Below are 72,089 nucleotides of genomic sequence, written 5' to 3' on the forward strand. Positions count from 1 at the left end.
GTTGTTCCCAACTGTTTTCTGAATCTGGGTGGCAGAATACGCACATCATTTCAGTCCTCATAAGCCATACTGTCATCGTGTAACGTAAGAAATGTGACAGTGGCAATAACACGTTACATCTTAGTCACTCTAATGTGTAAACTAATACCACAGTTGGGCGCACTCCATGTCTCTGATATTAAATGATGACTGAATTATTGATAACCGGTCCCACATTCTCTTGAATCAAATATTAATACAGCAATATCTTGCATGTGGTAGCTGGATTCCTTCTGAATGATTTCATCACTCCGAAATCTGACCACGTCTTTCACCTCACACAAGATGAATTGGGTGCATTTTGGAAAGACAACTTGAGGAGATGGAATGTTTAAACATTGGCTGTTGTGTTCTATCAGAGTTGACATGTGGCAGGCTTTCCCTGGGACAAGTGTCAAACACCAAAGAAGGATTTCTATTGTCTGAGACTTTCATTAGGGTCTGTTATAGAATCTGTTCTTGCTGACCTATTTCATGGTAGCCTTGAAATGGTAAACACAAAACACAGCCGTGTCAGAACTGAAATGAGCTGTTCATCTGCACAGTACATATTTGGTATTTGGTTTCAGGTATTTTGGCTTATGTAACCTCACCCTCCTCTGGGTTCCTGTAGTGCTTTCAATCTGTACTGCTCTTAGGGCGCCTAGATATTCCTTGTATGGATACATTTATTGTTGTAGGTCTTGCCTCTTCTACTGTTCTCCTTGAAGTCATGGTATTCAATGTTGTTGACCTTGAGAAGTTCTCTCCCCAAAGGCCTTATATCTTACCCATCCTTGCATCCCAGAGCTTAGTGAAGAACACAGGACATTGTAGGTGCTCCACAGATGTTCTTTGAAAGACAACTTTCACCACTGAATGCTTGTAAAAGATCTACCATCTCAGTAAGGTTAGGGGGCTGAGGAATGCTTAGTTCATACTTTTATCATCTCTCTTCTCAATCAGAAATAATCTTTTTAACTAAAGATTTAAAAAGGAAGGAAAAAATGCTAAGAGGTCTGAGAAAATCCTTTGGGAGGTATTAAAAGCGTATGTTAGCTTTTATTGATTTTATTAATATTACTGGTACTCAGTGTCATACCCTTTCATTCAACAAACATCTATGGAATATTTGCTATGATCTGGGCACTGTGCTGCATTCTTGGGATTTTTAGTTTATTAAAACACTTTGCGGGCTTCCCTGGTGTCGCAGTGGTTGAGAGTCCGCCTGCCGATGCAGGGGACATGGGTTCGTGCCCCGGTCCAGGAAGATCCCACATGCCGCGGAGCGGCTGGGCCCATGAGCCATGGCTGCTGAGCCTGCGCGTCCAGAGCCTGTGCTCCACGACGGGAGAGGCCACAACAGTGAGAGGCCCGCGTACCGCAAACAAACAAACAAACAAATAAACACTTTGCCACTCATTGCTATGTGCTTCTAGGTAAGTACAAGTCATTAATAAGCATGAACAAGGGTCTTAAACAGTCATAAAATTTTCTTAGTGTGTTTATAAAATAGAAATCAGCTGGAGTTGCTATTCTTAAACAAATGTTATATTTTATGTAAAGAGTAAACTTAAAAGATCTGGCACTGACGAACTTCTAGATGCCAAGGACTGTGCTGTACGTGAATTAACTCTGCAAAGCAAGTATTGATTTATGATATATCAACCTGATCTGTTTGTCTTATTAAACATGTATGTTACTAATGTGTGTGTTATTTTATCTAATTAGCCATCAGATGTTTCTTTTCCTTGGAGATGAGGGAATGAGTTTGCATAGTTAACTCTCCTCTTTAAGAACACGAGTCTTATTTAGAATTTTGGAACACATTTTAAGCTACCTTTGTACTTAGCTACTGTATATAATCCCTAGGAGTGTTTGTCTCCCATTCTTTGTATTCGCTTTCTCCACTTACAAAGAAAGAAATAGCACATATTGAAACTTTATAAATAGATGTTCACTGAAAAGAAGAAACAAAATCCTCATATATATCTCTCTTCCAAATTTCCTAAAAAGTTAAATACTCCTTACTGTAGTCACCACTCTTTTGTTTTACACCAGCAATTCTTTATACTTAGTGTTTCATTTCCTCTCTGGACTATTATTATGAACGAATAGGATTTCACAGGTACAACTTGTTTCAATTAACCGTAAGATCATAATAATTATTTCTGAAGGTGAAATTTTCACAGCTTGGTGGTGCTAGATCCTTTAGTTAGCATCTTTTGCCTTTTAAGTAGTGTTCCACAATGACTCTTAAACTCCACCCGTAATTTCTTCCGCAATATGTAAAAGTCTGTGATATGACGTGAATGAAATTATTTTCAGTGTTTTCCTCTGTGAATCTTCAAATATAATTTTAAGTGTTTTAAAGAGTTGATGATACTCCTATCTCTGTGGCTGTGACTCATGGTAATTACTCTCTACCCCCTCCCACTTTTTATAATTGTGCTGTTTTTTTTTTCCATTGATGCTTATCTCCCCACTTGGCTAATTCATTTTTTTCCCGTTTCCACCCAGCTCTGTGTGTTTCTGGGGACTGATTTCTTTGGACTCTATTAAGGGTTCCATTGTCCTCTGGCTTATGGTTTGACCTGGACAATGAAATACACCACTTGGAGACTGGAGAGTCTGAGGGGTTTGAGGAGAGAAAGTTTGGGTTATTGATATCCTCACCTCTCCCTTATTTCAGTGTTGCAGTTTGGAGAATGACTGCATCCTTCTACACTAGAGTTTCTGCAGGTATTTTCTTCCCCATGGTTTCAGGTCTCACCGGTAACACTATTTCCTCCCATTGTCCCTTCAACCGAAGGGGTGGTGATGACTCATTGCTAGTCTCTGAGTCCCTTCACATCATTAACTGGTTCTCTTAATTCCATCAAAGGTCATACATTCTCTTTAGTTAAATCCTTTTGAGTGGAATGCTGTTTCCTGTTGGGACCCTAACTGACACAACAAGTTTTACAAAATCCCCATGTTTGTTCCTGTTGTCAAAGCTTGAGTGCTCAACTTAGAGCAGATAGGGCTCCTGTGTTGTCTGCTAAACCTCTGATAAATGTGGCTGTGAGGATGCACGCTCCTCCCTCTCTTCCTGGAAACATTAGAGTTACAATGTACATTGCTGTGAAGTTGGATGAACTTTAATACATCTAATAACCAGTTTCTGACCATCCACCTAATCTCCCTGATTCTGAAATGAAAGATTAAAAACACAGCAGGATTCTTTCAATTTCAGACTCTCCTGGAAACCTATGTTACTCTATTACTTTTCAGCTCTTGACAGTAGTTTTTAATCTTAACTCTTCAGATAGGAAAGCAGAGCGCCACTAAGATCTCATGGGTTGAAGATAAGGGATAACTAGTTTCTAAAATGAGACTATCAGGACAATCCACTAAAATATGTAATTGGGTTTATTTTAAAACAACATCATCAAATAAACTTAACTTCTACCATCTCTGTTTCTACCCCCCTGCTTTGTCATGTCCAAGTTCAAATCCCTTCTATAAAGGTGGTGGTGGCTTTTCCCTTCTTTTTTCTTTATATATATGTAAGCTTATGTATTTATTTACTGGCTGCATTGGGTCTTCGTTGCTGCGTGTGGGCTTTCTCTAGTTGCGGTGAGCGGGGGCTACTCTTCATTGCAGTACTCGGGCTTCTCACTGTGGCGGCTTCTCTTGTTGCAGAGCACAGGCTCTAGGCACGCGGGCATCAATAGTTATGGAGTGCAGGCTTAGTAGTTGTGGCTCGTGGGCTCTAGAGTGCAGGCTCAGTAGTTGTGGCACACGGGCTCAGTTGCTCTGCGGCATGTGGGATCTTCCTGGATCAGGGCTTGAACCTGTGTCCCCTGCATTGGCAGGCGGATTCTTAACCACTGCGCTGCTAGGGAAGTCCCACTTCTCCCTTCTTTATCCTGGTTTTGTTATTCTCCTTGGGATGTGGCTGGTGGGAATTATTTGGCCCCTCTGGAAGCAGGAAAGTTGTGTTCCCTTCCACTCCAGAATTCTCACTACTGTTTTTCTCATTATCCTTCACTTTGGATTAGAGCTGATCCATCCTTAAGTGCATGAAACCAGGATTACACATTTTGATAGTTTGTTTCTGAGAATGTTTACCAAACTGAGTGACCAGGCATTATCCTTCTCATTTCTCCTGTGGATTGGCTGTCGGCTCTTTTCCAAGGATATGCCTGGGAAGAGCTAGCTTAGTCTTCTGAGAGGGCCCATGAGTTAATTTCTCTCACTTTTGTAGAATGTTTATGGTACAGGATGAGAGATATGGGAAAAGTTCTCTTAGAAGGTAGTCATGGGGGTCTCTTCTTAAGACTTATCTCTATATTTTCTAAGCATTGTAAATTCTAAGAGGTGGAATGGCTGTAAATGTAAGATTACTACCTTCAGCATAGTGTGATGGTCTGTTACATTGACAGCCACTGTTGCTCCATGCTTTCTTGTATCCATGTCTTTGACTAGTCTCTTTCCCTTGAATGTGTGCTAGCCTGGTGACTACCTTTAGCAAACAGAATGCAGTGAAGTGATGTCATGCAAGTTCTAATCCTAAGTCTTACAAAGTTCTAGAAGCTCCTTCTTTTGCTTTCTTGGGAGCTATGAGCTACCATGTAAGAAATCTGTTTACCTTGCTGGAGAGATCATGTGGGGAAGCCACATGGAGGGACCACATCAAAAAGAAGAGGTCGAGCTTCCCTGGTGGCACAGTGGTTAAGGATCCGCCTGCCAATGCAGAGGACACGGGTTCGAGACCTGGTCTAGGAGGATCCCACATGCCGCGGAGCAACTAGGCCGGCAAGCCACAACTACTGAGCCTGTGCGTCTGGAGCCTGTGCTCTTCAACAAGAGAGGCCACGATAGTGAGAGGCCCACGCACCGCGATGAAGAGTGGCCCCCGCTTGCCACAACTAGAGAAAGCCCTCGCACAGAACCGAAGACCCAACACAGCAAAAACAAATAAATAAATTAATAAACTCCTACCCCCAACATCTTCTTTAAAAAAAAAAGAAGAGGCCATGAGCGTGATGGAGAGGGTGAGGGAGAGGAACCCAGCCATTCCAGGGTCTCTAGCTGAGCCCAGCCCTGAGCTGATCCACTAACTAAATGCAATCACATGAATACCCGCCAGCCAAACAAGGAACACAGCCACTCAGCTGAGCCCAACTGACACACGGAAACATTCAACACGCTGCTGAATGCACAGGGTCAGCAGGATGGAAACACACACACTGTAACCTGCGTCCACATGACATGGACTCCCCTACAGACTGCATCTTGGATGAGCTATTTTTTTTTAGTAGATTTTATTGGAGTATAATTTCTACACAATACTGTGCTAGTTGATGTTGCACAACAAAGTGAATCAGCCATATGTATACACATGTCCCCAGATCCCCTCCCTCTTGCGTCTCCCTCCCTCCCTCCCTATCCCACTCCTCTAGGTCATCGCAAAGCACCGAGCTGATCTCCCTGTGCTATGCGGCTGCTTCCCACCAGCCAACTATTTTATATTCGGTAGTGTATATATGTCGATGCTACGCTCACTTCGCCCAGCTTCGCCCTCCCACCCCATGTCCTCAAGTCCATTTTCTATGTCTACCTCTTTTTTTTTTTTTTTTGCGGTACGCGGGCCTCTCACTGTTGTGGCCTCTCCCGTTGGGGAGCACAGGCTCCAGACGCGCAGGCTCAGCGGCCATGGCTCACGGGCCCAGCCGCTCCGCGGCATGTGGGATCTTCCTGGACTGGGGCACGAACCCGTGTCCCCTGCATTGGCAGGCAGACTCCCAACCACTGTGCCACCAGGGAAGCCCTATGCCTACCTCTTTATTCTTGCCCTGCAACTAGGTTCATCAGTACCTTTTTTTTTTTTTTTTTTAGATTCCATATATATGCGTCAGCATACGGTATTTGTTGTTCTCTTTCTGACTTTTGACCCACCTCCTAGAGTAAAGGAAATAAAAACAAAAATAAACAAATGGGACTTAATTGGATGAGCTTTCTACCTTCCTTCTCCTGGCTGAGTTCTTCCCAGTGAGGGGCATCTTTATGATGCCCCGATGTCCAGACACAAGACCATAGCCCCACAGAAAGACTAGGGTTCCCCCTTCTACTTAAGGTTTCCCTTCTGAGTTCTCGTTTCCTAGTTGGACATTTTAAAGTGTTGTTTCACTATTTTCCATACTGAAAACTATACAGTAATCTCAATGTTCATTCAAATCTAACGGGTGGTGTGAGGTTACATTTGGTCGCACCCCCTCAGTTATTCATTTCTAGAGAAGACAGCATAGGAGATCTTCAAAAAACCCTGGGCAGTTTCAGACTTCAGGTTTGCTGGCATAGCCATGAGTGCCGTTTGTTCAGGATTCTGGTTTTTCTATTTCTGCACGTAACTTAGGGTCACATCCCCTTGTGGTCAGGTGGTCCATGAATTGGAATGCAAGTGATGCCTGTTACTTCTGGCTGGAGCTTTTAAATACAGTTGCGAGACCATCCAGAGCTCTCTTGCCCTCCGCCAGAATTGGCATTGATGGCCAAGGACCTAGAGTAAGGTGATGTACGGAAGAGCTCTCTTGTGGACCCTCAGTAGACATGCAAGAATATTGTTTTAAACCACTGATACTTGGGGGTTATTTGTAATTGGAGCATCACCTAGCCTATCTTTTTTTTTTTTTTTTTTGGCTGCACCGTGTGGCATGTGAGATCTAAGTTCCCTGAGCAGGTGTCGAAAACATGCCCTCTGCACTGGGAGCATGGAGTCTTAACAACTGGACCACCAGCCTCTCTTGATTGATCCATTTATTGTTATGAGAGAGTTCCTGCCAGAGAGACCCCTTACTTGTTCTTTCTTTCTTATTTTTGTCTTTGTGATTAAAGCCTTCCTTAATGGAAAACATATCTATCTTTCTGGTGTATACTTTCCTGAATTAGTTCTGAAATACAAAACAAAGGCCAAAACTCTTAAGCTAACATATGGGGTTTTCTCAAGTTTTTCCCCATTCCTTTTTCCTATGTGCTTCTTCTTGTGTATGTTTAAATACTTTGAACTCCAGCCAAGTTGGGCTACTCACTGCTTGCCTTGCATATCCTGCCTTTCCTTCCCTCTGTGTGCAGTAGAGTGATTCAGAGCAGGTTCTTCAGAGTCAGACAAGTTGGGCTCCAGCTCACAGCTCTCTGCAGTTCCGTGGGACCATGAACAGGTCATTCAATCTTTCAGAGGTGGTTTCTTCTTATGTGAATAGGAGCTATGGTATCTTCCCTACAGTATCAGGGAGAGAATTAATGAGAAGATGCTTGAAAAGTGTTTATTTAGCACAACGCTCCATTCATGGTAGGTCCTCAACACCTGCAAGTTTAGCTATGATATTATGCATTTCTTTTAGATGGAATTTCCTATCAGTGACCCTAACTCAGTCCTTCAAGGATAGTTTAAATGCTTTGTCAGACACCTGTGTGTTTTTATTTCCAGCCCACAGTTCTTTCTTTATCTGTAGCAACTATATACCAACTCTTATCTTCTGAAGTCCCAAAGTAATTACTGGTATCTCTTCTAGGTCTAATCTGACGTACCTTACAGATTATGATCTGACCTATACCTTAATGTTTTGCATATACATCTTTTATCACGTATTAGATTTTAAGCTTCTTGAGGGTAGAATCCATGTCTATTTCTCAATTTTGTATGTCCTACAACATCCCATACTGGGCCTGAAAACCACTCCAAGTAGGAACTCAGTAAAGAATTTTTGAATGAATAATGAGTGGAAATTTACCACACTTGCCTGGGTCACATCACAGCCATTCTTCCTTTTTCTAGGTCCTTTGTTTCTGCTGAATATTTCATTTATCACAAGAAGTCTAAGAAGGAAGAGGAAAACTTGGGAGCCCCACTGAGCTAGGTAATTACAAGCACTGTGTAACTGAATTTTCGTTTTAGTCCTTTGGGACAGGTATTTGTTAAGCCACACATCTAGGGCCACACAGGTGGTAATTGGCAGAGCTGGGCGTGTTGATTTCTAGAAACCATGCTGTTTTCATTATATGATATTTGTTTTTGAATCAGGCCTTGTAACAATCCTTACAACTTTTTCTCCAGCCCTCAGGCCAGCTAGCTCATTTTCGGTTCTGACTCTATTAAATGGGATAGAGACATTTTAAAATATGTAGCTCTTAAACACACTGGGATTTCTTCTTTCAGACCCTGACAGAGCTTCAGAGATCGAGACAGAGATGCTCAGAGTGAATGCTCATGGCAGATCAATTCTAAATGAGGATGTGGCAGTCCTGAAATGACCTTGAGAATCAACTGGAAATAGGTTTTTAGTTACACAAACCCCTCCCCTGAACTCCACAAAGAAACCCTACAGGGTGAGAATAGTCTAAGGAAGATAATTTCTCCTGGAGTCCATGGACACAAGCAGAAAGTATTCAGTTAAATGGGAGGAGACATGGGACAATGTCCTCATATTGTATGCAGGAAAGAAGACAGGGCTCCTCTACAGTATGACCTCCCAGATCAATATGTCTCTTGACAGCTAATAGCTGCACTTGGAATTTGAACAGATCAGGGTGAGGAAAGACTGTGGGAGGTTGTAAGAGATGGATCATTGGGTAGGGGCAATGCCAAATTACTATCCTTGGCCAGGAAGTGCAATTCATTGGTTTTAGGACCTGGCCACATTTTGGGCTAGTCTCAGCCAAAATTAACTCTGCTCAGGATGCTAATTGGAGAGGAATGCGTTATTTTCTTTGGATCAAATTCAACTCCTAGACAAGGCCCTATGATTCTCAGGTCAGGATTTGGTTCCAAATCATCCCGCAAGCCTTACGCAGGCCTTTACTGCTCCTATTTTGCCTCGCATCCCTGCTTCTTTGTGAGTGGGCTCTTGTCAGTTCAGGTTTGACTCAGTTCTTGTACAAACTGGCAAACTTCCCCTAACCACTGGAATTTCTGAGCAATACATGAGATAATTTCCAGGCAGAGTTTATCTCCTATTCTTATTTCTCATAATCTTATGGGTACTTTTATGGAGCATTTTTCTTTTCAATTCAACCTCTTGGGTTATTCTTATACTGTTACCTCCCTCACCGGATTCCCTGATTAATCCTTATATTCCATAAGGTCATACTATATAGACAGGTAGATATACACACATGTATACATAAGTGTGTGTATATATATATATATATATATATATATATGTCTGTAACTTATGTGTATACATATGTACATATATATTGTTCACATATCTGTGATGTACATATACCAATAAATATTTGTTGAATGACGTTAAATTTATGGAAACAACTCACTTGTCTTATTGTAATAATAAATTATTATATTTTTGTAATAAATTCTTATTCAGCACCTACTATGCCAGAAACTCTTCCAAGAACTTTTTGTATATTAACTCTTTTAATCCTTACCCTAGCCCTCTGAGGTTAATACTACTATTTTTATTCCTGTCCTCAAGATGAAGAATCAGAGGCACAAAGAAGTTAATTGTCCAAGGTCACACTAATCCAACCCAGGAAGTCTATCTTCAGCGCCCATGCTCCTTATCTCTACACTAGGTTGCTTCTCCATATTACCCTAATGGAAGGGAAGAGAAGTTAATCACATGTGGGCAAAACATTTCTGCAGAAATTTGTAATACTACCCGTTACAGGAACTTACAGCTACACAAACATACACATTTTATTTGTTCATTCACTCATTCATTCTTTTATTTGTCATTCAGTGAATACCTGTTAAATATTTATCAATGTGTTTGTGTATGCTAAGTACATGGGATAGATGTGTTTTGTGTGTGTGTGTGTGTGTGTGTGTGTGTTAAAGGAAGCATATGTACTTCTTCTGTTCCAGAGTCATGAACTTACTGTTTACTTAGTGGAATCCTAAATGTTACTTTTGGCTTATCCCCTGATTCTTTTATTCTCTGGTATTTTAAGAAAAGGAGAAGTAGAGGCAAGAGGTGAAGAGGAAACCATGAATAATTGATCTCATAAAATCCACTTACATAGTTGAATGTTACACTGAAGGTGACAATCAGTTTGCCATGCCAACTTCCCCTTCTAGTTTGATCTGCTCACACACAACCCTTGAAATTGTTTTCCTTGGGTGCCTCATAACCCATTCCCAGCCATTGCTGATGGAACCAGAGAAAGACACAGAACCCACAGTGAATCATTATACAAGCGAATGTAGAGACACAGAGGCATCAGAATATTAAAGGTGCTCACCTGGAAGTGATGTGGAGTTGAGTCTCAGGTATTGGGCTGTGTCCCAATCAGACAAGACAGCTGAGAAAGAAAGGAGTTGATGCCAGAGAAAAGCAGTTCAGGAACACTACCTGGTCTCTGTGAGACAGAAAAAGTAGCTGAAATTTCCAACTTCCCAGCTCCAATCCTGTGAGATCTATCTGTGTTTGTTTAAGTCTTGGGTTTTCTGTGAGATTCCTTGTTATGTCTTCCCAAGGAAAACCCTAGGTACTTTCAAAATAGCCTCAGTGGATTTCTTTTCCTCCCAGATACAAAATGACCTTTGGTTTAGCCAGGAAGTGACTCTGCTGTCCTTCAATGAGAAAACTTTTGGAAAATAAAACTCTCTAACCCAAGAATTAGGAGGTTGGTTCCATACTATTGTTGGCTCTAGGTGTCATCAGGTCTCCACTTCTCTCTGTAGAAACATGGATTACCCTTCCCCGCCCCGTCTTTGCTTTCTTTTTACTCCTGAGCACTGTGTAGTGATATCTGTCAATGGCCCTGAAGAATGAGAATGATGGCAATAATGTTGGGAAGGCCTGCCCCTAGAGGCTAAGCTCAAATGGCTGTGGTTTCAGCTATGGGGCAGGACATGCCAATTTTGCCCATGGGTTATGATTTGGATGTATCTCGATTCTGCTCAGGGCTAAGGTATCGGCTGTTCCCCAGAATCGATGTAAACAAGTGGGTAAATCAATATAAACAATTAAAATAGGTTTTAATAGAAGGTTAAACAGAAATCCTAGAAATATCAGACTGAATCACTCCTTGGTGGGTGGGTTTTGGGAATTTCTCTACCCTTTTAAGTACCTGCTGATGCGCAGAGAAATAAAAAGATTATGGGGGCTGCCTATTTGCTAGGTTGCCTTCAATTATCTCATCTCTAAAGTGGGGGAACGGGTAATGGATTAGATGACCTGTGAGAGTCCTTTCAACATTATGTTTGACTATGAGTGGAGTCAGAGTCATCATAGTAAAGTCAGCAGTTTAAGTATCCACAAAAGTGTTATGCAACAGGTCTTCCTGCATATATTACGTGATATTTGCCCAAGGGGACCAATAAATGATAGTGCATAAGTGGTTGTTATGGGGAAGTTCAGTTTGCGTTAAAAATTTCATCCTGCCATTCTTTGGATGGATTTTCCAACAAAATAAAATTTCTACTGTAAGTGCAGCCAAAGATGGGGACCTGCTAGGAGAGATTAACAATAAAGCTTATGGTGGGGAGTTGGGGGGGAAGCAGGGTTTTAATTAAGCAAGGCAAGGAATCTAGTGCTTTCTGTGTAGCAGGTGCTCAGTACAAGCAAGTTCTTTTCTTTTCTCTTCCCATTTTCATCCATTTTTCTGTTTTCTAAGACTCTTTGCTTCTGAAGATCCATACAAGCACATGCTGGATGGCTTAGCCTGTCTCCCTAAGAAAGTAGCAAAACTCATTCCTAGCTGAATTAAACTCATTCCTTTCCAGTGCCAAGAGAACACAGTGAAGGAGGATAAAGGGAATTTTGGGGTAGAATAATTCAACCACTTTCAGAAGCAGGATTCCTCATGGGGAAATTCTTGCTGACTGACCACAGAAATGGAATGCATCTACAGGTACTTTGAGGACAAGATGAAACACTGGGTAGGGGAAAAGGAAGTGAAAGCCAATCTAAGCTAAGATGAAGTAATGATATTTTTCATTTAATTCGGGGTGTTCTTATAGTAGAATCAACCTCATTGTATTGTACGTTTAGGTGTCCAGTAAATATTTCAACAATAAAATGTTCCAGGGTAACATAATTAAAAAACACTTCATGAGAGCTATGTCTTAGCATATCATTCATTCAGAAAATACATAAAGATAACTTTTGCTTTTCAGAGAATAATCTGTGGGTTTTTTGGGGGGGAGGGGATGGTGATGGTGCCAGCTTTGGAACCCACAGGAGAAAATATAATGGGGAAACTAAAGAGTGTAGGGATGGCTACAAGTTTGCGTGGCTCTTACCTGTTTCCTCTCCTTGGCAGCAGTCAGCTTGATATCCTACAGCCATCCATCTCTTGCAACAAGATTAAATAGGAAACTGGCCTCTCAGGGCAGGTCAACTTGTCAAGACCTCACAGTCATGGACTTGATTTTGACGTTTACAAATAGTTGAGGTCCTACTAGTGGTGATGCATGGGTGAGAACTCATGAAAACATACATCAAACAAAAGGCACGTGGTTTTCTACGCATACAGTTTTACCTTCTTCAAAGTCCCACCCTCTGAATGCTATTTAATGCTTAAAATAGCCTTGTAAGGCAGAGATTAATTTCGCCATTTTTAGGTGAGGAAACTGAGGCTCAGAATATAAGTTATTTTTTCTGTATGATCTGGCAAGGTAGGAACTTAAAATTTCCACAGCCAAATTCAGTTTTCTTTCCCACAACACCTGCCTCTATTGATTAGAACTTGTCCAAGGGCTCTAAGGCTTACACTTACTGTGAAAATCATTATATTAAGAAAATTTAGTTTGTCCTGTACCCAGCTGCTGTTCTCATTTTCTGCTATAGGGCCAGTAAATAGTCTTGAATGATCTATTTCAGTAGTTTTCTAACTTGAGGGCACAAAAGAATCACTGAACATCTTTTAAAAATGCAAATTACTGGGTCTCATCTCCAGAAATTCTGAGACAGTTGGTCTGGAGAAAGGCCAAGGAACCTGCATTTTAATAAGCACTGAAGATGATTCTGTTTCCTATGTTGGACCACATACACAGTTCCAATTATTTTTCTACTTAATGCTGCAATAACAAATGGAGATCTAGACAATTTGCTTTCCACTTGTTTTTGTCTCTGAATTCATAATGCTTTATCATGTCTCAATACTCCTAAATTAATTTCTTCTTCCTGAAATGAAGACTCTGCCAATGAATTTTGCAGCTTTTTTATAACTAGATGTGATCAAAAGTTTTCTTAGTCTCACATGCCCTGGACAATCCCATCATGTATGGTTCAGATTTCACATGTTGTGATGACATAGACCTATGAAATCTTTTAACAATTATGATTCTTCTAGCCTGAGCAGCCTTGAGCCTGGTGTCACAAGTATCCAAAATTTAGAGTTATAAAATACGGTTTTCAATTACTGTTCCACCACCTTAGCTGTATGAATCTAGTCATTTAACTTCTCTGAGCCTTGGTTTCCTCATCTGTGTCATGAGGATAATGACATCTGCCTCATAGGATTGCTATGGAAATTAAAAAGATCAAGTATGTTGATTTTATAAACTGCAAACACTATAGAAATGCCTATTGATTTCCTGGGTATTGGCTCCAAACCAGAGTATTATCTATCACTGACTTTTTTCAGAAGGGTTATGTGGCTGAAACAAAACTGGGTTGCAGAGACTGGTTTCATCCAAGGACCTGATCAACGTGCCCTCAGCGCCCCATCCGGCCGCCCCGCCAGGTGTCTATGCGCGCAAGCCCAGCGAGCGGATGGTTTTAGGACCTATGAGAGAAGAGCTACTGAAGAGACTAGCATGGCATCTGCCCTGTGCCTGCCGTGTGGACTGTGCCTGGTTCTTAGGTAGAGAGCAGGCAGTGTGTTCCAGACGGAAAGAATGCACACTGCAGAATTTCAGAGAGGGACATTCTCATTTGTGCATTGAGGTTAGTGTGAATGGATGAACACACTGAAGACTGAGGAGAGCACAGCACTGCTGGTTACCTCGGGGGTCTGCAGCTTTGAGAACCAGAAAAGGCCCTAGGAAGAAAAGCAGGATTTAGTTCTTATTAGGTGGTACCAGCAGAGTCGCCTCCCTTGAAAGACCTGTGGGCAGAGGAATATCATTAAAAAGAGTGAAGGGGAAGAAATGTCAACACATATGAGTCACCATTAAGGATCCTGAGAAACAACTGGGGAGACGTGGGGAGGGATGCCAAGTGCCTAGTTGCTGGAGTTGTGTAGATGGAGTTTCCCCAGGCTCAGTTCTAGCTTGTATTTTCTTCCTAATCTAAAATCTCTTTCAAGTAAATCTCTTCCTATATGCTGATGAGAATCCAAAATACATAGCTCTGGCTGAGATCTGTCGTCCAAACGCCAAAAGGGTAGGTATATACTCTGCCTGCTCAACAGCTCCCCGTGATGTCTTTGGGCACCTCAAACTCCCATCTCCAAAAGCATCATCAGTCAACAATGCAACCTGATGCTACCCTTGTGTTCCTTAGGTCAGTTTATGGTCCCACCACCACTCAGCTGTAGCAGTCAGCTCCCTTCTCTTTCTGTCGCCATTTTTATTTCATCCATCATCAAGCACTGTCAGTTTTACTTCTAAATATTCAGGGTTCAATCTACATTTCTCCGTTCCGTCAGTTACTGTAGTTGAAGCTGCCGCGTATCTTTCAGCTGAACAGCTCCTTAAAATACCCCTTGGCTTCCCCAAATCTCCTCTTGCCTTCCCTCATTCTATCTTGAATAGCTGCCAGAAAGCTCTTTTAAAAAGGCAGATCTTACGGTGCCATTGCCTACCTTAGATCTCTTCAATGCTCTAGCGTTGTTCTTAAGGTGAAGACATACTTGTTAAGGTCGCTGGTATAGCCATGCATATGGGGACCGTGCCAGCGCTTACTCTTTCCCCTGTTCTTCTGCTTCAGCCGTCAGGGTCCTTCTTTAGTTCTGTGGAGGTGCCCAGCTCACTCCCATCTCAGGGGCGTTTCAACTGTGTTTTTGCTAGTGCCAGAGACTCTTCTCCTCTTCATCTAGTTCACATCATGGTTTACATGCCAATCAGAGAATTCTAGTGAGGTATTAAAAACAGGTTAAAAAACCCTTTTCTAATCTAAATTCCCTTAGCATCCGATACTTCCCTATCATGCTATATACCACATTTACCTTGACCTCTTGTGTGTGTGGGAGGAAGCTGTGTCTATCCCATTCACTTTTATGTCACCAGTGCTTAGCGCAGATGACATAACACCTAGCAGATAGTAAATATGCATTCAATGATTGAATAAATATGAAATCCTCACATCATTTTTTTCCAAGTTTGTCACAGAACTCTCATTTTCAGCAGGATTCTACCCAGTGACTTGTCAAACCTTCATGTTAATGTGCCAGACTGACACATGTGCCAGGCATCTAGGGTTGTTAACTAAACAGTCACATTTCTTTCTTTCCTCTAAAAGTAATTACTGGTTGCTAAATATTCAAACACGCATTGAAAAAGCAGCTCTTTACATTATGTTAAGAAATAAATTACTATTTCTAATTGTGTCTAGTAGTTAATTACTTCTAATTATTAGTCTGAGTAATAAATTACTGCTTCTGATTATGTTGTGGGCACAGTTGGAGCATTCAAAAATGCAATTTTCACAGTTGTTTACATCAGAACATATTTACTGAATTATTGAGCCATAATTACCCCCAAATAATGGTAGCAAAAAATAATAAACATTTGATAAATTCAACTGAAATATGTCACTTCTTTGTCAGCTTGTTTTAAGAGATCAAGTATTAAAATGAAACAACCATGCTTGACTTTTCCAGTCTCTTTAGGGGGTAGTACTATGTTAAAATTAGGATATTTGCTTTATTTTGGTTGAATAAGAACTAAATTAGAATGTCTTTTGTTATTTAAAACAACAAGGAAAATAATCAGGACTCTAATAGTGATAAAAATTAGGTTACACAGCCAGCATACAACTCATAAGAAGAAATAAATTATACCTACTTAAAGGGAAATTGTAACAAAGAGTAAAACTCCATAACTATTTTATTGAGTTACAGCATATCCAAAGTACACAAATAATAAGTGTAGAACTTTAAGACTTCCAAACCCTTGGCTTGAATCTGTCACCTCACTTACCAGTTTGTCAGGTCAATGACAGAAGTAGATAATCTATGGTAAACTGTGGGCTGATTTTTTAAAAATTATTTTATTTTATTTATTTATTTTTGGCTGCATTGGGTCTTCGTTGCTGTGCATGGGCTTTCTCTAGTTGTGGTGAGCAGGGCTATTCTTCGTTGCGGTGCATGGGCTTCTCATTGCGGTGGCTTCTCTTGTTGCAGAGCACGGGCTCCAGGTGCGTGTGCTTCAGTAGTTGTGGCACGCAGGCTCATTAGTTGTGGCTCACGGGACCTAGAGTGCAGGCTCAGTAGTTGTGCACGGGCTTAGTTGCTCCGCGGCATGTGGGAGCCTTCCGGACCAGGGCTCGAACCTGTGTCCCCTGCATTGGCAGGCGGATTCTTAACCACTGTGCCACGAGGGAAGTCCCGGGCTGATTATTTTTTAATACCTCCTACTATTTGCTACAACCACATCACTAATTTTCCCCCATAGGGTTCTATTTCCATCCCTTGTGTGCTGGACAGACTCTTAAGATGCCCAAGATCTTAGGCCCTTGTGTGATTTCTTCCCCTTGAGTGTGGGTAGAACCTGTGACTTGCTTCTAACCAACCACTTATGGCTGAGATATTGGGACATACATGACTTCATGGATGCGATTATGTGATTAATTACATAAGATTGTAGGGCCCGTTTTGCTGGAGTCTCTGCCTCCCTTACCGGCTTTGAAGAGGCAAGCCACCATGTTGAGAAACCCTATTTGGCAAAAAGCTATGAGCAGCCTCTAGGAGCTGAGGGTGATCTCCACCAACAATCATCAAGAAACTGAAGTTCTCAGTCCTACAACCACAAGGAACTGATTTGTGCCAACAGCCTACACAGACTAGGAAACAGATCTTTCCCAGTCCAGCCTCAGATGAGATGGCAACTCTGCTGATACCTTAACTGCACCCTTGAGAGACCCTAAAATGATCTCCCAGCAAAGTTGTGCCTGAACTCCTGGCCTGCAGAGATTGTGAGATAACAACTGTGTATTGTTTTAAGGTGATAAATTTAGCAGTGATATTGAAAATTAGAAGTGCCTGAATTCAGTCTTATTGACCCTGACAATTAGAGAATCCTAAAAGACAGATTTTCATACTAAGACTACTGAAAGCTGCCAACACTATACCTCTCAAATGTTCATCTATGGCCCAGTCTATACCAGTAGATAGAGCACAGAACTTGGGCCAGAAGATCAATTAAGTCACATGGTTTGCCATGTGAAATTGCCATTTCAGTAAATGGCATATGGAATATCATAAATTTCACAAATTTAAGCTCTTCTTGATTCTTCCACTAATAGCAATTTAGCTTCTAATAAGACACTTCATTTCATTTTTCCTTCTTTCCTTGCCTATTAGATCAGAAATAATAATAACTAAGATGTGCTAACATTTTACCTACTTTCTCTCACTATGCTATCACAAATGCCTGTGGTAGGTATCAATTGCCTCATTTTTCAGGTGAGGAAATTGAGGCTTGGAGAAGTAACATCACCTTTATAAAGTCTAGTAGTACAGCTAGAATTCAATTCTGGTTAAGCCGATTCTAGAGATCATTCTTGGCTTCATTATGCTGCAATTCTTCCCTTATAGCAACATTATAAAGAGGTCAAACCGAGTAAGGCTTTATGCCACACAGGTGTGAGTCTGAATTCCAGTTTCAGTCCTGTGTGTCTTTAGGAAAGTTACTTTACCTCACGGAGTTTCAATTTGCTTGTCTAAAATATGTGGATAATAGTAGTTACCTCAAGTTTCTTTTGATAATCAATTGAGATTACATTGCAAGTGAAGATCATAGTAAACATTCAAAAAATGCTAACTTTAAAAAAAAACAATATTATGAGGCCAAAAATGAGTTTAAATAAATGAAAGCATTTTGAACTCAGAAATCTTGGTATATTTGTTAACACTTATTAAAAGCGTGTGGTCCTTAAGTATTTAGAAAATAAAGAGCTACTTCTTATAAAATTACATTGAATCATTATAATGACCAACTATTCACATATTGGGTTCAAGAGAATTGGTCAAAAAAAGAAAAAGAGAAAAGCGTTGTATTGTCATCAAAGTAGATGAACGTTTTGTAAGCAAAAATAAACAAGTTTTTGATAAGGTTAAGTACCAAACCAGAATGAACATGAACACACTGGGGCTTTCTAATGACCATGAGCACCAGAGTCCACCTTTCCTTTCCTCTCCAGTTTATAGTTAGTTATGTTGGCAAAAGTTATAAGACAACTAATCTGGAGGGAGAAGAGTTATGAGTAGAGGAGTGACATCATCTTAATTGAGTTTATTTATTTATTTATTTATTTATTTATTTATTTATGGCTGTGTTGGGTCTTCGTTTTTTTGTGCGAGGGCTTTCTCTAGTTGTGGCAAGCGGGGGCCACTCTTCATCGCAGTGCGCGGGCCTCTCACTATCGCTGCCTCTCTTGTTCTCTGTGGAGCAGAGGCTCCAGATGCGCAGGCTCAGTAATTGTGGCTCATGGGCCCAGTCGCTCCGTGGCATGTGGGATCCTCCCAGACCAGGGTTCGAACCCGTGTCCCCTGCATTAGCAGGCAGACTCTCAACCACTGTGCCACCAGGGAAGCCCTGACTTGAGTTTTAAAACAAGGCTTTGTGATCATGAGAGACTACTACAAGTAACTCTATGCCAATAAAATGGACAACCTGGAAGAAATGGACAAATTCTTAGAAATGCACAACCTTCCAAGACTGAACCAGGAAGAAATAGAAAATATAAACAGACAAGTCACAAGCACTGAAATTGAAACTGTGATTAAAAATCTTCCAACAAACAAAAGCCCAGGACCAGATGGCTTCACAGGAGAATTCTATCAAACATTTAGACAAGAGCTAACACCTATCCTTCTCAAACTCCTCCAAAATAGAGCAGAGGGAGGAACACTCCCAAACTCATTCTATGAGGCCACCATCACCCTGATACCAAAACCAGAAAAAGATGTCACAAAAAAAGAAAACTACAGGCCAGTATCACTGATGAACATAGATACAAAATTCCTCAACAAAATACTAGCAGATAGAACCCAACAGCACATTAAAAGGATCATACACCATGACCAAGTGGGGTTTATCCCAGGAATGCAAGGATTCTTCAATATATGAAAATCAGTCAATGTGATACACCATATTAACAAACTGAAGGAGAAAAACCATGTGATCATCTCAATAGATGCAGAAAAAGCTTTTGACAAAATTCATCACCCATTTATGATAAAAACCCTGCAGAAAGTAGGCATAGAGGGAACTTTCCTGAATATAATAAAGGCCATATATGACAAACCCACAGCCAACATCGTCCTCAATGGTGAAAAACTGAAAGCATTTCCACTAAGATCATGAAAAAGACAAGGTTGCCCACTCTCACCACTCTTATTCAACATAGTTCTGGAAGTTTTAGCCACATCAATCAGAGAAGAAAAAGAAATAAAAGGAATCCAAATTGGAAAATAAGAAGTAAAACTGTCACTGTTTGGATATGACATGATACTATACACAGAGAATCCTAAAAATGCTATCAGAAAACTACTAGAGCTAATCAATGAATTTGGTAAAGTACCAGGATACAAAATTAATGCACAGAAATCTCTTGCATTCCTATACACTAATGATGAAAAATATGAAAGCGAAATTAAGGAAACACCCCCATTTACCACTGCAACAAAAAGAATAAAATACCTAGGAATAAACCTATTTAAGGAGACAAAAGACCTGTATGCAGAAAACTATAAGACACTGATGAAAGAAATTAAAGATGATATAAACAGATGGAGAGATATACCATGTTCTTGGATTGGAAGAACCAACATTGTGAAAGTGACTATGCTACCCAAAACAATCTACAGATTCAATGCAATCCCTATCAAACCACTAATGGCATTTTTCACAGAACTAGAACAAAAGCTTTCACAATCTGTATGGAAACACAAAAAACCCTGAATAGCTAAAGCAATCGTGAGAAAGAAGGGCAGAGCTGGAGGAATCAGGCTTCCTGACTTCCGACTATACTACAAAGCTACAGTAATCAAGACAGTATGGTACTGGCACAACAACAGATATAGATCAACGGAACAGGATAGAAAGCCAGAGATAAACTCATGCACATATAGTCACCTTATCTTTGATAAAGGAGGGAAGAAAATCAATGGAGAAAAGACAGTCTGTTCAATAAGTGGTGCTGGGAAAACTGGACAGCTACATGTAAAAGAATGAAATTAGAACACTCCCTAACACCACACACAAAAATAAACTCAAAATGGATTAAAGACCTAAATGTAAGGCCAGACACCATCAAACTCTTAGAGGAAAACATAGGCAGAACACTCTGTGACATAAATCACAGCAAGATCCTTTTTGACCCACCTCCTAGAGAAAGGGAAATAAAAACAAAAATAAACAAATGGGACCTAATGAAACTTAACAGGTTTTGCACAGCAAATGAAACCATATACACGATGAAAAGACAACCCTCAGAATGGGAGAAGATATTTGCAAATGAAGCAACTGACAAAGGATTAATCTCCAAGATATACAAGCAGCTCATGCAGCTGGATATCAAAAAAACAAACAACCCAGTCCAAAAATGGGCAGATGACTTAAATAGACATTCCTCCAAAGAAGATATACAGATTGCCAACAAACACATGAAAGGATGTTCAACATCACTAATCATTAGAGAACTGCAAACCAAAACTACAATGAGGTATCACCTCACACTGCTCAGAGTGGCCATCATCAAAAAGTCTACAAACAATAAATGCTGGAGAGGATGTGGAGAAAAGGGAACCCTCTTGCACTGTTGGTGGGAATGTAAATTGATACAGCCACTATGGAGAACAGTATGGAGGTTCCTTAAAAAACTGAAAATAGAACTACCATACAACCCAGCAATCCCACTACTGGGCATATACTCTGAGAAAACCATAATTCAAAAAGAGTCATGTACCACAACGTTCATTGCAGCTCTATTTACAATAGCCAGGACATGGAAGCAACCTAAGTGTCCATTGACGGGTGAATGGATAAAGAAGATGTGGCACATATATACAGTGGAATATTAGCCATAAAAAGAAACAAAATTGAGTTATTTGTAGTGAGGTGGATGGACCCAGAGTCTGTCATACAGAGTGAAGTAAGTCAGAAAGAGAAAAACAGTACCGTATGCTAACGCATATATATAGAATCTAAAAAAAAAAACCTAAAAGGTTCTGAAGAACATAGGGGCAGGACAGGAATAAAGACACAGGCATAGAGAATGGACTTGAGGACACGGAGAGGGGGAAGGTTAAGCTGGGATGAAATGAGAGAGCGGCATGGACATATATACACTACCAAACATAAAATAGCTAGTGGGAAGCAGCCACATAGCACAGGGAGATCACCTCGGTGCTTTGCGACCACCTAGAGGGGTGGGATAGGGAGGGAGGGAGGGAGATGCAAGAGGGAAGGGATATGGGGATATACGTATGCATATAGCTGATTCACTTTGTTATACAGCAGCAACTAACACAACATTGTAAAGCAATTATACTCCAATAAAGATATTAAAAAAACAATAACACTTTGCTTTTTGGGTTGAGAATAGACTGCAGGGAGACAAAGTTGGAAACAGGGAGGCAGAAGGTTATTATGCTTGTCTAAGAAAGTGATGGGCTAATGTGGCGTAGAAGAGGGGATGAGAATTGGAATTTGGATTCACTTTAAAGGTAGAGCCAGGGGGATTTGCTGGTGGATTAGATGGGTGTGGAGTGGGGTGGGGAAGGAGAAGGAGGAGGAAGGAAGACAGAGAATGAGACAGATGAGAGAGAGCGAGAGACAGACAGAGAGAGACAGACAGGTATTTTAGATTTTGGTCTGAGCCAGTGGAAGGACAGACGTCCTGTTTGCTGAAATGGGGAAAACTTCTGGAAAGCTGAATTGAAGAGGAAGATAAGGAGTTCAAATTTGTGCATGTGAAGTTTGACTTGTCTGTTAATGCTCTAATGCTCCTGTAGAGGTGTTGAACAGTCCGTGGAAAAGTGGGTCCGGTTGGAGGTGTACATTTGGAAGTTGTCATGTATAGATAGACTATGTTTTAAGTCAGGAGACTTGATAAGATCTCTAAAGGACTGGAGATGGGGGAGAGGTGATGCTGGCTCTCAGTCAGGGAGTAGCAGTGGTGGGAAGAGGTTAAATTACAACCAGAGTTAATGGTGGGGAGCAAAAAAGTGTTGCAGTTGACCCTGAGGTTTTTCGACGTTAGAAGTGGAAGAAAGGATTTGACATTTACTGAGATGGGGCTGATGCGAGCGAGGCAGAGCAGGTGTGGGTGACTTAATCAGATTTTCCTTTTATTAGGGTGGAGGTGGCAGCTGTGGCAGAAGATGGAGCAGGGCAGTTAGTTGTGAGGGAGCAAAGCTGAATGGTAGTGTGCTAGATAGAGTGCTTCATAACACAGAGTTCACCCTCCTTTCAGTTTGGAAGGAAGTTCAAGGTTTCCTCTTTGTCAAAGTCTGCAAGGGCCTTCCAGGGCAGTGGCGGAGGCTATCATTTTCCTCTTACCTTTCATCCACCAGCAAGTCTACAATCTTCCAAGGTGAGATGCAAGCAAGTGAAACTCAAAGAAAGACAGGAAAGCCCTTTCCTGCAACAGAGAACATATGGTGTGCAAAAGCCTGAAGTATTTACTATCTATCTCTTTTCAGAAAAAGTTTGCCAACATCTTACCTAAGCATAACTAGTACATCTGAATTCAAGCTGTTTACCCTAAAAATTTTCCAAGAGATGTTTGTGTTTGTGTGTTTTTATACACACAAACACACACACATTTTGCTTATATATATATATATAAGCAAAATGGTTATTTGATTTCATAGTCAAACTATAAACTCAAGGGCAACAGAAGAGATAAGTCACAGGAGTTAGAATTCACTGAGTTCAAAGTATTTTTGAGTGGAACAATGTTTCAGCATTTCTTTCTGGGAACGAGATTTATTTGTGCTGGTACCATTTTGAAAATCTGGGCCTTAATATGTACACCTGTATTCCTACAAAAGTCCCTGTCCTCTACAGAGTTTGTTGACAGTATCAAACATACGCCTTTGAAATATCTGTTAGAGATGTGGTGTGTTTGTGCTAGATTGCTAGGTATTGGAAGTATTATGAAACCTTAAAGAACAGAGTTGAAAATGTCATCAATTACAAAACAATATATTGGTCTCAGTACGCATGTGTACATGTATGTGCATGTGTGTGAGCGTGTGTGTGTGTGGCAGGGTACAGAGAAAAACTGGGGAACAGTTGGGTAAAGGCAAAGCCCAGCTGGCTCAACTATTTTGGGATCTGGAGACATCTAATACATCCAAACTTTGGAAAACACTATATGACAATTTGTTGGAACATGAAAAAGAGAGAAAATTCAGTGGGGTATCATGTTCAAAATGTAGAATTACTGTCATTGTCATGGATAACCTCAGCATTGGTGACACTTTCAACAAATCCAGCCTATGGGTCATCTTGGAACCTCTCCATTTGTGTATAAGGAGAGACACATCCTGGTCCTTGTCATTAATTGGAACTGATTGACATGTGCATAATGAATAATAATCAGTCCAAACTGTGCAAATATGGGAGTTGCTCCCTTGGGGCCAGTGAGCGTCCTGTCTTGGGGAGTGTTGAAGCAGGGGATGGGCAGTTCTTCATCAAAGGTGCTATAGATGTCACTAGACCATTACCTGGCATATAGTTGGTGCTAAAAAAATATTCACTGAATGATAAAACCAAGGGAGTTAGATTAGAGAACTTTCAAATTTTATTCACGCCAAACCTCTGATCCTAAGCTCAGTGAACACTTTTATAGCATATCCATTTCCTTTTCTGGGCATACAGATAGTACTTCTCAGCCTCTCCTGAACCCTAAGAGATCTTTCTTGTTCCCTCCTTTTCCATGGCTACCAGAAGGTCAATGTTGAAGATCTTGGTGTCAAAGATGAAAGGAGCCTGGATTCCTGAGTTACTTTTAGGAGGAGATTAGTCTAGCAGAGTTGCCTGCTCACTCTGGCCTGTGATGTGAACAGAAAATAAATTTTTTATTTTGTTAACGCCACTCAGATTGGGGGTTGTTTGTTGCAACATTAGTGTTAGTTTTCTATGTTGATGCATTTGTATTACATGACTAAATTAGATAAAAACAACTAAATTCAGGAAAAGATACACCTTAAGTCGAAAAATTACTTTCTATAGAGCAGTGAAAATGAATGAACTACAGCCGTATGCATAGAAACAGAAACATAATGTTGGGTAAAAACATTTACATAATGTAAATTACACAGGAATACATACCATATGATACCATTTATATAAAGCTCAGATATACACAAAACTAAGCAATGTATTGTTTAGTAATACAGACATGTGGTAAAGTTGAAAAACAAAGCAAAATGCAGGACAGTATTAAGCTAGGGGAGAGTAGGTAGAGGAGTGTCAGGAGGGAGGGCAACATAGGGATTTAAAACTCTTGGCAGTGTTCCTAAATCTGGTTGGAAGTATTTATTTAATTATTCTTTATAATATAAATATTTACTGTATGTATTATTTTGTACATATGACAATATTATGTTGGAGTCACATCACGTGTACACCTAACTTACCAACCCAATCATATATGTATACTGGATATTCAATTACACATAATTATATACCATATATTCAATTATGGTTTGCATAAAAATACTTGATTATGTGCTGCATATTACTGCATATACTGCAAATTTATAGACACTTATTACTGCAGAAGCCATGTACAAAACCTAGAGTCTGAGTGATTTAATGGATTTTCAAAGATAATTTTGATTAAATGCATGTGTTTACTTAATCACTCACATTGGAACCCAAACTTTGATAAGATGCCACTTTGTTGTATGACATGGATCACACTAAGGGAGTGTTTCCCAAACTGAGGTCCCCAGATCCCTACAGGTTGATAAACTAACTTTGGAATTTTGAAATCTTGGGAGTAATTGTTAACTTGCTTGCAGTCAGAGCACCCACGCCAACAGGTCATTGTCTACTTTAGCCTAGAATTAAACAACTCAGGCTGGTTACAGTGCTTACATATTTCATGCTGATTAGAAGTACTGGTTAGCAATTTATCTGTCTTTGATTAATTAAACAGGGGAAAAGCCAATTTGTTACTAGTATCAACTTGGAAGATGGCATTTATCAAAGCACAAGCCTCATGGGAAGAAATCAATAAAATGAATCCCTTCTGGTGAAAAGGTTTAGAATCAGTGTCCTATATTAATTCAAGTTCATTTGGTGTTTATTCATTTATTAACGCATACATTCAACCAATATTTGCTGAGTGCCAACTCTGTGCCAGATAGTTCTAAGCACGGGGGTTAGAATAGTGAACAAATCCAATACCCTTGCTGTTATGGACTGAAGGTTTATGTCCACTGCAAATTCGTATGTTGGAGCCCTAACACCCAGTGTGGCTGTATTTAGAGATGGGGCACCTAAGGAAGTAATTAGGGTTAAATGAGGTTATACTGATGGGGCCCTGATCTAATTGGATTAGTCTCCATATAAGAAAAGACACGACCGTGCCTTCTCTCTCTCTGTATCTCTCTCTCTCTCTCCCTCCCTCTCTCTCTCCCTCCCTCCCTCCCTCCCTCTCTCTCTCTCTCTCTCTCTCTCCCTCTGCATGCATACACCAAGGAAAGGCCACATGAAGACAGAACGAGAGGCTAGCTGTCTGCAAGCCATGAAGAAAGCTCTCACCAGAAGCCAAATGGACTGGAATTTTTATCTTAGACTTCTAGCCTCCAGAACTTGAGAAAATAAACTTCTGTTGTTTAAGTCACCCAGTCTATGGTATTTTGTTATGGCAGCCCAAGCAGACTAAGATACTTGTCTTTGTAGAACTAATAGTAGTGTGGTGGGTCTTAGTATAAGTAGTAGTATTGCTGACAAAGGGAAGGGAGTCAACATACCTGTTGGGAGGCATATAACGTAACGGTGCAAAACATTTCTCATGGGGTCTGACAGCTCTGGGTTTAAGTCCCTTCTCGGTCATTTAATAACTGGAGAAATTTGGGTAAGGAACTTAATTTCTTGAAGCCTCGATTTTCTCTCATGTAAAATGGGAAAGCAGTATCTACCTCATAGGGTTATTGAGAGGAGTAGATGAGCTTGTAAAGCACTTGACAAGCCCCTGTACGTAGAAAAGCCTCACGACATTAGCGATCTCATATAAAAATTCACATACCCCATTCAATCTCCACGACAAACCACAAGTGAGTGTTAGCTGTTTTCTTCATTTTGGAAACATGAAAACCGGGATCAGAGAGGTTGGACAACTTTCCTTAGATGATACATGTTCTCAGGCGCAGAGCTGGTGGAACTTGGATCCAGATCTGCCCACCACCGAAGCCTGAGTTGTCTCCCTGCCTCATGGCTCCTCTGTGTATCCAGATTGAAAAAGCTAAAAGATCTGATCTAGTCCTTTCCTTCCAGATCTGTGATTCTCAGCCATGCGTGGGGAAGGTGGAGAGAGCCAAGTTTGAAAAAGCACATAGTTTCTTTGATTTGATTTTATGAAAAAACATATACTGTCTTACCATTGGCTTTATCCACTCCATAATTTAACTCAAGATGTTGGATTAGGAAGGAAAAGAGCGGTTTCTTTTTATACAAAGAGGGCATGGTTTAAAAAATAGATTGAGACCCTGCTCTACTGGGGCCTCCTCAGTGGCAGTTTCCTGTCTTGGGCCTCTTTGCAGCTTAACCCAGGAGGCTCATAGGAAGGTTCAGTGAAACCAAAGTGAGGCTTAAAAAAGTTACGGCTTTCGTATAGCTGATAGAAACCGCGTGCTAATAAAGATGACTGGTGGACTTGCATGTGTGTGGCATTGGCAGGAGTACCTGCCTATAATATTCTAGTTATTCTGCTTCCAGGTGAGCAATAGAGAGCTACATTTCTGCTAATTATCACAGTCAATTAGTTGAATTCTGAGTGAAAAATCTTCAGGGTAAAATCACTGTTTCTCACTGTTCACAAAGAGTTATTGAATTATATTACACGCGATGGTCGCTCCATGACTCACAGCAAAGAGACCGCTCATGCACGCGCGAGCGCACACACACACACACACACACACACACACACACACACAAAATGCAACAAAAACGTCAGCTAGCAGCAGAGGCGTATGTAAGTGATAGAAGCACGGAGACAAAACTGGCATCAAACGGCAGTTCAGGTCTTATTTTGGCACCAAACTTGTGAACAATACCAATGATACTTTTAGTTTTTAAAGCTTTTTAGATTCTGGAATTGTGGATGAGGAATTATAAACAATATTTCCATTTGACAAATGTGGAAATTGAAGGCTGGCAGGATTATCTGCCTCGGACATTTGTAAGAATTGCTTGTCTAGTTCCATTTTGAAGTTAGACAGGCTGAGTTTTGAATAGACACTTAGACACTTTTAAGCAGTGTGACGTAGGCAAATAGTTCATGCTCTGTGTATCTATTTCTTCAATGAGAAACCAGGAATAGTAATCCCCATCTTGAGAATCATCAAAAGAATGGAACCATGTAACATATTTCAGTGTATAATATGACTATTAACAGATGTAATATCATTTGGCTGGGCTCTCTTTGTTCAGTATTTTTCTTCCATGCAGGAGTCAATGAGAACTCTCTAAATACACTGACGGGAATGGTGAAGTCAGGTGAGCAGCTAAATGGACTTTTAAACACACATGACCAAGACTTTAGTTGCAGGAGTCATGCTTTTGGAGAGAGCAGTGGTTTTCTTCCAGGCTAAAATCCTGGCTTTGAGTATCAAAAGTCAAAGAGCCCCGAGGACTCATGAAGTATAGATTTTTATACCATAGGTAACAGTAGGTTATGAATGAAGGTTGGTATAAAAATAGTTTTTCTCCCTTGCCATAATACATATCCCAAAGGAAAACAAAAGATTTGGACAATGATAGATACTCCCGAGGGGATCTTTTTTTTTCTTTTGCGGTACGCGGACCTCTCACTGCCGCGGCCTCTCCCGTGGCGGAGCACAGGCTCCGGACGCGCAGGCTCAGCGGCCACGGCTCACGGGCGGGCCCAGCCGCTCCGCGGCATGTGGGATCTTCCCGGACCTGTGCACGAACCCGCGTCCCCTGCATCGGCAAGCGGACTCTCAACCACTGTGCCACCAGGGAAGCCCCTGAGGGAACTTTGAGCCCCATCCCTGGGCTGAATCTGTTTTTATTGGACTAGAAGGAGGGGATTAGAACTTGGCTAGGTTTCAGAGGACCTGAGAACAGATGGGACTTGTGTGTGAATCCCCATGACATACACAGAAGACCTACAAAGTTCCTGAGAATTTTATATCATCATAAACACTGTCAGCTTCGACTGAAAGAGAGTACTAAATGAAAGAAGGCTGTCCGCCTTCTACAGTCTACTGGCAGGAAACAAGCTGATAAAACTACTCGGCTGCAGGCAAGTGCTACCTTTTATGAAAAAGTAAGGAAACTCGGGGGATAGAGCCTCATGTTCAGAGGGTAGAGCTATGGATCCAGAGGAGGGAGCCTTGAGCCCAGAGGGAGGAGCCACATGCCTCAGAGAACTATTCACAGACCTTGAAACCTAATGGAATCTTCCTGCCTGGATTTCAAAATTGCTTGACTATTTTTTGCCTTTCAGTTTCTTCCCTTTTTGAACAAGAATGCCTATAACTGTCATTTGATGTCTGTCCCAGCATTGCCTTTGAGAGTAGCTAACTTATTTCTCGAGTTTCACAGGTCGGCAGATGGAGAGGAATTATGCCCTAGGATGAATTATACTCAGAATCTCACCCTTGCCTAATTTACATAATTTGGATACTGAGATTTGGGACCTTTGAGCTGATTTGATTTATATGAGGTTTTAAACTTTGCGTTGATCCTGTAATGTGTTGAGGCTTTTGGAGAATTTGGGGTGAAGTAAATGTGCTTTGCATGTGGGACAGACATGAATCTTTTGGGATAAAGGCAGAGGCTGTGGTAGGTTGAATAATGGCTCCTCAAAGATGTTCACACCCCTAGTGTCAGAACTGGTGAATATGTTTCTTTATATGCCAGACGATGTTGCAAAGGTGACTAAATTAAAGGCATTGAGACTGAGAGATTACCCTGAATTATCCTGGTGAGCCCAATATAATTACCTGGGTCTCTAAAAACATGAGACCATTTTCTAGCTTTAATCAGAAAAGGAGATGTGATGTTGGAAGCAGAGTCAGAGAGATGCCACATGGCTGACTTTGAAGGTGGAGGAAAGGATCCACAAGCTAAGGAATGCAGGCAGCCTCTAGAAGACGGAAAGGTCAAGGAAATGGAACCTTTCCCAGAGCCTCCAGAAAAAACACAGTCCGCTGACACCTTGATTTTGACGCAGGGAAACCCGTTTTGGGCTCCTAACCCTCCAGAACTGTAAGACAATAACTTTGTGCCATTTTAAGCCACTAAACTTGTGGTAGTTTTTAATAGCAGCAACAAAAAGTGAATGTAGGCATATAAAGGTATTTCTCATGTGACTCTTATTAGAAAACTGGTAAAAGCCATCACTAAAGACGTTTGGAGTAGGGAGAGCTTCCAACCATAGACTTCATGGAATAAGCAGCATTTGAGCTTGGCACTAGTTATAACTGATGGAGAGGACTCTCTAGTGTAATCAAAGACACAGTGGCCTAGATGGATATGCAGAGTGCAATGGGGGGATTAGTGGTCATCTGGGGTGTCACTCATTAAAAGAACCAGACACTTTCTGCCCACTGCTTTGAGATCACTTTAGTTACTGTGCCTCTGGGACTAAAAACGTCAATATATGTTGAAGTCAGAATTCCTAAATCACACTGTTCATTATCATTGCTCTTGGGAGGCTCAGTGATTTTTATGCACATAACAGAGACTTGTATGAACTATTCCTCCCTGAGATGTCATTCTTGGTTTTACTTCCTTTGTCAACTTCCTGAGTGACCTTGGGCAAATCAGCAACCATCTCCTGGGTCTTACTTTCTTCTTCAAGAAGATAAAACAGTGTCCTAGTCTCTTTCTTTTACTTTTTTTTTTTTTGGTCACTCTTACACCTCTGCCATATTCCCAGCTTTTAGGAGAGTGGGAGAATAAGTTAGAAACCTTCTTTCAATGGCTTTGAACTTTTCTATAGAGTGATTCTCAAACTTATTTAGGAGATAGAGCATCTGGAAAGCATGGCATTCTTTGAAGAACGTCATGAAATACTGATTGATATATTTAATGCCAGTATATGTAATAGGAACAGTTCTACTTCCAGACAATATGACAATCTGTGCATTATTTAAAAACCACCACCTTGAGTACACATGTCCATGAAAGGAACAAGCTGTTGGTCTAAATGTGATTGGCTGTTTCTGAGTTGTTCTGCTAATATTTGTCTGCTGCTTGTTCACTTATTTTTCCATCTGCCAGTACTTTAGGTAGCAGATGTCCAACGTTTAAGAAAAATATATCTGGGAAGAAAGCTTGAAATTGGAAAAAATGTGATTCTAAACTAATTTTTTCCCTGATAATTGGAAAAAATTACCATTATTTGGTTTCACGGCAGAACACCTCCATTAAGCCTTCAGAGATCTGACATTCAGTATGAGCTTTGAGAACTTCCATCACTGTGAGTACATAATGAGATTCCTGAAGGGAAAGGCCAGCATCTTCTTTCTTTTTGTATTCTTGAACATATTTAAATTGTTATTTTCTCCTCACTATTTAATAATAATAGCTACTATTCACTGAACACTTACTGTTTCTCAGATGTTGTGCTAAGTCCTGAGTACATATTAGGATACTATTATTACTATCCTAGTCTTAGAGGTGAGATAGTGAATCTCCCACAGATTATCTGTTCAAGGTCACAAAGCCCATAAACAGAAGAGTCAGGATTCAAACTTAGGACCTGATCCCTGAGCCTGATCCAGAGCCTTGAACCACCTCTCTACTCCCTAAACCTAAATCTCACTTCCTCCTAGATGAAGTCCCTCCCCATGCCCACCCTCAATTCTAGAATGCTCTAAATTCTCCCACCTTGAGATGCTTATGGCACTCACTCTGTGCCCGGGTCTATGCTTTTCCTCCTCAACCAGTTTGGCACCTCCTAGAGTACTGAGCACTGTATGATCTTGTGGGTCATGCTGTGAGTTGTGAGCTGGAGAGCGGTGCAAAATGGCAGACAGAGAAATGATTTTTGCTGTAGGAAGTTCCTCTCACTCTTTGCCTTTGACTTGGTTTCAGTTCAAATGTCAACTTTCAGAGAGATACTCCTGATCATAATACCTGAAAATGTCTCTCTTTCCCCAGATGCCACTCTTGTTTCTTTTCTCCCATGGCACATACCCCATACCAGAAAGTACTTGTTTACTTACTTGTGTATTGCCTGGTCTCTCTCCCCAAGAATAAAAACTCCAGGAGGGTAGGGTCCTTATCTATCTTGCTCACATCTGTATCTTCAGTACCTAGAACAATGATAGTATGTAAAGTTTAGTCAAGTATTTGTTGAAGAAATACATGAATGAATATACTGAAATGTTTTTGAAATACTTTACTCATTAAATAAATACTGAGTATTGACTTTGTGCTGGACATTGTTCTAAGTGTCAGGAATGCCCTGCATTGTAAAGCAAACCACTTTAAAAAATTTCACTCTGGTTGTATCTTCAAATTATCAGCAATCTGACCGTTTGGTCAAAATTAGGATGATCATATATCCTGGTTTGTCTTGGACTATGCTTTTGTCCTGACATAATCATAAAGAGTGTCCCTTTCACTCTCCAAAATGTCCTGGTTTGGAAGATAAATTAGATAGTCACCGTAATTAAACTTGATGTATCAGTGTAATAAAAACTAACAGAGAGGCAAACAGCAGACAAAGTAAAACCCTGGTATATGTCAGTCAAACAGTGGATCTGTTTGCTATGCATAGTATTCATTTTGTGATGGTAAAATCATTCACACTGGCTGAAGCAAAAACATAAAGGGGCATTGACAGGTTTATGTAGCTGAAAAGTCTGCTGAGTTGCTCCCCTTATTCCTGAGTAGTTCCTGGCTCACCTTTCCTAGTATCTAATGGCAGTGACAACCTCTGCCTCATCCCATTTCAGTTCAAGTCTAGCAGAGGAGAGCCAGAGCCTTAGCCAGGAACACTTGTGTGAGTTCTGAGATGGACTCTGACTGGCCCAGCTTGGGTCATATACCCCTCTTATCCCCAAGGAAAGGTTGTGTGCTGACGGGGTTATGTTTTATGTTTATAAAGGCATGGGTTATGTTTTCCATCCTTGTAGCTGAATAAGGAGCCCTACAATACCACATATCCTGAGATGGTGGAACAGTAGCTCTGTCCACAAATGGAAATCAGGAATTTTCCAGAAGAAAAGAGAATGTAATCAAAATATGGGCAGGGAACCTTAAGTGTCCTCTACAATGTGTGTGTTTGTGGATGTCTGAATTGTGCACACATGTATATTTTTGGGCTGATCAACTATCTTATTGAATCTGAGCAATAGCTTCAATCAAACAATTTTATATCTACACATTCTCTTTCTCAGGTTCCTGCTTTATAGATCCAAATAAAGCTTTACTTTTCCATCCTATCACCACTTCATGTAAGAATCCCGTACTATCCCTACAGTATATGGCAAGTCTTCATTGCTCACTCATAGGACTTCTATGTACAGATGTTCAGGTTGTACACTGCACATAGACTACAATTGAGTTGTGCCATATGGAGACCCTATGTAATCCCTTATAGATATTCCCTTAACAGATGACGAAAATGGGGTTAATTGATTTACTCAAGCTTGTCCTCTAAATCTTATGCTCTTTCACTTAGAGAATCTGGTCAACTCAAAGGAGTTCTCATGCTGTTTTACCTGGAAAGGAAGTAATTACTCTTTACCATTACATTCTCTCCATGACTTTAAATTAACACTACTGAAGCCTTGGAAATTATAAGGTATTCTCATTTTTGTTTTACATTTGGATAGATTAAGCAAAAAAATCAGTGAAACATCTGTAGTGCTTATACCCTTAAGACCAGAAGTAAGTAGACATGATTAATTCTGTAAAGAGGTATGCAAGGCACTAGAATTTATAAATTTTGCTGAGGTCTCTCTCTCTTTTTTTTTTAAACATCTTTATTGGAGTATAATTGCTTTAAAATGGTGTGTTAGTTTCTGCTTTATAACAAAGTGAATCTGTTATATATACATATATATACATATGTCCCCATATCTCTTCCCTCTTGCATCTCCCTCCCTCCCACCCGCCCTATCCCACCCCTCTAGGTGGTCACAAAGCACCGAGCTCATCTCCCTGTGCTATGCGGCTGTTTCCCACTAGCTATCTATTTTACATTTGGTAGTGTATATATGTCCATGCCACTCTCTCATTTTGTCCCAGTTTACCCTTCCCCCTCCCCGTATCCTCAAGTCCATTCTCTAGTATGTCTGCCTCTTTATTCCCGTCTTGCCCCTAAGTTTTTCATGACTATTATTTCTTTTTTAGATTCCATATATATGTGTTAGCATACGGTACTTGTTTTTCTCTTTCTGACTTACTTCACTCTGTATGACAGACTCTAGGTCCATCCACCTCACTACAAATAACTCACTTTTGTTTCTTTTTATGGCTGAGTAATATTCCATTGTATATATGTGCCACATCTTCTTTATCCATTCATCTGTCAATGGACACTTAGGTTGCTTCCATGTCTGGGATATTGTAAATAGAACTGCAGTGAACATTTTGGTACACAACTCTTTTTGAATTATGGTTTTCTCAGGGTATATGCCCAGTAGTGGAATTGCTGGGTTGTATGGTAGTTCTATTTTTAGTTTTTTAAGGAACCTCCATACTGTTCTCCATAGTGGCTGTATCAATTTACATTCCCACCAACAGTGCAAGAGGGTTTCCTTTTCTCCACATCCTCTCCAGCATTTATTGTTTGTATATTTTTTGATGATGGCCATTCTGACTGGTGTGAGTTGATATCTCATTGTAGTTTTGATTTGCATTTCTCCAATGATTAATGATGTTGAGTATTCTTCCATGTGTTTGTTGGCAATCTGTATATCTTCTTTGGAGAAATGTCTCTTTAGGTCTTCTGCCCATTTTTGGATTGGGTTTTTTTGTTTTTTTTTTTTTGATATTGAGCTGTATGAACTGCTTGTAAATTTTGGAGATTAATCTTTTGTCAGTTGCTTCATTTGCAAATATTTTCTTCCATTCTGAGGGTTATCTTTTCATCTTATTTATGGTTTCCTTTGCTGTGCAAAAGCTTTTAAGTTTCATTAGGTCCCATTTGTTTATTTTTGTTTTTATTTCCATTTCTCTAGGAGGTGGGTCAAAAAGGACGTTGCTGTGATTTATGTCATAGAGTGTTCTGCCTATGTTTTCCTCTAAGAGTTTTATAGTGCCTGGCCTTACATTTAGGTCTTTAATCCATTTTGAGTTTATTTTTGTGTGTGGTGTTAGGGAGTGTTCTAATTTCATTCTTTTACATGTAGCTGTCCAGTTTTCCCAGCACCACGTATTGAAGAGACTGTCTTTTCTCCACTGTATATTCTTCCCTCCTTTATCAAAGATAAGGTGACCATATGTGCGTGAGTTTATCTCTGGGCTTTCTAACCTGTTCCATTGATCTATATTTCTGTTTTTGTGCCAGTACCATACTGTCTTGATTACCATACTGTCTTGTAGCTTTGTAGTATAGTCTGAGGTCAGGGAGCCTGATTCCCCCAGCCTCCGTTTTTCTTTCTCAAGATTGCTTTGGCTATTCGGGGTCTTTTGTGCTTCCAAACAAATTGTGAATTTTTTTGTTCTAGTTCTGTGAAAAATGCCATTGGTAGTTTGATAGCAATTGCATTGAATCTGTAGATTGCTTTGGGTAATAGAGTCATTTTCACAATGTTGATTCTTCCAATCCAAGAACATGGTATATCTCTCCATCTATTTGTATCATCTTTAATTTCTTTCATCAGTGTCTTATAGTTTTCTGCATACAGGTCTTTTGTCTCCTTAAACAGGTTTATTCCTAGGTATTTTATTCTTTTTGTTGCAGTGGTAAATGGGGGTGTTTCCTTAATTTCACTTTCAGATTTTTCATCATTAGTGTATAGGAATGCAAAAGATTTCTGTGCATTAATTTTGTATCCTGCTACTTTACCAAATTCATTGATTAGCTCTAGTAGTTTTCTGGTAGCATCTTTAGGATTCTCTATGTTTAGTATCATGTCATCTGCAAACAGTGACAGTCTTACTTCTTCTTTTCCAATTTGGATTCCTTTTATTTCCTTTTCTTCTCTGATTGCTGTGGCTAAAACTTCCAAAACTATGTTGAATATAGTGGTGAGAGTGGGCAACCTTGTCTTGTTCCACTGACCCTAGTGGAAATGGTTTCAGTTTTTCACCATTGAGGACGATGTTGGCTGTGGGTTTGTCATATATGGCCTTTATTATATTGAGGAAAGTTCCCTCTATGCCTACTGTCTGGAAGGTTTTTATCATAAATGGGTGATGAATTTTGTCGAAAGATTTTTTGGCATCTATTGAGATGATCATATGGTTTTTCTCCTTCAATTTGTTAATATGGTGTATCACATTGATTGATTTTCGTATATTGAAGAATCCTTGCATTCCTGGGATAAACCCCACTTGATCATGGTGTATGATCCTTTTAATGTGCTGTTGGATCCTGTTTGCTAGTATTGTGTTGAGGATTTTTGCATCTATGTTTAACAGTGATATTGGCCTGTAGTTTTCTTTCTTTGTGGCATCTTTGTCTGGTTTTGGTATCAGGGTGATGGTGGCCTCATAGAATGAGTTTGGGAGTGTTCCTCCTTCTGCTCTATTTTGGAAAAGTTTGAGAAGGATAGGTGTTAGCTCTTCTCTAAATGTTTGACAGAATTCACCTGTGAAGCCATCTGGTCCTGGGCTTTTGTTTGTTGGAAGATTTTTAATCACAGTTTCAATTTCATTGCTTGTGATTGGTCTGTTCATATTTTCTATTTCTTCCTGGTTCAGTCTTGGAAGGTTGTGCATTTCTAAGAATTTGTCCATTTCTTCCAGGTTGTCCATTTTATTGGCATAGAGTTGCTTGTAGTAATCTCTCATGATCCTTTGTATTTCTGCAGTGTCAGTTCTTACTTCTCCTTTGTCATTTCTAATTCTATTGATTTGAGTCTTCTCCCTTTTTTTCTTGATAAGTCTGGCTAACGGTTCATCTATTTTCTCAAAGAACCAGCTTTTAGTTTTATTGATCTTTGCTATCATTTCCTTCATTTCTTTTTCATTTATTTCTGATCTGATCTTTATTATTTCTTTCCTTCTGCTACCTTTGGGGTTTTTTTGTTCTTTCTCTAATTGCTTTAGGTGTAAGGTTAGGTTGTTTATTTGAGATGTTTCTTGTTTCTTGAGGTAGGATTGTATTGCTATAAACTTCCCTCTTAGAACTGCTTTTGTTGTATCCCATAGATTTTGGGTTGTCGTGTTTTCATTGTCATTTGTTTCTAGGTATTTTTTGATTTCCTCTTTGATTTCTTCAGTGATCTCTTGGTTATTAAGTAGTGTGTTGTTTAGCCTCCATGTGTTTGTATTTTTTACAGGTTTTTTCCTGTAATTGATATCTAGTCTCATAGCTTTGTGTTTCAAAAAGATACTGGATACGATTTCAATTTTTAAAATTTACCAAGGCTTGGTTTGTGACCCAAGATATGATCTATCCTGGAGAATGTTCCATGAGCACTTGAGAAGAATGTGTAATGTGCTTTTTTGGATGGAATGTCCTATAAATATCCATTAAGTCCATCTTGTTTAATGTATCATTTAAAGCTTGTGTTTCCTTATTTATTTTCATTTTGGATGATCTGTCCATTGGTGAAAGTGGGGTTTATAGTTCCCTACTATGATTGTGTTCCTGTCGATTTCCCCTTTTATGGCTGTTAGTATTTGCCTTATGTATTGAGGTGCTCCTATGTTGGGTGCATAAATATTTACAATTGTTCTATCTTCTTCTTGGATTGATCCCTTGATCATTATGTAGTGTCCTTCTTTGTCTCTTGTAATAGTCTTTGCTTTAAAGTCTATTTTGTCTGATGTAAGAATTGCTACTCCAGCTTTCTTTTGATTTCCATTTTCATGGAATATCTTTTTCCATCCCCTCACTTTCAGTCTGTATGTGTCCCTAGGTCTGAAGTGGGTCTTTTGTAGACAGTATATATATGGGTATTGTTTTTGTATTTATTCAGCCAATCTATATCTTTTGGGTGGAGCATTTAATCCATTTACATTTACGGTAATTATTGATATGTATGTTCCTATTACCATTTTCTTAATTGTTTTGGGTTTGTTATTGTAGGTCTTTTCCTTCTCTTGTGTTTCCTGCCTAGAGAAGTTCCTTTAGCATTTGTTGTAAATCTGGTTTGGTGGTGCTGAATTCTCTTAGCTTTTGATTGTCTGTAAAGGTTTTAATTTCTCCATCAAATCTGAATGAGATCCTTTTTGGGTTGAGTAATCTTGGTAGTAGGTTTTTCTCCTTCATCACTTTAAATATGTCCTGCCACTCCCTTCTGGCTTGTAGAGTTTCTGCTGAAAGATCAGCTGTTAACCTTATGGGTATTCCCTTGTGTGTTATTTGTTGTTTTTCCCTTGTTGCTTTTAATATTTTTTCTTTGTATTTAATTTTTGATAGTTTGATTAATATGTGTCTTGGCATGTTTCTCCTTGGATTTATCCTGTATGGGACTCTCTGTGCTTCCTGGACTTGATTAACTTTTTCCTCTCCCATATTAGGGAAGTTCTCAACTATTATCTCTTCAAATATTTTCTCAGTTCCTTTCTTTTTCTCTTCTTCTTCTGGGACCCCATAATTCGAATGTTGGTGTGCTTAATGTTGTCCCAGAGGTCTCTGAGACTGTCCTCAATTCTTTTCATTCTTTTTTCTTTATTCTGCTCTGTGGTAGTTATTTCCACTATTTTATCTTCCAGGTCACTTATCCGTTCCTCTGCCTCAGTTATTCTGCTATTGATCCCTCCTAGAGAATTTTTGTTTCATTTATTGTGTTGTTCATCACTGTTTGTTTGCTTTTTAGTTCTTCTAGGTCCTTGTTAAACGTTTGTTGTATTTTCTCCATTCTATTTCCAAGATTTTGGATCATCTTTACTATCATTTTTTTGAATTCTTTTTCAGGTAGACTGCCTATTTCCTCTTCATTTGTTAGGTCTGGTGGGTTTTTACCTTGCTCCTTCATCTGCTGTGTGTTTCTCTGTCTTCTCATTTTGCTTAACTTTCTGTGTTTGGGGTCTCCTTTTCACAGGCTGCAGGTTTCGGGGGCTCTGGCTCACCCAGGCCGGGTGGAGGGAGGGTTGCGGATGCGGGGCGAGCCTGCGGCGGCGGCAGAAGCTGGCATGACGTTGCATCAGCCTGCGGCGCGCCGTGCGTTCTCCCGGGGAAGTTGTCTCTGCATCCCGGGACCCTGGCAGTGGCGGGCTACACAGGATCCCCGGAAAGGGGGTGTGGATAGTGACCTGTGCTCGCACACAGGCTTCTTGGTGGCGGCAGCAGCAGCCCGTCTCTGGGGTCCGTGCTTTTAGCCGTGGCTTGCGCCTGTCTCTGGAGCTCCTTTAAGCAGTACTCTTAATCCCCTCTCCTCGCACACCAGGAAAGAGGGAAGAAAAAGTCTCTTGCCTCTTTGGCAGCTGCAGACTTTTCCAGGACTCCCTCCCGGCCAGCCGTGGTGCACTAACCACCTGCAGGCTGTGTTCACACCGCCAACCCCAGTCCTCTCCCTGCGATCCGACCTCTGAAGCCCGAGCCTCAGCTCCCAGCCCCGCCCACCCCGGCGGGTGAGCAGACAAGCCTCTCGGGCTGGTGAGTGCTGGTCGGCACCGATCCTCTGTGCGGGAGCCTCTCCACTTTGCCTTCTGCACCCCTGTGGCTGCGCTCTCCTCCGCGGCTCCGAAGCTTTCCCCTCCGCCACCTGCAGTCTCCGCCCACAAAGGGGCTTCCTAGTGTGTGGAAACCTTTCCTCCTTCACAGCTGCCTCCCACTGGTGCAGGTCCCATCCCTATTCTTTTGTCTCTGTTTATTCTTTTTCTTTTGCCCTAACCAGGTACGTGGGGGGTTTCTTGCCTTTTGGGAGGTCTGAGGTCTTCTGCCAGCGTTCAGTAGGTGTTCTGTAGGAGTTGTTCCACGTGTAGATGTATTTCTGGTGTATATGTGGGGAGGAAGGTGATCTCCGCGTCTTACTCTTCCGCCATCTTGAAGCTCCTTTTGCTTGGGTCTCTTTGTTCTTCTGTCTTAGCCATTTAAATTGCTCCCAAATCAAGTATGGAAAGAAACATGGGAACCTAAGAGTGTGGTTCTTGAATTTTAGTGTTCTTAATAATCACTATGTGTTCTTGTTCAAAATACAAATTCCCAGCTTCTATTCCGAAAGAATCTGATTCAATATGTGTTTGGAATCTGCATTTTTAACAAGCACCCTGGTGACTGTGATATGTTTACACAAACATTCTTTGAGAAATAGAGATTTTTGAAATATAAAGACAATAAAAATGAAACAAGCCATCCTCCTTTTCTGTATCCATTTATAATTCATTGCATACTAGGTGTCTATAATGGTCACAGTCCTAGATATGCATAGTTTTTGGATTTCCAAAATAGTCTGTAATTTTCTTTTTGGTATTCACACTGACTGTGGTTTGGGAAAAAATTATCCATTTAAAAAGCACACAAATATCCAAAGACCAGAGGTGTGAAAGGTACATGATTCCAGGGAAGGTTTTTGAGTGCAATGTGTCTTTCCTTCTGAGATCTCCATTAGGATGAAAGGCCGGCTGGAGCTCGGGCAGCTGGTCTCCTCTTTATATAGAGGCAACAGCACAGGAGATACTCAGGCTGATGTTAGGAAAGAAGAGGTGGGAAATACTCTGGTGCTTCAATAATGCATTCTTCTGCTTTCTTATTTCTCTGTCAAACCAAGAGGAAGAACATCCTCCTTCTGAAGATGTTGCGTAAGAATGGCAAAACAACTCTAAAATCCCTGCCACATCCTGGGATAAAAGATGGCAAAGGAATGAATATTTTGTGTCTCCTCTGTGACAGCTGGAGAAGCTGAGGCTCAGATAGATTAAGAGGCTTGACCAAGATTAGCAAGCATTCTTAGTTATCTCTTACTGCTAACAAACCACCTAATACTTAGGGGCTTAAAAGAGCAATTTATTATTACACATCAGAGTTCTAGGGGTTGACTGGGTTAAGCTGGGCGGTTCTTACCTGGAGTCTCTCACATGGTTCCAGCCAGATGGCACTTGGGGCTGGAGGCATCTGAAGGATCAACTGGGCTAGATGTCCAAGATGTCTTTTTTAGCCATGTGCCTGGTGCCTTGGTGTTCTTTGGTCCTTTTCTCCTCCTACATCACATCTCATCCTTCAGGACCTTTGGCTTGTACTTTTCACAGCACAGTGAATTCAAGGTAGTTACCCTTCTTAAGTGATGACTAGCTTCCAAGATGAAAGAAAGAAGCTCCTAGGTCAGTTAGGGCTACACATGGGACTGGAACAACATCATTTCCACTGTATCCTAGTAGTCAAAGCTGTCATAGCCTCTCTCAGATCCAAGGGGGTAGAGAAATGTACTCTCCATCTTAGCGGGGGACTGTTAAGGTAATATCGAAGAGCATGTGGGCTGAGAGATATTGTTGCTGCCCTCTTTGGGTGAATTTATTTTGCCTGTGGGAAGGATGTGGATCACTGCAGGCCAAAGGGAAAACTGATACCTAGCCTCCAAAGATGGCACTTCAGTGAGTCATGTCTCCCGGTATTCATGTTCTGTGTCATCTTTATGCCTTGAATCTTGGCTGACCAATAGAATGTGGCAGAAGGGATGCGTGTATGACTTCGGAGGCTAGTTCATAAGGAGCCTTATGGTTCTTTTGGAATGCTCGCTCTTGGGAAGCCAGCTGCCAGGTAAGAAGTCTGATTACCCTGATTCTACCATGCCTCAAGGAAGTCTAAGTTAGCTACATGGAGATAGATAGAGAGATGTCCTCGCAGCCCCAGCTGTTCCAGCATTCCAACACAATTGCAAGACATATGAGTAAGTTATCTTGGACATTCCAGGTCTAGGAGGCACCCTGGGGAGAATAACTAAGGAATCCAAGTGATAGAATGGAGACACCAGACAGAGCCTCAGTAATGCTGTCTCAGCTCCTTCCAGACATTCAAGCCACTCTAGTTTATGCACTATCTCTGCTGTGAGCCTAATAAAATGGCTCTTGCTTTACAACATTCAATTTTGCGGTGGTATTTTTGATGCAGCAATAGATAATTAGGACTTCTGGTAATAATAACATCTAATTTTAGACACTGCTTTAAGTGCATTATATGTATTTATTTTATGTACAGTATTTATTTATATATTATATATAAAATGGGTATATTATGAATATAATAGATCTATTACATATATCTATATCTAATATAATCCTCACAGTAACCCTATGAAACTGGAGTTAAGAATATAGCCCCATTTTATAGATGAAGAAACTGAGGCATAGAGAAGTTAACTTGCTCTAGGAACTGCCATGTGGTGGAGCTAGAATTCGAGACAGGTAATCTGACTCTAGTAACCATGAGGGTTCATGTATAAGTCCAAAGCCCATGCTCTTCCTCTATTTCACATGGCTTGGTCCCCTTCTAGTCTTGGCCCAGTTGAACCAATTAAGATCTTTACAAGTAGAACAGAGTTGAGGGTGCAATTATGGAGGAATAGGAGGAATGAACCTAGTTTATAGAAAAATACCTGGTCCTGACTGTGACACATGATAAAGGATGCAGTAGGTCTGGGGTTCCAACCACCTCTTTTTCTTCTGTTACAAATTTTCCAGACTGTTTCCTGGGACTGAGTTGAGAACATGTGCCATGTGAAAGTGGAAGGAGACCAGAATTATCTCCTTTGGGCTGGTGTGCAGAATTGCATTATGAGTAGGTGTGATTTCAGCAAGACCACAGGGGCAACCAAAGAGGAGAATATGGTAGAACACACAAGGTGGTTCTTCAGGGAATTGAGGAGAACACATTCAACCTGTCATCAGAAGTTCCAAAAGTTGCTGAAAGGAATGGTTGGAAGAGCCAGGTGACCAGCTGGACTGGTCTGCTCCCTAAAGCTTTCTGCAGCTACAAGCAAATGCCTTGAATCAATTTTGCTTTTCATTTTAGGAAGAGGAGAGATATGGCCATGGATATCTACCAATGGAAAATGACATAGATCTGTCTTTGCCAACTGGTCAGTCGACCCCTCACACTCCATTAGCAGAACAGAATTACACTATTGGTCCCAGTACCTCTGGAAAACTTCCATGATTCCTATGGATTTTTCTCTTCTCTCCTGCTTTTCTTTTCTTTTTGCCCACATAAAGCAGTGCCTAGAAGAGTGCCTGAGATGCAATTAGCCTTCAATAAATATTTGTTAAATAAATGGACTCTTCTATCCTCTACTCTTCAGTATTCAGTAACATTCGCGAGGTAGTATGGTACTTGCCCCACAGTTTCCACCTTACCTTGTAGTGCTTACCTTGTAGGGTTGTTGTGAAGATCGAATGAGTTAGTTCAGGTAGAGTGCTGAGAGTACTGCCTGGCATCTAGAGATGTGTGGTCACTGTTGGCCAATAGTCTCTTTTCACTCTCATCTCTCCATCTGTGCTCCTGACTCATGGCCTTTCTTCTGTTCGTCATACTCTCCATGGTCTATCCCTTCCTGGGGGCTTTCCTCTTGCTGATCTCATTGATTTCTGGTCTTTCTCCCCCAACCCACTGTGCCTACTTCGCCACTCATCCTTCATATCCTAACTCAAGAGGTCCTTCCTTAGAAATGTCTTTCCCGATCCCTTCAGGCTGGATCAGCTCCTTCTCATAGGCCCTAATGGGACCTTTCTGTCTCACCCTTAGCTCTTGCCAGTATTGTAATTGTACATCCAGTAGTGGGATTTTTCTGATTAATATTTGTCTCCTTTAGGATATAAATGGCAAGAAAGAGTGGATCTTGTATATTTCAGTCTCAATCCCAAGCTCAGTGCCTCCTTGATGGGTAGCGGTAGCCAATATATTTTTGTTGAATAAACAAAGATTGTTGAAATACATTTCTGTTTCCTAGGGTAGTCACATGGAAAAACAGTGCTCATCTAAACGTAACACTTCTGACCAGATTTAAAATCAGTTTCCTTAGTTTATGGTCAAAACCATGAAAGAACAATAGCAGGAAATAAAGATCAATTACAGCATGGCTATTATATACATATGATGCATCTCTATATAAATTCTAGATACAGTTTCTCCTATGTTATAATCGAGGAGGCCAAGGACACAGGGCTAGTGCAGGAGCAGAAATTGACTGTTGCTATCTTTTATATACAGATGATATAAATAGTCAAATTTTATATACACATATATTTATATATATGTATTTGGTCAGTTTCAATTATGTATACACACATACATCTATTGCTTCAGGAACTTATAAAATTGCTTTGTTAAAAATTATAATATTCCATCTGCTAAAAGAGGAATAGTGACACTTAGGAGAGTTGGAGGAAAGAACGAAGGAAATGAATCATTTGAATATATAAATTATCTGGAAGTGGCATGGGCATCCTGTATGTTAGCACATTAAACAGGCCTATAAAATCCCTTGACTTATTTTATAAATGAAATGAAGAATGTAAATGCATGCAAATAAAGTCACGAACTAAGACTAAATGGGGAAAAATCTAAGAGAGGAGCGTGAGATAATATTTTATTTCTCACACCCAGCCACCAAAACAGCATGGCAACCAAGAGACAGGTTTGAAAGGGCTCGAAGTTCCCAGTGCAAAGTATACCAAAAAAATAACATGGTACAGGATATGAGAATGGGGAGAGGTGATCAAAATTAGTACTTTGACAACTCTTTCATCTTTGAGACAATTGTGACAGATGACTTCTCTTTTATGGTGTTAAAAATCACAACTAGATATTACTCCCTTGTAGACTCCCTTGTAGACTCCCTTGTAGACTAGGAATGTCAGGGTAGATCATAATTTCAAAGAAATAAAAACCCATAGAATTCTCTTTTTACTTACAGTGATTAAATTGTGTCTACAGAAAGTACAGTAAGTGGATGTACAATTATTCTGTGAGTTTTCACTTTATAGGTCAGCTGTTTAAAACTTTATTTTTTAAAAATGTAGAATAACTACCTAGTTATAATGAGGATGTCTTTCCCAGTAAAATCTCACAGAAAACAGATAAAAGAGGAGTTGTTGCTGTTAAATCAGCGGTGGAGGCCCTGGGGCCTTGTCTGCTTTTCAACCAACTCTCACTCCAGGGTGGTTTATGAAGCTGTACCTCTTAGATATACCCTAGGGCTATATGAAATTCAATTTGAAAACCACCATGGAAGATTACTAAGCTGGAGAACTAAATCCTCAAATATTCTTTTATTTTTTCTAGTAGCGTATATGATCTGGATAATTCTTTATCCCTCTTTATTTTGTGTAGACAGAGTTGACCAGCTGATTTAGGAGACCACTGGAGTATGTACTTTGTGGTCTGTGAACCACCACATCTCCTCACTTTTCATTGATTGGATTGTGGAAAAGAAGAATTGAACAAACTATGCACACACATACATACCCCAAATTTCCCTATGGTGTTCTCCCTGCTTGTGATGTGTTTCATTGTCTCTCCATAAATCAGAGAAATTTCTTTAGGGCTCAACCTAATAGTCCTTTCTGTGTAGCTTTTCCTCACCACTACTGGAGAAATAACTACTTCCCCTGCATCACTGAAGCCTGTTCTACAGCTATTATGTTCCATTGCATGGTGCTTGTTTGTATATCTATTGTACCTACTCATTCACTGATTCATTCCATAAATGAATGTGCTGTTATGTGCTAAATGCTATTCCAGGTGCTGGAGATTCAGTGTCAAACAAAACAGACAAAACCTATGAGGCCAAAAGGAGAAGTCATGTTACGTTCAGCTCCATCACCCCATGCTTAGCATCTGGCACATCGTACAGCTCAATAAATGTGTCAACATGAAATGCCATAAGACCTGTTATTTTGGCACCACTCACGGTTTATACAACCAGGAAAGATGATGGGTTTGAACCAAGAGGATACTTCTCTATTTGCACTACATTTTGAAAGTCTTCTAGCCCTTGTCCTGGAAGACATGAGGGTTCATCATCCACTTGGCTCAGTTTATTTTTGGTTTCATTTATATCACTGAAAAAGCTTTTGATGAAGATAAACTCCCCAGATGCCCAGCTCCCCTGGTGGTGCAGTGGTTAAGAATCTGCCTGCCAATGCAGGGGACATGGGTTCGAGCCCTGGTCCGGGAAGATCCCACATGCCGCGGAGCAACTAAGTCCGTGCGCCACAACTACTGAGCCTGCACTCTAGAGCCTGTGCGCCACAACCACTGAAGCCTGTGCACCTAGAGCCCATGCTCCGCAGCAAGAGAAGCCACCGCAATGAGAAGCCCGCGCACCGCAACGAAGAATAGCCCCCGCTCACCGCAACTAGAGAAAGCCCACGCGCAGTAACGAAGACCCAACACAGCCAAAAATAAATAAATAAAATAAATAATATTTTTTTAAAAAAGGGTTACTTCTAAAAAAAAAAATTGACTGTTGGTACTATTATTCTTTTTCTTTTCAGTTATTCTAATGGGTGTATGGATGTATCTCATTGTAGTTTTAATTTGCATTTCCTGAATGACCTATGAAATCAAGTATCTTTTCATATATTTGATGCTATTTGGGTAGAATGACCCATGCATCATAGTTTGCTTGGGTCAGTCCTGGCTTACTCTGTTGTCTTGATAAAATTAGAAGTAGGGCCCTTTTCATTTCAAAAGTGGTCCCAGTTTGGATGATACGTTAGATGGCCACCCTACATAGCATATTTTTTTTTGTGAGGTAACTGTTCAAGCCTTTTGACCATTTTTCTGTAATGTTGTCTGCCTTTTCCTCATAGATATGTGTGAACTATTTATATAATCCATATATAAGTCATTTGTCAGTTATAAGTATTGTAAATATATTCTATCCTGTGGCTTGACAGGAAATTTCTTAACTTATTATTTTTGGTCATGTGTCTTACATCTAACTAATTCAGTCTCTCAGTTATCTTCTAAGCCAAATAATAAAAATAATCTGAATGGCTTAATCTTTTCACATAGGACAGAGACATGCCTCAGATGCCGAAATCCTATTCAGTCGTTTGTGCCCAAGGGATGGGGGGAGAGTCAGAGTCTGTTGGTATAAGACAGGGACGTCCACTTCTGTCCCCTGAGAAGGGGCTTTGACAAGGCAACTTCCTTCAGAAGGAAAAGTAAACACAAAGGACAGACCTGGGTTTTGTTCTGCTTCTGGCATTCAGCTGGTAACCAATTTGTGTTTCACTTTCCTTATCTTCAAAAGGGGAAGAGGTGCTTTTTTTTTTTTTTACAGTATTATTAACAGGATTAAGTGGCACACGTTATATGAAAGCACATAGCAACATGCTTGGAGGATAATGGGTGTCCAACATGCGCACATTTGGGTCTTCTTATTACTTCTTTCCCCTGTTTTCTCCTGTTTTCCTTTCTTCTCTTCTCCTCTCCTTTATTCTCTTTCCCTCTCTCCTTTTTATATGTGACATAAGGGGAATAGAAGGCCTGATCTCTTTGCCTCGGACCTACAAGCTCGCTGGAGACATGATTTAGCACATATAGAACAGTTCATGCACCCACACAAAAGAATATATAATCAAGTACAAAGGAGGAAGGCGTAGGCTCTTAAGGCTTATCACAGTTCAAAGACAGGGAAGATTGAAGATATTCTTCAAGGATATATTCAGGAATAAATTCTTTCAAACACATTTGAAGAAGACATAATGTTAATCAAGTCTCTAATAAAGCTGCTTGATGGAAGACATTTAGTTATGCTTGAAGTAAGTGCTTTGAAATTTTAGTTGTTCATCCATTAGAAACAGACATCTGCAATTTAGGAAGTAAAAACAAATAGCACATTATTACCCTTCGTGTCTTTTCTTCTGTCTCTTTGTTATGCCCTGGCAAAAGCAGGCCAGTCAATGACATGTCGCCTTAATTGATTTTAATTAGTGTTGCACACACACAAAAAGCAGATAAAAGGTCACTCTGAGAGCATGTACCCAGGTGGAATCTGTGAGCACTGCTGAATTTGGGGTTTCTAGGATATCTATAGCAAATAAAGATGGATTACAACAGCTTTGATGAAAACATAGTCATACCTTTCACTTTATTATATATTCTTTAAGCACACTTTTAAGTCATTTGGGATGTGGGTAATTATTATCTATGAACAAATGGAGGACAAGTGGTTTACTTTGTTTTTCATCAAAATTTTGGAGCAAAGATATAAATAGGATTTCCTCTCTCTATGCATGCCTCTTCAACTGGAAAATTCTCACTGATTTCTCAAGATTCAGGAAAACTTTGATATTTCCTTAAGGCCTTTGCCCATTTATTCCAGAAAAATTAAGTACTTTGACCTCTGCCTTGGTCATTTAACAAATATTACTGCGTTCCACGTCCATGTCAGGTGTGTTGGTGGGTGCTGGTTATACAATAGTGAAAAATACAGTCATGAACCCTGCCTGAAGACGTGGAGCTTACCCAATTATAACCATTACTATATTGCTTAAAAATTATCCCTTTATAGAAATCTTTCCCATCTGGTGTGGAAACTCTTGAAGATGGAAATTATGTCTATTCATGTCATTTTACCCCCAATCCAGCATGGTGCTGACACTCAATAAACATTTATTGAATCATTTGAATCGATTCTGGGCCATCTTACATCCCTTTTTGTTTGTTTGTTACCCATTAGAACTCTTCTCTTGCTTTTCCTCTTGTACTCTATCTCCAAACAATTCTATTTTAAGTTTTGATTCAGGCTGAGATTACGTAGGGAAAAAAATGAGCAATATTCATGCACCTTACAATCATACGTCATCTTAGATAGATTAGCAGTAGTGGTGTAGAGTTGTATGGGGAAGGATTCTAAGGTCTTCTTACAATACAGTGAAAAGAGTGTTGTGATTGATTAGTGATGTCTGTCAAGGATAGAGGATAGGACAGAGATAGCATGCATGCTGTGTATTTGGAATCTCTGCTTTATGCCTTGAGAGCCAAACTTGAGAAAGGAAGAAAGACGAACTATAGGTTTGGAGCTAGCACAGATAAGAATAAGCATGGATTGGCCACACTCACTCTCATATGTCTTGGGTGGGATAATAGGGGGTATTCAAGTCAGAAAGTTGGGACTTTATCTGTATTATTTATCACTGATAATATACACTCAATAACTATTGCAGAAATTGGGCATGTGAGTAAACTCAAGTCATGTAATCTCCTTGCTGTGGGTCAATATACCCCCTGTTCCAGTAACTTAAATTTCTCTAATTTCCTCACCTTTCCTAAGACATGAGGTGAATTTAATGCCCACTCCCACTCATACCCTATTCAGGAAGATTACTTATGGCACTGGAACTCAAAATTATAATTTAGCCTTTAAGGTTCGGAGTGGAAGTCAAGACATCTGATTTCAGCTTGAGTTTTGCCCTTCACTTCCTGTATAACTTTGAACAAATCAATGTATTGTTCTCCACCTTACTTTTCTTATCTATAAACTGAAGTGGTTGGATAAAGTGAGACTGAAGATTCTTTTCAAATTTGATATTCTATGTTCAGCTTGAGACTGGAGTTTGCAGGGATTATTCTACTGAAGAATAATCCAGCCTTTTGGGATGCTACCACTTCATGGTGGCTCTTCACTGCTAGGATCTGAAATGGGCAGGATGAAGAAATTGCAGCGATCTATTGGTCACTAGGGAAAGGTTAGATCCTTCAGGGTGGGACCCGTGTCTAATGTGTCTTCATATCTCTGTGCTCAACAGATATGTATTGAATCAATGAAGAAACACTTTTACTGGAAGAAGGACTCCAGAGTAATTCAAGAGCACCAGTGCCTGGTGAGCACCATTTGTGTATTATAATTCACATCAGCTTAGGATCTGATGGAAGCAACTGAGTCAGTTTTTAAAAAGGTCACACAAAATCTGCTGCCCAGGAGCATGGACTGGTTATGAGTGTGGTTATTGCTGCTTTAATAAAAGAGAGGAAGAGTCCTTGCTTCTAAGGAAAAACCCTGACGAATGTGCTTGATGGCTCTTGTGTCTTTTGTATTCTTTCTGACTAGAAATTCACAGTGTGAACTTCGTGATGATGCTTGGAGGAGGGGGCAGGGAAAATGTAGTCGATTCAACAGCAGATATTCTCTTCCTACTTTCTTCCCAATTTCATTCCTTCCCCACCTTCAGCATAGTCCAGGCAAGAATAAGTTCAGAACTTTAAGCACCTGGAAAGAGATCTTAATTTTCAGCCTGACAGGTACCAGAAACGGGACTTTGCATATGATTAATTCTTATTAACCTCCTAATGGGGCATTTGGTTCCATTCCTCTCTCCTTGCACTCCGAGTGGTGTTTTTAAACACCATACACGGAATTTTGATGATTCCCTTTTATTTATGACTGAGGCAGAGGGATTTTTGGTTTCAAAATACACATTTCCAGGTCTATTCATCAGAGAGTCAGATTTATTTGGTAGGGGAGAGAGGCCTGGGAATTTGTATTTTCACAAAATTCCCCCAGGTGATTTTAACAACCACTCAGGTTTAGGATCCACGGATACACTAAATAAGGTCATTTCTTAGCATGGCATTCAAGGCCTTTTGTGATCTTCTCTGCAACCCCTCCTTCTCTTTTCCAACTTACTTCTAGCCATTCCTCCTGTGTCATTTCTACCTTCATGCTTCACGGATCACTGTGGCTCCCCAAACATGACAGGTTCTGTGCATCCCCATGCTTTTGCTAATGCGGTACCCTGTGCCTACAAGACTTTTGCACAGGTGTCTGTCTGGTGAATTTAACATTTTTTAAGGGCCAGTTAAACTTGCACCTTCCATCTCTGAGTTTCCTCAGAGATTAATTGATCTCTTCTTTGTGTTCCCATAATACATTGAACATTTTATCTCTATTACAGCTACAGAGACATATTTTCTACTCCTAAAATTGGCACAAAAAGCTGAATAGTGGGATAGAGTATTTTAAATAGAACAGGGTATTTAAAATTATTTTTATACTTAATTTTTGAATTTTTAAAACAAGATAAATATAGCACACATTAAGTCAAATAGAAGTCAAACAGAAGTGAACTTATAATAAAAAACAACCCTGCCCCATTCCCCTTTCCCTAATCTGGTCCTAATTTCCTGGGGCAATAGTTTAAGAAATCAATTTCTTTGACCAGAGAATACAAAAATTTAGCAGAATAATACAAAATTTGGCAAAATCAAAGAGGGGGAGTGAAATGTAGCTTTGTTTTTCCTATTTCTGTCTCCCAGACATCCATTTCTCCTCTCCAGAGATACACACTGTTACTAGTTTCTTGTGTATTCCTCCTGAGATAGTCTATGAATTTTCAAGTCCATACTCACACACACACCCATACATACACACACACAAATCATACTGTATTATTGTATACACGTTGTACCTTGCTTTTATTATTTAACAAGATATCTTGGAGATTTATTCCATATTTGTAACCTAGAAAAATTTCTCATTCTTCTGTTGGCTGCATATTATTCATTGCTATTAGCTGTGTCTGATTTACTTAACAAATTCTCTACTGATGGAAATTTAGGTAGCTGCCTAACTTTTGCTTCTACAAATAATTCTGCAGTATACATATATCATTATTTTAAGGTGCAAGAATACCTGTAAGATAAATTCCAAAGAGTGGAAAGCTGGGTGTACATTTTTATATTGAATAGATATTTCCAAGTTCCTTATCATAGAGCATATATGAAGTTATACTCCTATCACAAATGTACTTATCAAACCATTGTGTTATTGTTCGTTTTTCTACTTTTTGCCAACCTGATATTTAGGAAGTGTTATCTCCTTATGGTTTTCTTTTTTTCTTTTTTTTTTTTCCGTTGCGGAGCACAGGCTCCGGACGCACAGGCTCAGCGGCCACGGCTCATGGGCCCAGCCGCTCCGCGGCATGTGGGATCTTCCCGGACCAGGGCACGAACCTGTGTCTCCTGCACTGGCAGGCGGACTCTCAACCACTGCACCACCAGGGAAGCCCTCCTTACAGTTTTCATTTGCATATCTTATTACAATGGGACTGTGCATCTTTTTATATAGTTGAGAGCCAGCTGTATTTTCTTTACTGTAAGCTTCCTGTTCATCATGTATTTAAAAATATGTTAATAAAAATTATAGAGTTTTTTACTTCATGGTCTCTGGAATTTATGTTATACTTAGAAAGATATTTACCATGCAGAAATTATTTTGAAAAATGACCTCTAAAATTTGAAAAATTATTTCCTCTAGAATTTTCATGATTTTATAATTTCGTTTCAATATTTTCTCTATCTGGAATCTACTTTGGTATGAAGACTGACGTAGGAGTCAACATAATTTTATTTTTTTCCCCACATGGCTACCCTGTTATACTGACAACATTGACTGAATAATCCATATTTCTCAACTAATATAAAGCTACCTGTATCACTTATGGATCAAGGTTTAATACATGCTGTTTCTGTTCTCCATTTTGTTATAATGTTTTTACAATTTGTGTGACAATATAATGCTATTTTAATTTTTGTGTCCTTTATAAAGTATTTCAGTGTCTAATTAGAATAGTCCTACCTCATTACTGTTCATTTTTAGAATATACTGGAAAATACCTCTTTGCATATAGACTTTAGAACCAGAGAGCCTATTTGAAATTTATGGTAACACCAAATTTATAAATTTTTATCTGGAGTGTATTGTATTTATATATTAGTTTGGGAATAATTAACATATTTATCATATTGTGTCTTTATATCTAAGAATAGGATACATTATACCTTTCCCTGATTTGAATTTTTTGTATGTGTATGTCCTTTAGGAGTGTTTTAAAGTTTCTTCATATAAATCTTACAAATTTCTCATCAAGTGTATTCCTAAGTATTTTAAACTGTTTTTTCATGACTCCTGGTCAGGTGTTATAAAATATTTTTATTATTATTATTAATGAACTCAGCTAAGTAATATAAGGAACTCAGCATACTTACATTACCTCCCGACATTTTTATGTCTTCTGAACTTTTGCTAATAATATAGTTTATACACAGTCATGATTATGTTAGTCTATTTTAACAGCCATGATTTTCGTAATTGTTTTAGTCATTCATACAATTATTTCTAAATGAACTCACTGCTCACCACCAGTACATTTGCTAGAGTTTTTCTGATGATCTGTTAGTTGGCTGAATTTTATCCTATTATAACTTCTTTAAGAAAATTGCTTGGACGCTGTATTTGCCAAGTACCTTCATGTCTGAAAATACTTGTTTTGCCAATGTACTTCAACAGTATTTGCCTATTCAAGTATAAAATTCTGGTATCTTGCTTTCTTTCTTTGAGGAAGTACTTTATAAACATTATTTATAAACATTAATATCACTGTGGAAAAGACCGTGGCCAGCCTATTTACCCCTAGAAATGACTTCAACCTTTTATCAGATTACCTGAAGAATTGTTTCTTATTTGTGAAACCTATTAACTTTATTAAGTTATGCTTTGGTTTGATCATTTTGTAGTTTTCCTGGGACATATGCCTTTCAATTGGCATATTGAAATTTTCTGTATTTCTGAATTTCATTCTTTTTTCCCGCTATTTTTTTCGTGAACTCAAGACCACTAGTTCTTACCTGTTTTCCAATCTATCATTTTCTTTCCGTTAAGTACCTAAACACAATCTTTCCGTTAAGTACCTAAACACAATCATTTCATTTATCTACTTTTCTTAATCCTGTCCTCTTGGCCCTTACTCTGTTTTTGGTAGTGTTGATTGTCTTTTTTAACTTTCTACTGTGATCTTCATTTATGATTATTTTCCCTACTATTTTTTCCCTGAATTCTACAAGCTGTTTTATCTTTTTGTTATTGTTGTATGGCTATAATATTTTTGAATACTTTTTTTCTCTACTTTGAAAGTGTATGTGTGTTTAAATTTTATTTTTATTCCATTGTGTTAAGAACACTTAACATGAAATCTACCCTCTTAACAGATTTTTGAAGGTACAATACAATAATGTTAACTATAGTCTCATTGTTGTACAGCAGATCTCTAAAACTTATTAATATTGCATTACTGAACCTTTATATCCACTGTTTTAAAGAGGCAATTGTTTGATTAATTTTTACATTAATTTTGATTACAATTTTCATCTGTCATTATAATTTTCAGGGTCATGTTTTCCTGGTGAGTGTTTTTGCCATTGAGGATATTTTCATTCTTTCTTCTTTTTTATACAGTAAACCTTATATTTTAAGGAGGGTGGCGGTTTTTTGATAAATACTCAATTTTTAAATGAGATAAGACTTTGTAGAGTAGCTTTTTACATGTCATCCACCTACAGAGGTGCTGTAGCATTCATCCAGGAGAGCAGGGATTTCCCTGGTTCCGTGACACTAGGTTGTGTCTACGGGTAAATTCTTTTAGCTTATACTCATCCCAGGGGAATGAATATCAACTCACAGGATGGCTTCCAACTTAGCACCTCCTCCAAACTGCTTCATATTATAGATATATATTATATATATAAATAAAAAATATATATAATTTTAACATAATATGCCACCCACTTTTCAAAAAATTATTTATTTAAATTAAATTTTTAAAAATTTGTATACAATTTTTAAGAGTTACTTTTCATTTACAGTTATTACAAAATACTGGATATGCCACCTACTTTTGAAATTGTGCTCTACAGTCTCTGCTTGAAATTCAATACCACAAACATCCTTTCTAAACGTTTTTCTGAAACCTGAACCTCACTGCATTAGGTAACTTTTTCTCGCACATATGAGGCCTATTGTTGTTTTTACACTTTAGAGAAAAAGAAACAGAAGCTCAAGGACATTAAAATAACTCATCAAGGTCACTTAATTTGTAAGTGGTAGAACTGGAATTTAAAGCTGATCTGTGATTCCAGAGGAAGTTCTGTTCCCTATGTCACATAACTTAACCACTAAGTTTAGCATTTCATTACATATGTCTTGGTTTGTTCTCTAATTGATGTCGGAGTGAATCTCTTATGTCCACGAAATAAGAAATTCCCTGAATTCAAAGAACATGTTTTCTACTTCTAGATTTCTACGAGCATCATATATTTTATAAATACTTGGCTTTGCTTGTGTCATGAGCTTAAAGTGGGGAAAGGCATATAATTGATGAAGCCATTTGGACCTGGGGGAACAATGGTGGTAAGACTAACTCTTGTCAAGTCCCTTCTTGATTTTAAGAGCATCCCAATTCGGTTTGAAACCAGCCTGTGCAGTATGCTCTTAAATTCAGTGTTTTATCATTTTATCGTCTATTTTCTGTCATTTCATCACTGGGGAGTTTGTTGTCCACAGGAGAACTTACATTTAGGTTTTCATGGGGCAAGATATTCAACGGACCTTAATGATTCTATTTGAAATTCTAGTTATACCATTTTAGAGTCAGTCACACACCTATGAAGAATGAGAAGGGGTTATCTAGTGAGTCAAATTCTTGGGAGTGGATTGATATTATTACAAGGATAGGCTTCTCCTTGGTGTGTGCACAACAAGGAAGCTAGAAGGAATGTTAATCCTTTCTGGGAGGTGTTTTTTGCTTCAAGGAGAAACAAGGATTACAGAAGAGAAGAGAAAAGTATTAGAAGAGTGTATTTTTTGTTCCAAGACCTTAAAAGGACACATAGGCTTCTGGATTAGATTCCAGTTATATTTGTACCTTCACATCCCTGGCCTTGGGCTCTGCAGAAAGGCTTATGATTCCAAAAAAGAGGAATTCCCTCTGATGCATTTAGCGTTATGGTTCAGTTTATTGGGGAAGTTTACCTTTTACTCATCAGAGAACAATCTGATATCTTGGTATGGAACCATTGTCAAATGAACATGAAATCTCTCAGAAGCCAACATCAAAATCAGTAGCCTGTAAAATTTATGGAAAATGTTAAAAAAAAAAACCGTCCTCAACACCCTTTTAACACATTATTTTCCCCCATGTTCCTTTTCAAGACGTTCACACAAAGACCAATTTTAAGAAAGTGGATACGAGCTAACAAACATTTTATAGTCATCTTTACTTGCTTTACATTCTATCACAAACATTTTCTATGATGAGTTGTTTCTTCATAATTTTAATTTTTAGTGGCTGCATAAAACTCCACTGAGTTATAGTAGCATAATTTTCTTTATCATCTTTCTATGACCAGATTTTAAGGGTTTTTTGCTCACAATTAAAGCCACAATAAATAACTCCACACATTTTCATTTTTTTCTTTTTTTGTTAAAATATCTCCTTAAGATGAATTCTTTAGAATGAAATTTCTGAACCAAGGAACATGGCTATTTTCAGCAGTCTTGATACACCTTGTCCAATTGCTTAAAGAAGAATTTTCTAACTGTCTAGACTTCCCAAGAATGAAATGGAGCTCTTGTTCCCATATTCTTAGTAGTCGACATTACTAGGCGTGTCCAAGCAGAGGCCCATTGATCAGTTTTACTGCTACCACTGTAGCCTAACCACTATAGGTTAGGTGCTTGCCTGCATTACGCCAAAAGCTTCCTAGCTGTTGCCCCAGGGTTTTATTCTTGCCCTTCCTAAAATCTTTTCTTTACATATCTATTAAAGCACTATGGTATAAGAAAAATAATAAAGTTGGTCTTTGTTCCCTATTCTTGGCACACAGTCCTAAAACCCTTGGAAACTCTGAGTGATAAGAGTGTCTTTGGTGTGTTAATGAGATGACTGTGGCTGGGGGTTTCTAGATACCTTCAAGATGGGGACTGCTGACCAGAAAGACCAAGCCTTGATTAAAGGTTGGAAATTTCTTTCCCATCTCCAACCTCTGGGGAATTTATCATCAGTGGCCAATGATTTAATCAATTATGCCTATGTAATGAAACCTCCACAAGAACCCCTAAACAAAGGGGTTTAGAGATATTGGGGTTGGTGAACACACTGAGGTATTGGGAAGGTGGCGTGCTGGAAAGGTCATGGAGGCTCCCTGCCCTTCCTCCACACCTTGCTCTATGCATTTCCTACAACTGGCTGTTCTTGAGTTGTCCTTTATAATAAATTGGTAATAAGTAAGTAATAGCAAAATGGTTTCCTAGTCCCATGAATGGAAACCCCCGACTTTGAAGGCAAGTTGAACAGCAGTGTGGGTAACTTGGGACCTGATACTTGCCACCGGCATCTGAAGTGAGAGCAGTCTACGGGATTGAGGATTCAAAACTGTGGAGCTGACGTCTTAGACTGGAGTGCTAATCTGAAGTGTCACTTCTTAGTCTGACTCCAAGTAGTTACTGTGAGAATTGAATTGTAGGACATTCAGTTGGTCAGAACTGGTTACTGTTAGAAGTTAGGTGAATGGATAAAATCACTCAGCTAACGGATAAAATCGCTCAGCTAATCACTGTGTAGAATAGAACTTATGTAATGTGGAAATGAAGTCATCAGAAACTTTTAGATGCATGTGAAAAAGTTTACAGTGTGAATTGGTAGACCAATACAGTGCTAAATGTCAAAATCCCACAGGAAGAAATTAAAGCCCCAGATGGACTTGTGGTAGATAAAGGATTTTCACAGGTCCACATTCAGATTGTTGTTACAGACTTCTCATGTGAAATACCCAGTGATTCCTGTGTAGCCTCTGGACAATTTAGCAAGATGATTCTTGTTGGCATAATGAAGAATTCCACCTATAACGTGAATATTAGGTTCGGTGTCAAAACTTGCTAACAATATATACAATTACCATGCAGGAGTTTCAGGGTAACACGACTGTAGAATTCCACTGTGGCTCCCTGCTACAGGCAGGAGCTCATCACGGACAGGCAGATTATAATTGTTGTCACAACCTCTGTCAGGAAACTAGAGGAAATCCAGCAGCCACATTCACTAGATATCTGTCCTGATGTACTTTGAGTTGACTTTCTGAAAAAACATATCTGCTGAGCTTTTTACAGCCACATGCAACCTGTGTAAGACTTACATGCCAGAGGGCTCATTCTCATCAAATCTCAAACTCTGAAAAGAAATACACTCTCCTGCTTAGTTCTCTATGAGAACACAAGCTTCATTAGGCAGGAACTATGTCTGCTGTACACAGTGTCATGCAGTAATGCTTACCTAGAATCTAGAACAGTGCCTGGCACATAAATTGTCCCTCAGTGAAAATGTATTCTTAGATGTGGTGAAAGCAGGTCTGTATCAGTCAGAATTTAGAGTACACATAGCAGAGTTTACTCACTCTAGGAAGTTTAAGGAAATTAAAATTAGAAGTTTGGGATTAACAGATATATACTACTATATACAAAATAGGTTAACAACTGGGGAACTGTACTCAATATCTTATAACACAATGGAAAAGAATCTGAAAAAGTATATATAAAAAATATATATATATAGCTGAATCACTTTTTTGTACACTTGAAACTAACACAACATTATAAGTTAACTATACTTCAATAAAAAAGAAATTCTTGGGCTTCCCTGGTGACACAGTGGTTAAGAATCCACCTGCCAATGCAGGGGACACAGGTTCGAGCCCTGGTCCAGGAAGATTCCCACATGCCGTGGAGCAACAAAGCCTGTGAGCCACAACTACTGAGCCCACGTGCCTAGAGCCCGTGCTCCTCAACAAGAGAAGCCACTGCAGTGAGAAGCCCGCGCACCGCAACGAAGAGTAGCCCCTGCTCGCCGCAACTAGAGAAAGCCCGCGTGCAGCAACGAAGACCCAACGCAGCCATAAATAAATAAATTAATTTAAAAAAAAAAAGAAATTCTTAAAGGATATTATGTATTTTATAAAGTCTAGGAAGGTCAGAAAAAAGTGACTGGAGGCCATATAGTCAGAAAAAATATCCAGATGACCCTCCCTGACTGTTCCCATTGAGACCCCATTGCTGCTGCCAATGGACATAGACATTACAGCTTTCATGGGTGATGCTGGACAGGGGCAAAGCCACCAGGATGTCCCCCACTGCCTCCTCAGAATGCTGCATGTCACTCGCGGTGGATTTGGTGTGATGCTTTCTTCCCTCCCTCTCCTTTAAACCACAAAAATCAGCCACATGCACCTGACTGATGGATCCCATGTCACTTTGAGCTTTGCCATAGGGGAGGCAGTACATGTATATGTCCTTTGGGGTGGAGGGATTCAAAAGGTGAGAATGCGTCCATTTACTGAGCCACAGAACATGAAAAATGTCCATATCGACTCAAGCTTTGTCTCATGGAATGTGGATTCTTACGATAGCAGAGGGTTAGGCTAAAATGGGAGGAGATTGAAAAAAGATATAAATCTGGAAAAAGGCTGTATTGAAGCTGTACTAAGCCAGGCTGGAGAGGCCTGGTCAGGGGAATTATGTGGTCCATAATGTTCCCTGAGACGACTCTGGCTTCTTTTTTTTTTTTTTTTTTTTTTTTTTTGCGGTACGCGGGCCTCTCACTGCTGTGGCCTCTCCCGCTGCGGAGCACAGACTCCGGACGCACAGGCTCAGCGGCCATGGCTCACGGGCCCAGCCGCTCTGCGGCACATGGGATCCTCCCGGACCGGAGCACGAACCCGTGTCCCCCGCATCAGAAGGCGGACTCCCAACCACTGCACCACCAGGGAAGCCCAACTCTGGCTTCTTTGTTCTACTATTTGATATCAGAGAGGTCCTGGCTATCAAAGGGAAGGGGATTGAGATGGTGATAGCAACACATTGATCCCTTCAAATTATGGGGAATTAAGAATATTTTGTAGAAGCTGAAAAGATGTGGCAGTAACCATGTTTACAACTACTCTGTAGAGGGGTAAAAGGCAAACGATCTGACGGAAGTAAGATCAGTTCGTGTATGCTCTGGCAAGAAGGACATAAATTTCAGTGTCTGGAATTGTCAACCTGAATGAAATTAGTTAAAATTAATTGGAATATTTTGATGAAATTTCTTGGTGTTTAATTTGATTCATGTGGTTTAGAACGGATGGAGTTCAGAATGAAATTGAATCTCAGAGGGATGTGTTAATAGGTGCAGAACTGCATGAAGCCGATGGAAATACATTGCCAAAAGTCAGTTCAGAAACACACTGGCAGCTTTCCTGCAGCTTACTTTGAGAGCCTCGTAAAAACACACGTCATCCAACAAATAATAAAATGGGAAAATGCTTGAGAGTTCAGTGTTAATGACCATCAACCTGCTGACTCATGGTGCAATTCTCCTCAGTGTCAGGACTCTCGTTTCTTGAAGAGAATAGAAGGGAGGTGACCAAGGTACATTTGTAAGCCAGAGACACGGATCCTGTGAAGAGGCTAAATTAATCTTTTTATATTACCCATGATCGTGCAGAAGAAGGGGAATGCAAGCACATCAGTAGGCATAGAGGCATCAATCAAATTTTGTGTCAGGCATGGCTTCAAACTCACTGATTTCACCCACAGATATTTATCGAAACTTTACTGCACTGGGTACTGTGCTACTGACCGGGCACATAACCCGGCAAGTCCCTGGGCCCACCGTCACCCCCACCCAGTGACTGAAGTCAAACATCAGTGAAATAGGCACACAAGTGAATTGAAAATCAGGAGAGGCACACTGGCATAGGAAAGCTTATGGGCATGTTATTTAACTTGCCAACAGGTCAAGGAAGCCCTTCTTGAAGAGGACATGCTGCAGCTGAGATCTAAAAGGTGAGGAGGGAAGCAGATGGAAAAGGAAGAAAGAACATTTCCAAGAAAAAGGGAGCACCATGTGCAAAGGCCATATGGCTGGACAGACATAGCGTGAAGAGAATGAGGACCAAAATGAAGTCCGTGTGGCTGAAGGGAGAGAGGGAGAGAGAGAGGTGTGGGCATGTATAAGATGAAGTGGGAGCAATATGGTGGCACAGGCATGGAATATGAGGGGGCTGTAGAGAGGTAACAATCTGGATGAAAATCTTGGGAACTGAGGACACACAGGAACCTGTGTCCTTTCTCATTATCTCTCACAATATTGGGTGACCTGCAGAAGAAGCTGGTGCCTCCCTAGGTAGATGCACACACACCTGGCCCAGAACCTGGAGGCAGTAAAGGAAGAGACTGGAGACCAGTGGGTCTGCCTGCTGCTCCACACCAACACAGGGAGCCAGCAGATGGCTAGCAGACATTTGGTCCTGTCCAAATTGTCCATAAGACATTTGGTCCAGGGCTTCCCTGGTGGTGCAGTGGTAAAGAATCCGCCTGCCAATGCAGGGGACACAGGTTCTAGCCCCGATCCGCGAAGATCCCACATGCCACAGAGCAACTAAGCCCATGTGCCACAACTACTGAGCCTGCGTTCTAGAGCCCGTGAGCCACAACTACTGAGCCCTTGTACCACAACTACTGAAGCCCACGCACCTAGAGCCCGTGCTCCGCAACAAGAGAAGCCACTGCAAGGAGAAGCCCGTGCACCACAACAAAGAGTAGCCTCTGCTCGCCACAACAAGAGAAAGCCCACGCACAGCAACGAAGACCCAATGCAGCCAAAAGTAAATAAATTAAAAAAAACAAAACAAACAAACAAAAAAGACATTTGGTCCATGCCAAATGGTCCTTGAAATTTGGTCCTATCCAAAACGTCCATGAACATATTTGGTCCATGCCAAATGGTTTTGGACAGGACCAAATATCAAGGACCTTTTGGAATCGACCAAATGTCTTATGGACATTTTGAGAGGACCAAATATCCTGCAAGGCTAGTAGATTAGCAGCTAGATGCACAAGATGCACCAGCACCTAACTCTCTACACCAACTCTTAGGGCATAATGGCCGCTGATTTCCTTCTGCCTTCCAAATTTTGCTTATTTCTCCGGTGGTCAACCCTAACCCAGAACAAGTCAGAGAAAGGAATGTGGTGAAACACAATTTGCCATTAGATAGATTGGCACGGTACAAAGACATCAGAGAAGTTATTGTCATCATTTAGGACAGATGATGGTGATTTGGATAAAGTCTTGGGAATGAACTGATACTTTTAAAGTCTTTTTATGGCTTGATAACTCATTTCTTTTCAGCAGGAAGGAATATTCCATTGTCTGGATGTTCTACAGTTCATTTATCCATTGATGATTTATTTTTAATTTTTATTTTCATTTTGAAACAACATCAGAATAACAGAACATTGCAAAAGAAGTACCAAAAAGTCCCATAAACCATTCACTAAAATTTCACAGATGTCATTATCTTACATAGCACTGTACATGGCCCAAACCAGGGAATTATCAGATACAATACTATAGGTTGTACTAATACACAGGCCTTATGCAAATGTCACCAATATTGCCACTAATTTCCTTTTTCTGGTCCAAGGTTGAGTCTGGGGATCACACAATGCATGTAGTTGTCATGTCTCCTTAGTTCTCCAACCTGTGACCATTCCTCAGTCTTCCCTTCTCTTTTATGATCTTCACACTTTCGAAGAGTATTCTATAATTATTTTTGTAGATGTACTTTAGTCTGATTTGTCTGATACTCCCTTATGATTAAATTTACCTTATGCCTTTTGGGCAAGAATAGTGCACAAATGGTGTTATGTGTTTCTCAGTGCACTGAATCTGGAGGCAAATGATGTTGATATGTTTGCAAAATGTTAACGTTGATCACTTTTTTTTTTTAAATTGGAGTAAAATTGCTTTACAATGTTGTGTTAGTTTCTGCTGTACAATGACGTGAATCAGCTATATGTACACCTATATCCCCTCCCTCTTGGACCTCCCTCCCCCACTTCCCCCCCCATCTAGGTCATTACAGAGCACAGAGATGACTTCCCTGTGCTATATAGCAGGTTCCCACTAGCTATCCATTTTACACATGGTAGTGTATTTATGATCACCTTGTTATGGTGGTGACTGTCAGGTTTCTCCACTGCATAGTAACTATTTTCTCTTGGCAATTAATAAGTATCTTTCTGGGAAATAATTTAAGATTGTATTACTATCTTGTTTTTCATCATGTGTTCACCCACTCATTTTTAACATTCATAGATGATACTGGTCTAAAATAATCATTACTGTGATATTTGCCATGTGGTGATTTGCTATTTCCTTTATTCATTCTATGTTTATTAGTTGGAATGCTACTGTAGGGAAGACGTTTTCCTCCCCTCTTTATTTATTCTATTATTTATTTGTATCACTATGTACTCATGGACTCTTACTCTATTCTATGGATTACAATCCATTCCATCATTGTGTATTTTATCCTCAAATTGCCCCAGATTTGGCCTTATGGAGCCCCATCAGTTTGGCTTCTGTGAATTTTTTAATTGCCTCTGTCATTTTTTGAGCACTTTCTTACTTTTTCACACCACAAGCTATTAGAGTCACAGCTTGTACTTTCCTTCTGCAGCCCCTTGACCATTTCTCTAAGGCTTAGAGAATGATATTTGGAAATCAAGAGCCTCTCATTGGTATTAGTGTGTCATTGCTTCCGATCCTCTCAGTGGACAGAGTTATATCTATTCTTTATCTATCGTTATATACATATTTACAAACCATGAGTTTATACTGATATATACAGCCCAATACCACAGGATGCATGCTAGCCTTATCCCTTTCCTTATTTATAACTTGTTTCTCCAGCAATAAACCTGGTTCTCATTATCTATGATATATTAACTTATTTGCTCAATCCCAGAATACACATAAGTAGTTTCAAAACTGCCAACCATACCCCTGTGAAAAATGAGCTTACTAACTAGAGTATAATATTTGTGTAGAGTTCTTTTTTGTATTTGGCCTTAGAATACATAGTTCAATACTCATTTTGTTAAAACCAAGCTCAAGTCAACTCATACTCCTGTAAAAACTCTACTAACTAGGGTATCCTATTTCTGTACTTAAAAAAAGATTTTAGCCTTAAAATACATAGTCAGTACTTGTTTTCTTGAAATCGTGCTAAATCTAAATTCAAGCTTCTGCCTGGGAGGTGGAAATATATTTGGGGGGCCACCAGTCCACCCCTTTCACTTGTTTTGATATTGTACAGTAAGATGGGGAGGTGTAATCTGCCTGCCTATAGGTTCCCCATCCATGAACTCTCAAGTTCATAGAGCTTGCTATCAGCCCTCCCATTCAGAAGACAGGATAAGGAAACCCTTCTATGCAACAAGAAGGAAACAAGGACTAGTTAAAGATATTGATCAACCCAGACCTTTATTGACAAGTATGAAGAGACAACTCAGGGTCACTAAGTATTTGAGAAAAACCAACAGTACAGGGGGGAATGGGCCAAGAAAGGCAATCAACTGATAGCACAGAAAAATTAAGGAATAGGAGGTGTTATGGACTGAATTGTATTTCCTCCAAATTCATAGGTTCAGGCCCTAACTCTCAACCTGACTGTATTTGGAGATAGGGCCTTTAGGGAGGTACAGTTAAATGGGTCAAAAGGGTGGGGACCTAATCTGATAGGACTGATGTCTTTACAGGAAAGGGAAGAGACACCAGAGAACTATCTCTTTTCACACACATGCACAGAGAAGAGGCACAGAGAGATGGCAGCCTTCTACAAGCCAGGAAGAGAGGTCTCACCACAAAGCACTCCTGATGGCACCCTAACCTTGAACTTCTAGCCTCCAGAACTGTGAAAAAATACATTTTAATTGTGTAAACCAGCTAGTCTGTGGTGTTTTGTTATGGCAGTCTGAGCAGATTAATACTGGAGCAAACAATACAATAGAAAATATTCCAAATGCTATTTGCAGAGAGGTTGTAGGAGATACCACTTGTATAAAACCAGAATATGCTCCTGGGAAAATGGAACTTTCAGAGACCAAAAACATCTTTAGAAATTTAAATGTTATTTCCAAACTAAAATATTCAATGGTAGAGCTTATGATATTGAGAAAATCTCCCAGGGCAAAGAGTAAAATGACAGAGGAGAAGATATTAAGAATAAGGCTAGAGATATATAGAGTCAAGTAGACATCCAATACTTTATTAATAAGATTTTAAAGTAGATCAAGAAAAATGGAAAGGAGAAAATTATTTTTTTAAACACATAAATTAATTTTAGAGCTAAAGAAATACACAAGTACCAAATAGGGAGAATTAAAAGAGACACAGACCTTGATAAACTCTCATAAAATTTCATAGACCCTAGGATAAAGATAATTCTAGAGCTTCCAAGGTAAATAAATCACTTACAAAGGAACAAAAATCATACTGGAATCAGAACAGCAATACTAGATGCTAGAAGATAATGAAGAGGGGCCCTCAAAGTACTGAGAGGAAATGAACTATTACACTAAGAACCAATATCTATTGAATGCCATGAGCCAGGCATTCTTTTAAATGCGTTATATAAATTATCACATTTAATCCGCTCAACAATCCTTTGAAGTTGGTATAATTATTATAATTAAATACATTTTCAGATGAGGAAACTGAGGTACAAAGATTAAGCGACATTCTCCAAGTAGAACTGCTGAGAGTTCTATGTTACATAAACCATCATTCAGGTCTGAGAGCACTGTAAAGATAACTCAGATATTCATGATCTTAAGTTAATATCTCTTTAAATCTTACAAGAGGATTTATTCTCAAAATAAAAGACATCATAAGTGGAACAAGACAGGGAATCTGAAAAATAGCTGAGTTCACTAAGCTAATGAAAAGACATCCCTGGATGACAGTTCTATAGGAGGCTTACAAAATAGTTCAATTTAGACTGAGCTCTGCCCACCAGAGCAACAGCGAGCTCTACCCACCACCAATCCCTCCCAGGAGGAAACTTCCACAAGCATCTTAGATAGCCTCATCCACCAGAGGGCAGACAGCAGAAGCAAGAAGAACTACAATCCTGCAGCCTGTGGAACAAAAACCATATTCACAGAAAGATAGACAAGATGAAAAGGTAGAGGACTATGTACCAGATGAAGGAACAAGATAAAACCCCAGAAAAATAACTAAATGAAGTGGAAACAGGAAAAAGAATTCAGAATAATGAGAGTGAAGATGATCCAGGACCTCAGAAAAAGAATGGAGGCAAAGATAGAGAAGATGCAAGAAATGTTTAACAAAGACCTAGAAGAATTAAAGAACAAACAAACAGAGATGAACAATACAATAACTGAAATGAAAACTACACTAGAAGGAATCAATAGCAGAATAACTGAGGCAGAAGAACGGATAAGTGACCTGGAAGAAGAATGGTGGAATTCATTGCTGCGGAACAGAATAAAGAAAAAAGAATGAAAAGAAATGAAGACGGCCTAAGAGACCTCTGGGACAACATTAAACACAACAACATTCACATTATAGGGGTCCCAGAAGGAGAAGAGAGAGAGAAAGGACCGGAAAAAATATTTGAAGAGATTATAGTCGAAAACTTCCCTAACTTCCCTAACATGGGAAAGGAAATAGCCACCCAAGTCCAGGAAGCACAGAGAGTCCCATACAGGATAAACCCAAGGAGAAACAGGCCGAGACACATAGTAATCAAATTGGCAAAAATTAAAGACAAAGAAAAATTATTGAAAGCAGCAAGGGAAAAATGACAAATAACATACAAGGAAACCCCCAAAAGGTTAACAGCTGATTTCTCAGCAGAAATGCTACAATCCAGAAGGGAGTGGCATGATATACTTAAAGTGATGCAAGGGAAGAACCTACAACCAAGATGCCTCTACCCGGCAAGGATCTCATTCAGATTCGATGGAGAAATCAAAAGCTTTACAGACAAGCAAAAGCTAAGAGAATTCAGCACCACCAAACCAGCTCTACAACAAATGCTAAAGGAACTTCTCTAAGTGGGAAACACAAGAGAAGAAAAGGATCTACAAAAACAAACCCATAACAATTAAGAAAATGGTCATAGGAACATACATATCAATAATTACCTTAAATGTGAATGGATTAAATGCTCCACCCAAAAGACACAGGCTTGTTGAATGGATACAAAGACAAGACCCACATATATGCTGTCTACAAGAGATCCACTTCAGACCTAGGGACACATACAGACTGAAAGTGAAGGGATGGGAAAAGATATTCCATGCAAATGGAAATCAAAAGCTGGAGTAGCAATACTCATATCAGAAAAAATAGACTTTAAAATAAAGAATGTTACAAGAGACAAGGAAGGACACTACATAATGATCAAGGGATCAATCCAAGAAGAAGATATAACAATTATAAATATATATGCACCCAACTAGACTGTGAACCTTCCAGGGAAGCGGCTGGGTCCTAATTGTTTGAATGTTTTCAGCTCCTCGAACTGTGCTCAAAGCTTGGTAGGTGGTGATACTGATTGCTGAACATGCTGCTAAATTAGTGAATGAATGAACAAGAGTGCTTTTCAACAAGCACGCCTGGGCTCATAAACAGCTGTTTTTTCTTCTTCCAAAGTACTTCTCCTGGACAGACCACACATTGTTGCCTTTCCCTCACTCAGGCTATTTCTGCCATCCCCCTTTGGCAGTTACCCTGTTGGCCAGGTTCTAAGTAATTCAGTCCATAAAACTGAAATCAGATTGGAGTTGTAACCTACCGTGGTCACCCAGCTTTTTGTGCAAGTTCAGCTCTGAGTGACTTTTGACACTTTCAAATGGATAAGAAACTTCAGAAAATAAATCCACCTTTTGAGCATGAAGATCTAGTTATTGCCCCAGAAGTTATTTAAAAGAATGTGTTACATGCTCTAAAAAGAATTGCAGAAGAAGGACACCCAAAATGTCCTCAGTAATGCAACTTTGTGAGATTAAGTTGGTAGCTTCTCAAAGGGACAACTTTAAGTTGACCAGGAACTTGTATAAATTCTAATGGGTTGATTAAACAATGGCTTGATGTTCTGGCTCTCAATTTCTATCTTGCAGCAGTCACGGAGAAGTTTCAACCGTTCCTTCCATTTTAATAGATAAATCCTGAGCTGTGTTTAGGACTGGCATCCAAAATCTCCCCAAATACACTGCAGTTATTTACTGCAATTTCTCCTTCTTGAAATGTAAGTGTTGAGGGTCTAATACTTGGAATGAAACAGTCTGTTTTGTATTTTGCTGTTGTTTGGCACATATCCAAACCCCTCGATATGGAATCAGAGATTTATATAATCATGGACTCCCCAAAGGGTGAGTGTTGCACAGACTCATATTAAAGATTCTCTTCACTAATTGGTGTTCTTTTATCACATACTAGACTGAATTAGATGCCTTTATGGAGAATTACGAGAATCTGGAATGATGCTCGTCCATTAATAATGCCTTCTTTTACTCTCCTCCAGTGCTCCAGGAATGTAAGCCATAACCAAATCTTTCTTGTAATGCTGCTTTTCATCTCAGCCACAGAGGAAACAGACAATACAAACGCTAACAAGAAATAAAGGCCCCGTGAAAGTTAACGATAAGAAGAGTTTCCCTCTTTCTTTGCTGTCCCTTGACAGCTCAACTACAAAGATCTGTCCATTGGAGATTATTAAAGATAAATAAATATTGTAAAAGTTCTTCCTTGTGAGCCTTCTGGGTTTAAAGAAAACAACATGGATTTATTTGGTTTCCAATCCAATAAGCTGTGTGTTAATCATCTTTCACAGCAGATACTTCAAAGGAAGAAAAAGGCATTATAAAGAAGAAAGTTGTTAAGACAATTTGAGATGTTTCAAAATCTCATTGTATATATCAACTCCTGGGCTGTGTATGTATTAATTTGGATTTTTAAATTCGTGTAGTGAGTTGACAAGCTGATAGGTCCCGGGGGCCACCAGAATCTACGTCTTAATTATCTAACATAAGTATGGCAAGAAACATCTGTGTGTTTTCCCCTGTCCCACGCCAGCTGAAAGATGCATTTATACAGTAGGTAGGAAATATTATTACTTTAAAAAACAAATAATATTTAGACGCTTCTTATTTAAGTTAACTAAAAAATAATATTCAAGGGGTTTATGTTTTTCCATTTTTTAATGTTCAGTTCAGTGACTCAGTAGTTACATGCTAACTATGTGCTGTCTACAGTTCTAAATATAGACGATACAATTTGAAAATTGTTCGGGTTTCTATTTCTGTGTAGATCACAGTAGATCTGGGGAGACTACGCATATTATAATGGACTAAGTGCTATAACTGAGGTGGAAAAGTTTCTGCATGGATATGGAGGAAAGAGAAATAAGTCTGCTTTATTTTGCTAATTATATTCTCGTCTCCTATATCGTCAACGTCTTCCTCTGTACTGGCTTCTCTCATCTTAAAATAGAAAAATGAAGGGAATTTCCCTGCAGTCCAGGGGTTAACACTCCACGCTTTCACTGCCGAGGGCGCGGGTTCAATCCCTGGTTGGGGAACTAAAATCCTGCAAAGAAGAACAACACTACCAGAAAGAAATCCCCCCTCAAGCATACATCTTCTGGTCACTGTCCTTCCTCCTTCCCTGCCCAATCAAGCTTGCAGATGCATTGTACACACTCACTGTCTCTTCATCCCCATGTTTGATGGATTCTGTAATGCCCAGATTCCCTTTCAAGCAAGGATATACTTTCCTAGCTGCTGGGAGAGTTGCCAGCATATGGCGCTCAGCTATAGGCCTTTCAGGGTTATGCCAGCTGAAGAGAGCCGACTTACCTGAGTTCACATCCCTTCTGGTCTGCCCACCTTCAATGAATGACTGAAGCTGGGTTTATAGTCTTAGCTGTCTCTTTCCAACAGGGGGCTGTACTGAAGGGCCGTCCTAGCTCTAGAGATTCCCACAGTGTTCACTGAAGACTGCTGTAGGTTGAATATTATATCTTGATCCTCCCTCTGTCCATTCCTGCTTCCTTCCTTCTCCAGAGGGCTTGACTGTAAGAGTGATCCTTAATAAACATCCTGGGTGCCAAACTCCCTCTCATTGTCTGCCTCCCAGGGAACCCATCCATGACAACTATAGCCCTGACACCTTGTACCTCTCACAAAGAACCTACTAGTGTGGTCAATGGGAGCAGTTTATTATTTTTCCTGCTGGATTATTTGTTGCTCAAGAGAAGGAGCTGTTCTTAAAAGACTTTTAATACTCATGGTGCCCGTAGTGGCAGCATGGATACCTTATAAATAGTAGTTGAATGAATACATGGTAGAAATCCTCCCATTATATGTATGTTTGGATAATTATAGAAAACCAATATTGTTGCCTCAGAGGGATGCAAAAGAAAATTTTTTGTATTTTGGTTATTTTGTCCAAGGTATTACATTTTAATGTGCACACGTTTTCTAAAAAACATTTTGGCCAATTTTCTATTTTCTTTTGCAAACCTATGTCTCCTTGACTCCAAATCCTATAGTATTTCCACTTTGACATACTCCTTTTTCATATCATACAGCTCCTGACTCAAGTTTATTCAACATAGACATGAAAAAAGGACTAACTCACAGAAAAGAGGCAGTACATATTTTAGAGTTAGGTGGTAAGCTGTGCCCTGTCTGCTCACGTTTTTCCATGAATAGTTGAAATTAATGGTGGTGGAATGATTGGACAGGGCTTCATGGATGGGGCAGCTACAAGCTCATTCTCAACTAATGGTTTGAATTTGGATGCTCAGAGAATAGATGGCGCAAGATGGTGCCACCTTAATGGGGGAAGAAAGGAGACTTCAGTGTCATTGGTAAAGGGAAATCTCATGGACATTTTTTCTCTCACCCTCCTCCTTTTACCTTTACAATGTGTTCATTTGTAAAAGTGAACTTGAAAATCCTTTTTTATTCTTTGGCAAAGAGTTTGAGAAGCCATTACATCGTAATTGGTAAAGGTCATCAAGTAGGGACAGGTGAAATAGGGACCTCAAATGTCATTTGGCAACCAAAAGCCCTGCTGATGTAAGACTGGCAGTGGAGCCATCTTGATAAGGGCAGGTCCAGTAAATTCCTTTTGCACTCTCATTGATTTCTCAGATGCACTTGGTAAAGCTCCCCCATCCTTATACAAGATGCCATACTGCTGTCAGGAAGACCCACGGCAGAGCTGATATCCAGACAAGGGTTTTGACAAGCACTATGGGTGAGTGCCAGTATGTTAGGTCACTTGGAGGGCTTTTGAAATGATTTTTAAAAATTTATCTGATGTCTGATTCAGAGTGCAAGAGATCTGGTGTTCAACAGAGTCTTGGCTGGCTTCATCACTTTCCCTTCATAAACATAAATTTCTTCTGAGGGTGCACTTAGAGGGACAGGGAATAGGTTTCAGCTCCTTCTCCATTGCCTACATCATTTTTTTCCCCTGTACAGTAAGAACTAGTGTCACTCTCTTTAGTTGACCTTGTCCAAAAGATCTACTAAAATGAACTGCATTTAAGATCTTTCCTCAAAAGTTTTCAAACTGTATGCATACATTATATGTGAAAATGTTTAGAGAATACTTGAAAAAAATGTATTGTCCTTCACTTTTTGCCTAGCCAAAAGGCTTAGCTACAAGCAGTCTCCTGAACAGTGTTTAGAACTAATTTTCCTATATTAAATTTTGTATTGATATAAATGTTATCTCGGTTCTCCCTAAATTGCTTTTATTTATTGGTAATTCCATCTGTTAAACAATAGCTGAGTAAGAGTTCTATTTTTAGACTAACCTCTTTTGACTGGAAATTAAAGCAAGCTTAGAAAGCTACAATAGGTCTGCATTAGAGAATAAGAAACATCTGGGAGAAAACTGAGGCAAGAGTCTTGAGGGAAGCAGCAGGTAGATAAACTTGGCCGAATAACAAAGTCTTGGATGTGAGAAGGGAAGAGGAATCTAAAACACAACATGACGTCCATATTCTGCATTTGTTTCCAAGCCCAGTTTTTATGAACTCAGGTTTGACACATTTGAAGGCAAGAGATACTTAAATTCTTATTATTTTAATAGAAAGAATAATTTCGTCTAAGACCTGTGTTTCTGCTCTACTGTAAAGCCCATCATGGAACTTTTGTACCTTCATATCTGAGGCTCAGAGCAACAGTGGCAATGATCAGACTTGGGAATCAATAGCATAAATAGTCATAGTGCTTGTTAAAGCTACTGGAACCTAGTGTCCCAAGAAGCTCCCAGGGATACTGTAGAGACCTTAGCAAGCCCAGTGGTAGCCAGTGGGAAAACATGGAGGTCATCATTTATTAGTAGAATGACTACTTTCTCACGAGCAAGCTGAGGATTCCAGAAGACAAAATAGCACAAATGTGAGAGGGTCATACAGCTTGTATTAACAATACCCCCTTAATGCATGGGGTAACAGTTGTTGGAACACTAGATATTAGTTTGGTCTCATTTGTACACATAAGCAATGGCAGTTTGGAGAGATGTAAACTACCCAGGCAAAGCACTGCTGAAAATGAAATGACATGAATCAAAACCTACCTATTGGCAGTGCCTTAGATGTTCTCCTTCTCTCTAACCTCCCCAGTACTGCCCAGGCTAGATAGAGAGCATTTTACTACTCACTGTCTTTGTTCTTACCTATATGCCTTCTGAATTCACCTTACTCACCTATGCCTGACATCGTTACTATTCATCAAATGGACTCCACTGCCAACCACCCTTAAATAGCTCAATTTTCTCCCTGGAGCCGTCACTAACCTGTGAGATAAGGTGGGGAATGGGTCAGGCAAACCCACCAAATTCTTACATATTCCCTGATTGGTTCTCGAGTCAGCATAACAACTCAGAATAAGGAAGAGATAAATAAGAAACAATTATAACAAAGATTGATATTAGATCAATTAATTGGCTATCCGGTGTCATAGGCAAAG

At 39.7% G+C, this 72,089-nt stretch overlaps 1 long non-coding RNA gene across 1 annotated transcript; it reads right to left on the reverse strand.

Annotated features, from left to right (window-relative positions):
• Positions 1 to 23,931: 23,931 nt before the first annotated feature.
• On the reverse strand, positions 23,932 to 46,527 carry LOC141276935 (uncharacterized). Its single transcript, XR_012327347.1, has 3 exons — positions 40,479 to 46,527; positions 31,573 to 31,662; positions 23,932 to 24,195 (listed from the first exon to the last, which is right to left on the reverse strand). It is a non-coding gene; the product is annotated as an uncharacterized lncRNA (long non-coding RNA).
• Between the last annotated feature and the right edge of the window lie 25,562 nt (positions 46,528 to 72,089).

The sequence above is a fragment of the Tursiops truncatus genome, chromosome 17 (assembly GCF_011762595.2).
Source record: "Tursiops truncatus isolate mTurTru1 chromosome 17, mTurTru1.mat.Y, whole genome shotgun sequence".
Classification (NCBI taxonomy): Eukaryota; Metazoa; Chordata; class Mammalia; order Artiodactyla; family Delphinidae; genus Tursiops; species Tursiops truncatus.